This window comes from Anolis sagrei, chromosome 2 (genome assembly GCF_037176765.1).
Source record: "Anolis sagrei isolate rAnoSag1 chromosome 2, rAnoSag1.mat, whole genome shotgun sequence".
NCBI lineage: Eukaryota > Metazoa > Chordata > Lepidosauria > Squamata > Dactyloidae > Anolis > Anolis sagrei.
The window spans coordinates 298,507,237-298,579,325 of record NC_090022.1 but is presented as its reverse complement, the minus strand read 5'-3'; positions in this window follow the sequence as shown (position 1 = coordinate 298,579,325).

Here is a 72,089-nt window from a genome sequence, read left to right as displayed (position 1 = left end):
CTGGGATTTATAGTTCACCTACAATCACAGAGCATTCTGAACCCCACCAACGATAGAATTGGGCCAAACCTCCCACACAGAACCCCCATGTGGGCCACAGCAACGCGTGGCAGGGGACGGCTAGTGAATAAATAAGTAAACAAGCCCTCCAACATGACTCCATGGTCCGCTGATGCCAGGCGTTGATTAGTGATAGGGTTGTGCTGGAGGACCAAGAGAGGAAGAGGAAGAGCTGGTGTCAAAGAGGAGGCACTGCTTTTCTCATATTCACTTGGGATACAGGAGTGGGATTTTCACATGTGGGAAAGGAATATAAAGGCAAGTGCTTCCTTGTGTGATTCCTGGGTTGCATCTCTTTCCATCCTGTCTTCTCCTTCCTCCTGCCTTTGCAGGGAGAAGACATGGGGCCTCTGTTTCCAGCATGGAATCTTCTTGGTCAGATCTCTCCGAGTTCTCCTTCAGCAGCTCCGAGGATAGCAGCACAGAATCCGTCCGGGTCAGCAGAAGACGCAAGAAGACGGCACTGAGGAAGCAGAGAAGGGATCGGTCAAGGCTAAGGTCCGAGCGTGTCCTGCGTACACAGTGCGGACGCACCAAGACCCAGCAGGACCTCTTTGCAGCCAGGCCCATTCCCTTCTTGGAGGAGGAGGAGGTGGCCACACTCGAGTCCCACTGCATGGTCAAGAGAACACAGCACCTGATGGGACTGCCCTCAACCCTCCTCAGATCCCTCGGGACCTTCATGCCTCCTGCTCCAGACCCTGTTTCCTGGAGGACCCGGAAGGAAAGACAACTATCATTGAAGGTTAAGCCTCCTTCCTTTCTGGCGAAGGAAATCATGGACGAACTGGAGCAGCACTTGAAGAAGATGATCGTGCAGAAGTCTTGGCGGCTGCCCAGAAGTGTCCAAGAGGCCGTCCGGCGCTTTGAGTCCAGGGAGGAGAAGGCTCCTTTGACCGTCTCTGCTCAGGACAGAAGGGAAAGACCAACCACCAGACCTGGAACCTTGGACTCCAACACCACTCAGGCTTATAGAGGACACCTCCAAACCCAGACTGTGGAGACATCCATCTGGATGAGACAAGAGGACCTCCTTGTGCAGAGCGATGAAGGACAGAGTCACCTGTCCCTTCCCAGGCTTATTCCCCCCGGTCAGAGCTACCTTCAGGAGAGGAGCAGCCTGTCCCTGATCCTTCGGGGCAAAGGGGATGTTGTGGAGATGAACATCAAGTGCAAACGCCTTCACTTCCTGTGGGGTCTCTCCACCACCCAGATGCAGTCCCTGGCCAAGATGGTGCCCGGGCCCCCTTCTCTGCCAGCTGCATTGCCCTCCCGAGCACCTGTCCACCTTGAGTTTGACCATGTTGAGGCCTCCTTCATAACCCTCAAAGATAGGCAGGGTCTGGAGGCCCATGTCCTCAGGAAGAGGCTCCAGCACACGTGGGGACAGCCTCTCCTTGTTCAAAGGTCTCTGAAGAGGCTCCTGTTGCCTGTCCCGGCATCACCACACCGCTTGGCCCTCACGGCCACCGCCCAGTGTGAAATGCAGGTGAACATTTCCATAACTGACATGACTTTCATCCAGCGGGATGTGACGGGACGCCTTGAGATCCACCTCAGGAGGAAGATCATAGAGAGGTCTTGGGGCCGACCCAGGAGGGTTTTGGAGGCCCTGAAGATGTTCTCCATCTCTCCTCCACCCATGGAAAGATCTAGAGAGGATGGAAGGAGACTTGCGTTACTTCGGCAAGACTCCATGGAGAAGAAGATGCCTTCCACAACAATGCAGAGATTTACTAAGAAGTCTGAATCCCCCTCAAGAAAACTCTGGGAAAGGAAGAGACTCCAGGTCCACGTGGCCAAGAAAGCGGTGGAGATCCAGCTGGGCAGAGTTCCTCTGGCGGCACAGCAACCTTGTGAAGGGGCTCCTCGGGCGCTCCCCAAAGGTATTCCTCCTGGAAAGAGGCCTCTGCAGCCAAGGGCCCAGGAGCTTCTCTTTGTGGATAGAACCTCTCTAGATCGCATCCAGATGAACATTGTGCACAAAGAGGTGGCCTACCGATGGGGGCTGCCCACCATATACTACAAGTCCCTTGCCCAATTGTTCCAGGGGGCTGCCTTCCCAGCGACCTTTGGCACCCTCGTTCGCAGAAGGCAGGGCAGGTCCAGCTTCACTGCCCAAGAGACCCCCTTCATCGATGGGGAATCCCGGAATCTTCTGGAGCAGCATGTGAGGAGCAAGACCCTCCAACACATGTGGGGCCTCCCAGGGCTGGTCCAGAGATCTCTCCGGCGCCTCCTCCCAGACACTGGCCGTATCCGCCCCCCGAAGACCAAATCCAGGGAACGGGTGGATGTTCACCTGACTGAACTCTCCTTCATCAGCAAGGAAACTCAAGCCTTGCTGGAGAAAAATGTGGGCCAAAGGGTCATCCACCAGCAGTGGGGGTTGCCCACAAGAGTCCTTAATTCACTCCGGCTGCTGTTCCCAGAAACTGGAAGACGCATCTTCCTTGAAGGAAGGAGGAGGGAGACACATTGGGAGCCTGGCTTTGGTGGCATTCATCCACAGCCATGGGCTTTAGGTGCCATAGGTGCCAAACAAGACACAAGGAACCCCAAGATAGATGGGGAGGCAGCCTTGCATCAGACGTGGTACTGCCACAGACCCAGGGAGGCAGTCGTGGTGACCCTGAGGGGCCACTTGACCAAGAAGTCTCTGGAAATCCAGCTGGGATCTTTCCCGCTCATCTTCACCATCTCCTGGCAATGCTCCTTGTTGGCCCTGAGGAGGCCTCTTCCAAAGCCCATCCGTCCTGGGGTTAGGCCACTGGAACCCAGTATCCCCTCCCGCTTGTTCGGCCTACAGGAAATGGGCCGGATTGAATTGAATGTACGGGGCAGACGCCTGGCTTCCCTCTGGGGACTGGGGACAAAGTATGTCCAGGCCATTGCTGGGATGGAGGCACCCAGGATGCCCTTTGCTCCTCTCCGGACAAGAGGAGCCACCCTTGAATTCGTTGGCAGAGAATTGCCCTTCCTCCAGAGGACCTCCAAGGAGATTTTGGAACAGCATGTGAGGAAGAAGAGGGTCCAGCACGAGTGGGGGCTTCCGTCCCTTGTGCAAAGATCCCTCCGGGGCTTTATGGAGGAAACCCCCTCATTGCCTCATGGTACTAGGACCTTGACTCAGACCTCTGTGGCGTCACAGGAGCTGCTTTTCCTTCCAAAGAGGGTCTCCCACCACCTGGAGGTCCACCTCCAGAAAATGAAGCTGCAGCGCCAATGGGGTCTACCCCAGAGGATCCTCGAATCTGCCAAAGCCTTCTGCCCTCTTTCTCCCCCAGGAAGGACCCCAATTCCTCAGAGGGTCAAGAGAAAGGAGTCGGCAAAGGCAGTGTCCAGTCTCAAAGAAGAGAAGATGGACCATGGAAGGTGGTCGCTGGAAAACAAGAAATCCCTACAAAGCCAAAGTAGTGTGCATGACCACTTGAGGAGGAGTCCTCTTGAGACCCATCTGAAGAAGGCGGCTCTGGATGTTGAATTCCAGTCTTGGAAATCTCCTGAGTCTCCAAGTCAAAGCCCTCTCCCAAAGCTTGCCTTGGTTTCTTCTGAACGAAGACCCAGAAGGTCTTCCATATATTCTGTGAAACAGGAAGCTCTGATGAAGATCCAGCTGAACATCAAGCAAAAGCACCTCTCCTCCCTTTGGGGCCTTCCCACTGTATACATAGAGTCCCTGCATGAGATGTTTGGAGGAGATCCAGAGCGCCCTCGAAGAACCATAGATATAAGAGCATCATCCAGGGCATCCGTATATCAAAAGGAAGGGAGAGCATACTCCCCAATCTCAGAAGGAACAGGGCTTGAGCCCTCTAAGGGAGGGCCAGCTTTCATCCCAAGAAAGGCCCTGGATCGTTTGGAAATGCCTCCTGCCTCATTCTCCCGAGATGAAGGGGGCACTGCTCGATCCCAGCTCCCCCAGTCCCTTGACCAGTCCAAGATAGGAGCCACTGCAAAGCCAAAGGAGTCCGTCCGGCAAAGGGAGCCACGAGCAACTGTTGAACCCAGCCTTGGAGGGATAACCTTCCCTTGTCCCCCTTCCAGACCCAAGTCCAAATCTTTCCAAGTGGCTACAGATGATTCCCAAACAGAAGGTGAGCAGGAACGCACACCAAGAAAGGCCAAGTCCAAGAGGAGGTCAGAGAGCAAGCAAGATGCCTCCCCTGAAAGGACAAGACCCATGAGTGATAAAGGATCTCCTTCCTTACGGCCTGAGGCAAACCTGCCTTTCTTGACAGACAAGGCTACGGATTTTCTGGAGTTCCACATTCAGCGCAAGAGAATCCAACACACCTGGGGTCTTCCCTCCAAGGTGATGGAGTCCATGCGTATCTTCTCCCCATGTCTTCTCAAGGAGAAGAAATACACAGGACAGAGTGTGGCCAAGACACACTCTCTTTCAGAGAGAGGAGAAGTGGAGATTGTGCCTCAGAGTCTCCCTTTCCTCAGTTCTAAAGCACAGGAGAACTTGAGTGCCCACTTGAGGCATACAATTGCGGAGCACCGGTGGGGCCTCCCAGAACGGGCTCAGAAGTCCCTCAAGGCGTTTCAGTCTCTAAGAGTTCCTCCTCGATCTGGGATTGATCCGCCACAGCCTCCCTTTTATTGCCAGTGTAAGTCCGTCCAGAGGGCTGAGGATGGCTTCCAGTCTAAAGGTGCAGAAGCACTGCAAGAGAAAGTCCACCATGAAAGGCAGCCGGCAATGGCTGTTTCTGGACACGTTGAAAGTAGAGTGTCCTCAAATATTGGGGTGAAGACTCCATTTTTCAGCACAGAGACCTGGAACCTTATGGAGTTCCACATTCAACGCAAGAGAATCCAACACACCTGGGGTCTTCCCTCCAAGGTGATGGAGTCCATGCGTATCTTCTCCCCATGTCTTCTCAAGGAGAAGAAATACACAGGACAGAGTGTGGCCAAGACACACTCACAGCAGAGAGGAGAAGTGGAGATTGTGCCTCAGAGTCTCCCTTTCCTCAGCTCTAACGCACAAGAGCGTTTGAGTGCCCACCTGACCCATACGATTGCGGAGCACAGGTGGGGCCTCCCAGAACGGGCTCAGAAGTCCCTGAAGGCGTTTCAGTCTCCGAGAGCCCCTTCTCGATCTAGGATTGATCCAACACAGCCTCCCTTTTATTGCCAGTGTAAGTCCTTCCAGAGGGCTGAGGATGGCTTCCAGCGTAGAGATCACCAAGAAGAAGCACCGCAAGAGAAACTCCACCATGAAAGGCAGCCGGCAAGAGCTTCTTCTGGACAGGCTGAAGGAAGAGCTTCCTCAAATGCCAGGGTGAAGTTTCCATTTTTGACAGACAAGGCTTGGAACCTTCTGGAGTTCCACATTGTACACAAGAGAATCCAACACACCTGGGGTGTTCCCTCCAAGGTGATGGAGTCCATGCGTATCTTCTCCCCATGTCTTCTCAAGGAGAAGAAATACACGGGACAGAGCGTGGCCAAGACGCACACACAGGAGAGAGGAGAAGTGGAGGTTGTGCCTCAGAGTCTCCCTTTCCTCAGCTCTAAAGCACAGGAGCACTTGAGTGCCCACTTGAGGCATACGATTGCAGAGCACCGGTGGGGCCTCCCAGAACGGGCACACAAGTCCCTGAAGGCGTTTCAGTCTCTAAGAGTTCCGCTTCGATCTGGGATTGTTCCGCCACAGCCTCCCTTTCATTGCCAGTCTAAGTCCACCCAGAGGGCTGAGGATGGCTTCCAGTCTAAAGGTGCAGAAGCACTGCAAGAGAAAGTCCACCATGAAAGGCAGCCAGCAATGACTGTTTCTGGACACGTTGAAAGTAGAGTGTCCTCAAATATTGGGGTGAAGACTCCATTTTTCAGCACAGAGACCTGGAACCTTCTGGAGTTCCACATTCTTCACAAGCGAATCCAACACACCTGGGGTCTTCCCTCCAAGGCGATGCAGTCCCTGCAGATGTTCTCCCCATTTCTCCTCAAGGAGAAGGAATCCGCAGAACAAGGTGTGGCTAAGACGCACACACAAGAGAAAGAAGATGTACGGGTGATGATCCCGAGTCTCCCTTTCCTCTGCTCTGATACACAAACGCACCTGAATGCCCACCTGAGCCGTAAGGTTGCGGAGCACAAGTGGGGGCTCCCAAAACGGGCTCAGCAGTCCCTGCGTGCTTTTGCCCCACTTCCTCCCCAACCGCAAGGAAGCGACAAAGCTAGAAGAGCACCACAAGCTCCTTCCGGGAGCGTAGTGGCATCGGGAAAGAGGAGTGTCCAGGTGCCAGAAACAGTGGAGGACTTTCTGATCCCATCTTGCCTCCTATGTTATTTGAATGCAGAAGTGCAGGAGAGCCTGAAAGAGCATGTGAAGAAGTGGGTCATGGAATACAAGTGGGCGCTTCCCAAGCACATTCAGGCCTTGTTGGAGGCCATGCATTCACCTCCTCATCCGAAATCCCACACTGAAGGAAGGCAGCTCCAAGAGGAATCCCGCCAACGGCACGGCATTTCCTCCCCTTCCAAGAGAAAGGGAGATTCCCGGCCCCTTGTCCAGTCCAGAGAAGGAGCCACTGCGAAGCAAAAGGAGACCACCCGGCAAAGGAAACCGGGAACAACTGCACAACGTGGTCCCGGAGGGGTGGCCTTCCCTTGTCCTAGGAAGAAGCCCTCTTTCCTCACGGAAGAAGCCTGGAACCATCTGGAATTCCACGTTGTGCGCAAGAGAATGCAACATGCATGGGGTCTTCCCTCCAAGGTGATACAATCCTTGCGTGTGTTCTCCCCATTTCTTCTCAAGAAGAAAGAATGCATAGGACAGAATGTGGGCGAGGCGCACTCCCAGGAGAGAGGAGATGTGAAGATCTTGACCTCAAGCCTCCCTTTCGTTTGCGCTGACGCACAAACACGCCTGAATTCTCACCTGAGCCGTAAGATTGCGGAGCACAAGTGGGGTCTCCCAGAACGGGCTCAGAAGTCCCTGAAGGCATTCCAGCCTCCAAAAACACCAAGCACTCAAGAAGATGATGCAGAACTAGCTTGTGCTAGTGTTGATACTGATTATGGACACGGTTCTGCAGTGTCAGAGACTTCATTTCCAATAGATGCCGAAAAGGAATGGAGCTCCAGGCCAGGACAACAGACCATCCACCAGATGGATGAAATAGGCCAGGAGAGAATAGAGCCTGCTTGGCTGGATGCTGAAGAGCCCTGCTTCTCTTCCGGCTCTGAAAAACGAAGCCGAGGATCAAGAGTAAGCTGGGAGGATGAGAAAGAAGTCACCAAACCAAGACAACCCCAGGAGAACTGTGTCTCGAATGTCCATCCCAAGAGAACCTGCCAAGGGCATTCTCGTATTTCATCCCGATCCCAGGACTATGACGGCAGTTCATCTGGGATGCAACCCATCTCCCTGGGTGTAAAAAATAAACGGCAGTATTCCCTTTCTTCTCTTGAAGCCCTTTGGGTGTCAGTCCAGGGCAGCACATCAAAGATTGAGGACAAGTTTGAGTGGACAACAGATTCGTCTTCTCTGCCTTCCCAACGGCCATATTCGCTTTCATCCCTTGAAGCCCTTTGGATGTCCGTGCAGGGAAGCACATCGGAGAGCACCACGAAGAAATTTGCGGAGAAGAAAGAATCCATCTCTTGGTTTTCCAAGAGGTCAGGAAGGAGCAACAGGAAGCCCTTTCAAGCCCAACAGGACACTGATTTCGATCCCAGAGACCTTGCCCTCCTGCCCCCTCCTCATTTGGAGACTCAGTCTTCCTATGAGGATCTCGTAGGGAGGAACTACCGGAGGGCGAGGAGTGAGAAGCGAGACCAAGCAAGTGCCCGGCAAAGGCAAAGGCGAGGGAGCAGACGCCGGTGGAGCCGAGCTAGGCCCTGCCAAATCCGGGGAGACATCACCACCACTTTGGAGGCAGGGCCACCAGCATCTCCAGCCGGAAGAAGACCAGAAGGGTCCTCCGAATCCGTTGGAGAGAGGCCCCCTTCCATGTCTCACCAAGGTCTGGAGGGAGATGAAGTCTCCACCCAAGAAGGCACCCAAGCTTCAGAGAGAGGTAAGGAGGCCTCCTTTGAAGGATCTGGAAACCTCTCTGCTCTTCCCCTGCCTCTCTGCTTCTGAAATCAAGCTCACTGGATCTCTGTCTCTCTGCCAAGAGCCCTTAACGGATCTCTGTTGATTATTGTCCCACTTTCCTTTTTTACAGAGACTCACACGCAGGTGGTCCTGATGAAAGAAGAAGAGAAAGAGGAAGCACCTGGTCAGGCCTTTCATTTCTTTGCTGTGTGTGATTATGTATATGTTGAGATCCCGGGTATTACGTCCATCTCACTTGACTGGAGGTGTCATTTGAGTCTGGCCTTTCTAGGCACGGAGTGGTTTTAGCTCCTCAGTTGCCCATGCTACCAGCCACATGTCTTGGAAATGATTTTTCCTGGCATGTAGCACCAACTTACTTACTTACTTATTTACTTAGGCGATCCCTCGTCGGCCGAGTAGGATACTCTTCCAGGATCAGAATTCTTGTGAGTCTGTAGGTGGCTAGCTCCAGCTCCACACCTAGCTCCAGCAGACAAGAGTCCTTTGTCCCACCCTGGTCATTCCACAGATATATAAACCCATTTTTCCTACTTCCAACAGACCTCAATACCTCTGAGGATGCTTGCCATAGATGCAAGCGAAATGTCAGGAGAGAATGCCTCTAGACCATGGCCATATAGCCCAAAAAACCTACAACAACCCTCTTTTGTTTTCTTGCTTTTAATTTTTGTTTTCTTTTTTTCTGCTTTGGTTTTTCCCCCTATTTTGTTCCTTTTTGTGTTTAAATCCATGTATTTTAATTATTGTTAAAATCTTCTTTTTTTTTTCAAAACGAAACCTCAAATAGATGAATTGGTGAGAAACGAAGACGGTGAAGACGGGACACGCAGTGGAAGAGGAGGAGGAAAGATGGGGGGGAAAGAGGAGGACGAGGTGCCCCTCCGTCCAAGGGAAGAGCAACAGGATGGACCCCCTTTGTCTTGTGGGGAGGGAAGCACGCAAGATATCCATGAATCCATCTTCATCCCAGCTCCCATCCACGAACAAGTGGCCATCATTGCCTCCGCCCTGGTGAAAAAACTCAATTTTGAGGAACGACGGAAGATATTTGAAAAATACCGGGAATTTGTACGTGCGGAGGGCATCGAACCTCGAAAAGCGGAGTGCCACCCACATCTCACACTCAGTGTGAATCCCAAGGAAGACAAAGCCTCCGTCAGTGATGAAAAAGACGGGAAGAAGAAAGCCAACTGTGCGCAGAAGAGGAAGAGCAACTGGTGGAGGAGCCTCAAGAGCAAAAGAACCACTGACGTTTAACCTCTCAAGATTTATTTCCAAATTTTAGTTTAGATTTAGTTTATTATTACACATTTATTCATATAACAATAAATATAACATGAAAACTCTTGAGGAGTGTGGGTGTCCTTTTGTGATGATATTTACCTGAAATGTATTGACTTGTCTTCATTTATTTCAAAGTTTTATTTCAGAATTTCATATACCGACCTTCTCTCCTCATTAGAGGGACTCAGCCCGGTTTCCAACCATAAAAACACATACAATTGGTAAAACATCAAAGTACAGAATTACAATAAAACACTGGAAAAGCACATAAATTCAAAAACTACGGTGGTCAGTCGTCATACTAAAATCGAATATACACCGTCTTCCATCCAGAACGTTGTCTCATTCTTCAAAAGCCTGTCTCCACAACCACGACTTCACCTGTTTCCTGAATGTCAGGATTCTTGGGGCGGTTCTGACCTCAGGCGGGAGAGAGTTCCAGAGTCGCGGGGCCACCACTGAGAAGGCCCTGTCCCTCGTCCCCACCAGACGCGCTTGTGAGGCCGGTGGGAATGAGAGCAGGGCCCCTCCAGACGATCTTAATAATCTTGATGGTTCGTAGGGGAGAATGCATTCGGAGATACGTTCATAAGGCAGGGGCAGAAATATTTATTTTATTTATTTCACAGTTTTCTATACCGAGCTTCTCAACGTCATTGAGGGACTCAGCCCGGTTTCCAGCCATAAAAAACATATACACTCATTAAAATATCATATATCACAATTACAAAAACAACTTTAAAAACACGATATATAAAACTACAGTGGTCAGTCGTCCTATTAAGATGGATCTACATCAACTTCCATCCAGGGTCCTATGGTGTTGTCTCATTCATTGAAGGCCTGACTCCACAGCCACGTCTTCACCCGTTTCCTAAATGTTAGGATGGATGGGGCGGTTCTGGCCTCCAGAGGGAGAGAGTTCCAGAGTCGCGGGGCCACCACCGAGAAGGCCCTGTCCCTCATCCCCACCAGGCGCGCTTGCGAGGCCGGTGGGACCGAGAGCAGGGCCTCTCCAGATGATCTTAATAATTTTGATGGTTCATAGGGGAGAATACGTTCGGAGAGGTAAACAGGGCCGGAGTCGTTTAGGGCTTTATAGGTTAACACCAGCACTTTGAATTGTGCTCGGAAGCTAATTGGCAGCCAGTGGAGTTCGAGTAACAGTGGAGTGGTGTGCTCCCTGTACCCAGCACCTGTTAGTAATCTGGCTGCCGCGCGTTGTACTTGCTGCAGCTTCCGGGCAGTCTTCAGAGGCAGCCCCACATAGAGAGCGTTGCAGTAATCTAAGCGGGATGTAACCAAAGTGTGTACTACCGTGGCCAAGTCAGCCATTCCCAAGGTACGGACGCAGCTGGCGCACATGTTTTAATTGTGCGAATGCTCCCCTGACCACCGCTGAGACCTGGGTTTCCAGGCTCAACGATGAATCCAGGAGAACTCCCAGACTGTGTACCTGAGCTTTCAGGGGGAGTGTGACCCCGTCCAGCACAGGCTGTAACCCCGTACCCTGTTCGGCCTTTCGACTGACCAGGAGTACCTCTGTCTTGTCTGGATTTAGTTTCAATCTGTTGTCCCTCATCCAGTCCGAGACAGCGGCCAAGCACCGGTTCATGACCTGAACAGCCTCCTTAGTGGTAGGTGGAAATGAGTGATAGAGTTGGACATCATCTGCGTACAGATGGCATCGCACATTGAAACTCCGGATGATCTCTCCCAACGGCTTCATGTATATGTTAAACAACATAGGGGACAGTACTGAGCCCTGCGGGACTCCACAATGGCCGAGGAGTCGAGCAGGAGTCCCCTAGTGACACCTTCTGGGAGCGGCCCTCGAGAAAGGACCGGAGCCACTGCAAGGCAGTACCCCCGAGACCCATTCCCGCGAGGCGTCCCAGAAGGATACCGTGGTCGACGGTATCGAAGGCCGAAGAGAGGTCCAGCAGAACCAACAGGGACACACTCCCCCTGTCCAGTTCCCGGCGCAGAGAAGGCCCACCTGCGCCTGGTGCTTTCCAAGTGCCCTTCTCTAGGACCCAGTATAGAGAGTAAGTCACGTTGGGCTGTTCGTTGTGACCTCCGATGATGGGAGAAGGAGAGGCGGTCCCTAAGGTACCGCTTTATTCATTCATTGTTTTCATTTATTTATTTACTTATTTATTATTCAAACTTCTATGCTGCCACTCTCCTGGGGCTCGGAGTGGCTTACAAGAACAGGCTGAAATCGAACACAATTTAAAAACAATTTACAACAATTTAAAAACAGCAATATCAAAGTATTGCCGAAGGCTTTCATGGCTGGAATCACTAGGTTCTTGTGGGTTTTTTCGGGCTATAGGGCCATGTTCTAGAGGCTTTCTCTCCTGACGTTTCGCCTGCATCTATGGCAAGCATCCTCAGAGGTAGTGAGGCCTGTTGGAACTAGGAAAAAGGGTTTATATATCTGTGGAATGACCAGGGTGGGACAAATGGCACTGTCAGGACATTATATGCTAATCAAGGTGGTCAGCTGAAACATTCACACCTAGCTCCAACAGACAAGAGTCCTTTGTCCCACCCTGGTCATTCCACAGATATATAATACCCTTTTTCCTAGTTCCAACAGACCTCACTACCTCTGAGGATGCTTGCCATAGATGCAGGCGAAATGTCAGGAGAGAATGCCTCTAGACCATGGCCATATAGCCCGAAAAAACCTGCAACAACCCAGTGATTCCGGTCATGAAAGCCTTTGACAATACAAGAAAACAATGCCTAGAGGCATTTTCTCCTGACGTTTCTCCTGCATCTATGGCAAGCATCCTCAAAGGTAGTGAGGTGTGTTGGAACTAGGAAAAAGGGTTTATATATCTGTGGAACGACCAGGGTGGGACAAATGGCACTGTCAGGCCATTATATGCTAATCAAGGTAGTCAGTTGAAACATTCACACCTAGATCCAGCAGACAAGAGTCCTTTGTCCCACCCTGGTCATTCCACAAATATATAAACCCTTTTTCCAAGTTCCAACAGACCTCACTACCTCTGAGGATGCTTGCCATAGATGCAGGCGAAACGTCAGGAGAGAATGCCTCTAGAACAGGGGTCAGGAACCTTCGGCCCTCCAGGTGTGGTGGACTTCAACTCCCACAATTCCTTGAGGCTTTGTAGGCTAAAGACAGCACAAGGAATTGTGGGAGTTGAAGTCCACCACACCTGGAGGGCCGAAGGTTTCCCATGCCTGCTCTAGAACATGGCCATATAGCCCGAAAAAACCTACAACAACCCTCTGTTGTTGTCTTGCTTTTAATTTTTGTTTTCTTTTTCTGCTTTTTTGTTCCTTTTTGTGTTTAAATCCATGTATTTTAATTATTGTTAAAATCTTTTTTTTTTCAAAACAAAACCTCAAATAGATGAATTGGTGAGAAACGAAGACGGTGAAGATGGGACACGCAGTGAAAGCGAAGGAGGAATGATTGGGGGGAAAGAGGAGGAGGAGGTGCCCCTCCGTCCAAGGGAAGAGCAACACGATGGACCCCCTTTGTCTTGTGGGGAGGGAAGCACGCAAGATCTCCGTGAATCCATCTTCATCCCAGCTCCCATCCACAAACAAGTGGCCGTCGTTGCCTCCGCCCTGGTGAAAAAACTCAATTTTGAGGAACGACGGAAGATATTTGAAAAATACCGGGATTTTGTACGTGCGGAGGGCATCGAACCTCGAAAAGCGGAGTGCCACCCACAGCTCACACTCAGTGTGAATCCCAAGGAAGACAAAGCCTCCCCCAGTGATGAAAAAGACGGGAAGAAGAAAGCCAACTGTGCGCAGAAGAGGAAGAGCAACTGGTGGAGGAGCCTCAAGAGCAAAAGAACCACTGACGTGTAACCTCTCAAGATTTATTTCCACATTTTAGTTTAGATTTAGTTTATTATTACACATTTATTCATACAACAATAAAGATAACAATAAAACTCTTGAGGAGCGTGGGTGTCCTTTTGTGATGATATTTACCTGAAATGTATTGACTTGTCTTCATTTATTTCAAAGTTTTATTTCAAAGTTTTCTATACCGACCTTCTCACCTCATTAGAGGGACTCAGCCCGGTTTGCAACCATAAAAACACATACAATTGGTAAAACATCAAAGTACAGAATTACAATAAAACACTGGAGAAGCACATAAATTCAAAAACTACAGTGGTCAGTCGTCATACTAAAATCCAGTGGTTCTCAACCTTCCTAATGCCACGACCCCTTAATACGCTTCCTCATGTTATGGTGACCCCCAACCATAAAATTAGTTTCATTGCTACTTCATAACTGTCATTTTGTCCGTTGATTTTGTCCTGTACTTACTGGGATTTATAGTTCACCTACAATCAAAGAGCATTCTGAACTCCACCAACGATGGAATTGAATCATACTTGGCACACAGAACTCCCATGACCAAGAGAAAATACTGGAAGGGCTTGGTGTGCATTGACCTTGAGTTTTGGGAGTTGTAGTTCACCTACATCCAGAGAGCACTGTGGGCTCAAACAATGATGGATCTGGACCAAACTTGGCACAGATACTCAATATTTCCAAATGTGAACACTGGTGGAGTTTGGGAGAAATAGAGCTTGATATTTGGGAGTTGTAGTTGCTGGGATTTATAGTTCACCTACAATCAAAGAGGATTCAGAACCCCACCAATGATAGAATTGGGCTAGATTTCCCACACAGAATCCCCATGATCAACAGAAAATACTGTGGTCTTTTCTGATGGTCTTTGGCGACCCCTGTGACACTCCTTCCCGATCCCTCCAGGGGTCCCGACCCCCAGGTTGAGAATCACTGCTATAATCGAATATACACCTTCTTCCATCCGGACGTTGTCTCATTCTTCGAAAGCCTGTCTCCACAACCAGGACTTCACCTGTTTACTGAATGTCAGGATAGAAGGGGCGGTTCTGATCTCCAGTGGGAGAGAGTTCCAGAGTTGCGGGGCCACCACCGAGAAGGCCCTGTCCCTCGTCCCCACCAGACGCGCTTGCGAGGCCGGTGGGACCGAGAGCAGGGCCCCTCCAGAAGATCTTAGTAATCTTGATGGTTCATAGGGTAATCTTTTATTTATTTATTTATTTATTATTTAAACTTATATGCCGCCACTCCCCTGGGGCTCGGAGCGGCTTACAGGAATAGCTAAAACCTAACAAAGTTTAAAAGCAATTTAAAACAATTTAAAAACAACAGTATCAAACATTAAAAGTCTGTCGGAACAGGTATGTCTGACATGCCCTGCGGAAAGCTGGTAAGTCCCGCAGGGCACGAACCTCAGGTGGCAGAGCATTCCAGACTGATGGCGCCACTGCTGTGAAGGCTCTGCGGCTGGTTGCCGTTAGACGCAAGGTCTTGACACTGGGGACTTCCAATAGATCTTGGTCCTCAGAACGGAGGGATCTCTGGGGTTGGTAGGGGGTGAGGCGGTCCCTCAGGTACATCGGCCCCAGACCATGCAAGGCCTTAAAGGTGAGTACCATCACTTTGAAAGTGATCCGGTGCTCAATTAGTAACCAATGCAGCTGTAGTAAGATTGGGGTGATGTGGCATCTCATCGGAATTCCCGCAAGAAGCCGAGCAGCTGCATTTTGTACCAACTTGAGCTTCCGAATCACTGACAGAGGAAGGCCAATGTAGAGGGCGTTACAGTAGTCCAGTCTTGAGATGACCGTGGCCTGGATCACCATAGCTAGGTCGTCCCTGGACAGGGAGGGGTCAGCCGTCTAGCCTGCCACAGGTGAAAGAAGGCGGTTCTGCTCATGGCGGAGACCTGGGCCTCCATTGTCCGCAGAGGGTCCAAAAGGACTCCCAGACTCTTTACCAATGATGACGGGCGTAACGCCTCGCCATCCAGGGTGGGCAGATGGATATCCCCACTGCCCGGTCGACCCAGCCATAGGATCTCTGTCTTTGCTGGATTCCCCCTCAACCTGCTGGTACGCAGCCATCCAGTCACGGCCTCGAGGCACTGATGGAAATAATCGGGTACAGAGTCCGGTCGGCCTTCCATCTTCAGCACCAGCTGAGTGTCATCGGCATACTGATAACACTCCAGCCCAAAACCTCAAACCAGCTGAGCAAGTGGTTGCATATAGATGTTAAACAACAGAGGGGAGAGAATGGCCCCCTGAGCAGGCATGTAGCCAGGGGGGGGGGGGGGCTTGAGGGGCTTCAGCCCCCCCCCCCCGAAATTCTCAAAGTAGTCCAAGAGAAGGCTTTACTGGTACGTGGCACAGTGGTGTCCTTGTCCGCGCCTTAGCCCAGGGCACACTCTATTATTATTATTATTATTATTATTATTATTATTAACTTTATTTGTACCCCGCTAGCATCTCCCGCAGGACTCGATGCGGCTTACACAGGCCGGAGCCTCAAAACACAATACAATAAAAACATAACACAGTACTAAACAAAGCAAAACAAAGCAATCAAGCAAAATAACAACAATAACTACCTCAAGACACAATTAAAACTGGTTCGGCCGGCGCAATGGGGTACAGGGGTTAAAATGCTGAGATGGCAGGAGGAACATGGATTAAAAGGTGCGGTGTGCAGTAACATCGGTTGTGCTAAGGTGCTTCTAGGATTTGGGAAGGGGAAATTCCTAATCTGGGAAGGCACATCGGAACAGCCAGGTTTTTAGGTTCCTTCTGAAAACTGCTAAAGTAGGGGCCTGTCGGAGATCTTTTGGAAGGGCATTCCAAAGTCGGGGGGCCGCCACAGAGAAGGCCCTGTCCCGTGTCCCCACCAAACGTGCTTGCGACTTGGGTGGGATCACGAGCAGGGCCTCCCCAGATGATCGGAGTGAGCGTGTGGGTTCGTAAGTGGAGATGCGGTCCCGCAGGTAGGGTGGTCCCAAACCGTTCAGGGCTTTGTAGGTGAGCACCTGCACCTTGAATTGGGCTCGGAAAATAAATGGCAGCCAGTGGAGCTCCTTAAACAGAGGGGTAGACCTCTCTTGGTAATGGGCCCCAGTTAACATCCTGGCTGCTGCCCGCTGGACCAATTGAAGTTTCCGAGCCGTCTTCAAGGGCAGCCCCACGTAGAGCGCATTGCAGTAATCCATTCTAGAGGTGACCAAGGCGTGGACCACCCCGGCCAGATCTGCCTTCACGAGGTACGGTCGCAGCTGGCGCACAAGTCTCAATTGTGCAAAGGCCCTCCCGGATATCGCCGACACCTGAGCCTCAAGTGTGAGCGAGGAATCCAGGAGGACACCCAAACTGCGGACCTGTGGCTTCAGGGGGAGTGTAACCCCGTCCAACACAGGTTGCCACCCTATACCCCGATCCGGTTTACGATCGACCAGGAGGACCTCTGTCTTGTCAGGATTGATCTTCAGCTTGTTCTTCCTCATCCAGATCGACACAGCGGCCAGGCACTCGTCCAGCACCCGAGAAGCCTCCTTGGAATTAGGTGGAAAAGAGTAGTAGAGTTGTGTGTCATCCGCGTAGAGATGGCACCCAACTCCAAAACTCCGGATGACCTCTCCCAGCGGTTTCATGTAGATGTTGAAGAGCATGGGCGACAAGATAGAGCCTTGCGGGACCCCACAGGTCAAAGGCCAGGGGTCAGGGCAGGCGTCTCCCAGCTTCACCATCTGGGTCCGTCCCTCCAGGAAGGACCGGAGCCACGACAAAACCGCGCCCCCGAGGCCCATCCCAGAGAGACGACCCAGAAGGATACCATGATCGATGGTATCGAAAGCCGCTGAGATGTCCAAGAGAACCAGCAGAGTCACACTCCCCCTGTCCAGCTCTCTGCGGAGGTCATCCACCAAGGCGACCAAGGCTGTCTCGGTGCCATGACCAGGCCTGAAACCAGACTGTGACTGATCTAGGTAGTTGGTATCGTCTAAAAAGCTCTGGAGCTGGGAGGCAACCACCCGCTCCAGCACCTTACCCAGAAAAGGGAGGTTGGAGATTGGCCTGTAATTACTCAGCACCGTGGAGTCAAGGGAAGCTTTTTTGAGGAGTGGACGAACCACAGCCTGTTTCAGATTAGATGGAAAAATCCCTTGCTCCAACGATGCATTGATAATCAACACAAACCAATCAACCAACCCGTCCCTGGCTGATTTAATGAGCCAGGATGGGCATGGGTCTAGAGGTGAGGTGGTCGCCCTCACAGCCCCAAGAACCTCCTCTACGGTTTCAGGAAGAACAAGCCTAAAAGAATCCCACAAAGATGGACAAGGAGGTGCCTCTGTCACCTCCTCTGGGACTGCGATGGAATTGGAGTCGAGCTCGAGACGTATCTGAGCGACTTTATCTGCAAAATGGTGTGCGAAATCGCGACACCGAGCTGCTGGGTCATCAGTGACCTCCTCCACCGCAGGCAGGTGGAGGAGTTCCCCCACGACCCGAAACAGCTCCGATGATCTGTTTGCTGCAGACGCTATACGGGTGGTCGTGAATGATTTCCTGGCCGCCCGTATAGCCACGGAGTATGTCTTAAGAGAGGCTTTAGCCCGTGCTCGATCAGAGACGTCCCGAAATTTCCTCTATTTGCGCTCTAGCCCCCTTCTCGTATGCTTCATCACAGTTAGTTCCCCGGTGAACCAGGGAGATGGCCTGTCACGACGCAATGAGATGGGGTGTTCGGGTGCGATCATATCTAGCGCCCTGGACATCTCCCCATTATAGAGAGTTACCAAGGCGTCGATAGAATCGCCAGGCTCCAAGGCAGGAAGAACCCCAAGATTCCTCAGGAATCCGTCCGGATCCATCAGTCTCCTGGGGCGGACCATTTTAATCTGTCCTCCACCCCTGCGGAGGACACTCCGCAGGGGTGGAGGACAGGGGTGGAGGACAGAAGAGAGGATACTCTCTTTCCTTTTTAGTGCCCCTGTTTCAGCCTTTGGTGCTGGAGAGGAAGGGGAGTGCGCCGACAGCCCAGGCACCAAAGAGGATGCCGCTGCAGCACAGACCATTCAGAGGCCACAAGCCCATGCACTCGGCAGGCCTCTGCACCTGTGCATTGAAGTCTTGCTGGGAGTGGAGTGCATGGAGCCCCTGTGTTGCCTTCTGGGACTCTCTGGGTCCAGGTAAACAACAACGGCCATTTGAAAAGGGCAATCATTCTCCAATCCCTGCCTCAATGCACAATTGGGCACTTTGGCTCTATGTGCCAAGTTTAGTCCAGATCCAGCGTTGGCTTGGTTCAATACCCCCTGCAACTCCCAGACCCAAGGTCAATCACCCCCAATCCCCGCCTGTCCTGTATGCACAGTTGGCCATGTTTGGTCCAGATATGATGTTGGCTGCCTTCAGTGCTTTCTGGATCCAGGTAAATAACTACCATTTGAAAAGGGGCAATCATTCCCCAATCCCTGCCTCAATGCACAATTGGGCACTTTGGCTCTATGTGCCAAGTTTAGTCCAGATCCAGCGTTGGCTTGGTTCAATACCCCCTGCAACTCCCAGATCCAAGGTCAATCACCCCCAATCCCCGCCTGTCCTGTATGCACAGTTGGCCATGTTTGGTCCAGGTATGATGTTGGCTGCCTTCAGTGCTTTCTGGATCCAGGTAAATAACTACCATTTGAAAAGGGCAATCATTCCCCAATCCCTGCCTCAATGCACAATTGGGCACTTTGGCTCTATGTGCCAAGTTTGGTCCAGATCCAGCGTTGGCTTGGTTCAATAACATGTTTATTATTATTATTATTATTATTATTATTATTATTATTACTATTATTATTATTACACAGTTCTTCTACATTAAAATGAAGTTAGTTATGCTACCAATATCATAGAATCATAGAATCAAAGAGTTGGAAGAGACCTCCTGGGCCATCCAGTCCAACCCCATTCTGCCAAGAAGCAGGAATATTGAATTCAAATCACCCCTGACAGATGGCCATCCAGCCTGCTGCAGAATATGTAATTTAGAGCCTGTATCGTTAAGAGTAGGCAAGGGGTAAGGAGGCCTAGCTTTAGAACTCTGGGATTTGGTTGTTTGGGGATTTCTGTTTAGTTTAAGATTAGAATTGAAAGGAAGACAACAGCTAAAATGAAACGGAGGCAAAAGACCATAATAACTTCATTCTTTAAAAAGCCCAAAGAGGAAGACATTTCATCTAAAGTTAAAGGTAAGTTAAGTTTTATTCAGAACTAGCCGTCCCCTGCCAGGCGTTGCTGTGGCCCAGTCTGTGGATCTGGAAAATCAAGTAATGAGAAAATGTTGGTTTCTAATCTATGTGATTCCTTTCTGCTTGTGAGTAAACAGTATTTCTTGTTGTTTCTTTGCCAGTCTTGGTGTGGAGAGTGTCTGGTTCTCCTACTCTGGAATATGCAACATATCATTGTCCTTCTTTAGGGGTCTCTTTCAAATCTGTGATACTACAGGGTTAGTCAAAATGCATAGGCCAATAAGCCATTCAATTGAATGGCTTATTGGCCTATGCATTTTGACTAACCCTTATCTCTCTGTGTGTGTGAATCATATCTATCTCTCTATATTTATGACTAGATGGCTCTTTGTCAGGAGGGCTCTGATTACGTTTTCTTGCCCGTTCAGCAGTGGAACTCTCTGCCCCGGAGTGTGGTGGAGGCTCCTTCTTTGGAAGCTTTTAAGCAGAGGCTGGATGGCCATTTGTCAGGGGTGATTTGAATGCAATATTCCTGCATCTTGGCAGAATGGGGTTGGACTGGATGGCCCATGAGGTCTCTTCCAACTCTTTGATTCTATGATTCTATGATTCTAAGAGAGTTGGACTGGATGGCATTAAGCATTTTCTGTTGGTCAGGGGGGTTCTGTGTGGGAAGTTTGCCCCATTTTTGTTGTTTGTGGGTTTCAGAATGCTCTTTAATTGTCGTGAACTATAAATCCCAGTAACTACAAATACCAAATGTCAAGGTCTATTTCCTCTGAACTCCATCTGTGTTCATATTTAGGCATATTGAGTATTCGTGCCAAGTTTGGTCCAGATCCATCCTTGTTTGAGTCCACAGTGCTCTCTGGATGTAGGTGAACTACAATTCCCAAACTCAAGGTCAATGTCCACCAACCCCTTCCAGTCTTTTCTGTTGGTCATGGTGGAGGGGACGTGGTTTTAAAAAGGGAATTTTCATATATTTCCCCAATGCCCATATGTCATGATTTACTGCCATATTGGCCTATTTCTGCAGTAGGCCTTTGTTCACAGAAAATGCGGATTGTGTGAGAAACCAGTGCTCCAAAGAAGAAGTTACCATTCAAGGGTAACGACATATCCGGACAAAGCCAGCTAGCTGTTTGCTAGATAGAACCCCCAAGTTTCCCAGTCGCTCTGAAGCCATGTTTGCAACAGACTAACACAGGGGTCCTCAAACTTTTTAAACCGGGGGCCAGTTCACTGTCCCTCAGACCGATGGAGGGCCGGACTATAGTTTAAAAAAACAAACAAAAATCAATTAAAAAATCCCTCTGCACATTGCACATACCTTATTTTGCTGTGTGGAAGGGCCCTTCGAGGGAGGGGGTTCTTTCTCGCCCTCTTTCGGCAGTAATTCCAGGAGCAGAGAATGGGAAACCTTCCTATTTCTAGTCTGAACAATATCTGACTACCAGTATTTAAAAAACTCTAAAATTATAACTGTAAATAAAGAACAACACTCAAACACAGGGGAACTCCAGACAAGAAACAATCAGGGCCAGCTAATCACCTCTCAAGAAAAGATTCTCCCTAAAAACTGTCAGGCTATGAAATGGTCATCAAGGTGGCCAATTGAAACAGTCATACTTACCTACAACAGACAAGAGTTCTTTCTCCCACCCTGGATCTTCCACAATTTTCCTGGTTAAAGGTTTTCCTCTGACATGAAGTCCAGTCGTGTCTGACTCTGGGGTGCTCATCTACATTTCTAAGTCGAAGAGCTGGCGTTGTCTATAGACACCTCCAAGGTCATGTAGCCAGCATGACTGCATGAAGGGCCAGGGCAGCCTCCCTTGGCTGGCTCACGCTGTCCATCAGGCCTGACGAGTAGACCACGCGGAGCAGCCTCCCTTGGCTGGCTCGCGCGGCCTACTTGTGAGTAAAGCACCTCGCGACGTGCTTTACTCGCGAGTAGGCCATGCGAGCCAGCCAAGGGAGGCTGCTCCGCGAGTAGACCACGCAAGCAGGCCGCGCAAGCCTCCCTTGGCCGCGGAGCAGCCTCCCTTGGCTGGCTCACGCTGTCCGTCAGGCACGATGGACAGCGGGAGCCTGCCAAGGGGGGGAACAGGCCTGCATGGCCTACTTGTGAGTAAAGCACTTCACGAGGTGCTTTACTCGCAAGTAGACCATGCGGAGCAGCCTCCCTTGGCTGGCTCACGCGTCCATCGGGCCCCATGGACAGCGTGAGCCAGCCAACGGAGGGGCACTGTGGGGGGGGGGGGGGGCGCTCCTCCTCCGCGGGCCGGATTGGGGCCCTTGGCGGGCCGGAAGTGGCCCGCGGGCCGTAGTTTGGGGACCCCTGGACTAACAGATAAGATACAGTCATGGTCAGAGAACAATGGACCATAGTTATGTTATAGTTGTGCCATTGTTAGGATCCCACGTGTGCTGTAATGTCATTCAAAATCATAAACAAGTAATGAACAACTGCATAGCTAGCTTAGACCAATGAAATGATTTGCCTTTGAGAACCAATGAGATGATTGATTTCTATGTACCAATCAAACTGTTTTAATGAAAGTCATAAATAATCAATGCAACCAACTTTAGGTTGGACAAACCCCTTTACTGCATTTCCATAGGCATGTTTGTCACGATTGCTTCAGCTGCGCAATAAATAGCATTTTGCAGTTTTAAAGATCCAACTTTCGTGGTGTCCTTCCTCGCCCTCCTTGGGAAGGGGCAATCTGCTCTTGGATTTGGATTTGTGGATTCTCTTTTTGGTTTTTGCCCCTACAATGGGAGCCCTGTGTGCTAGGTTTGGCCCAATTGGAATTTTTGTGCCAAGTTTGGTCCAGATCCATCCTTGTTTGAGTCCACAGTGCTCTCTGGATGTAGGTGAACTACAATTCCCAAACTCAAGGTCAATGTCCACCAACCCCTTCCAGTCTTTTCTGTTGGTCATGGGAGCCCTGTGTGCTAGGTTTGGCCCAATTCCATCATTGGTGGAGTTCAGAATGCTCTTTGATTGTAGGTAAACTATACATCCCAGCAGAGACAATTCCGAAATGACAAAATCTATTTTTTTTGAGTGGAGGACACACATTGGACTGTTGGGTGTCTTGTGTCCAAATTTGGTGTCAATTCCCCCAGTGGTTTTTGAGTTCTGATGGTATCACAAACGAACATGACATTTTTATTTATATAAAAAGGTAAAGGTAGTCCCCTGACATTAAGTCCAGTCATGTCTGACTCTGGGGTGTGGTGCTCATCTCCATTTCTAAGCCGAAGAGCCAGCGTTGTCCGTAGACACCTCCAAGGTCATGTGGCCAGCATGACTGCATGGAGCGCCGTTACCTTCCCGCCAGAGCGGTACCTATTGATCTACTCACATTTGCATGTTTTCGAACTGCTAGGTTGGCAGAAGCTAGGGCTGACAGTGGAAGCTCACGCCGCTCCCCGGAATCGAACCTGCGACCTTTCAATCAACAAGCTCAGCATAGATAACTCTAAATTAACTATATATCATACATGGCTTGCTCAATCCTTTTTCTTTTGAAATTTGCAGGTATCCTGATTCTGATCCATCTTTTTAAGTATTATAATAGCATTTAGATCTATTAGGCTAGTACTAGCCTAGTAGGCCTCAAATTTTTGCTTGCCTATTGAAGTTCATTGTTTTGCCACAAGAGCAGCACTGACTGGTGTGGTGTGTTCAAGGAACAACTTGCATGATAGGACTAGACACAGTACGTTTCACTGGCTTCTTTTGTACTGTTAAGTTGTACTGTTAAGTTGTACAGTTTTGTACTGTTAAGTTGTAAACAGCCTGTGCTGGTCGGGGTTGCACTCCCCTTGAAGGTGCAGGTTCGCAGCTTGGGTGTGATCCTGGATTCATCGTTGAGCCTGGATCCCCAGGTGTCAGCAGTGACCAGGGGAGCATTTGCACAGCTTAGGCTTGTGCGCCAGCTGCGCCCGTACCTCGGGAAGTCTGACTTGGCCACGGTGGTACACGCTCTGGTCACATCCCGCCTTGACTACTGCAACACTCTCTACGTGGGGCTGCCCTTGAAGACGGCCCGGAAGCTCCAGCTAGTCCAGCGCGCGGCAGCCATGTTACTAACAGGAGCGGGACGCAGGGAGCACACAACGCCCTTGTTGTTCCAGCTCCACTGGCTGCCGATCTGCTACCGGGCCCAATTTAAGGTGCTGGTGTTGGCCTACAAAGCCCTAAACGGTTCCGGCCCAAAATACCTTTCTGACCGCATCTCGGCCTATGAGCCCACGAGGGCCTTGAGATCATCTGGGGAGGCCCTTCTCTCGATCCCGCCTGCCTCACAGGCACGTCTGGCGGGGACGAGAGAGAGGGCCTTCTCGGTGGTGGCCCCCCGGCTGTGGAACACCCTCCCTGTAGACATCAGACAGGCACCCTCCCTTATGTCATTCCGCAGGAGCCTAAAGACATGGCTATTTGAGAAGGCGTTTAACTAAGTGCTACAATAATTGGCAATGACGACTGGAACGGAATATGGATTATGAGATTGGTTTACGATTCTATGATGAGACGGCGCGGATGATTTAGTGTAATTATATTATTGTTATACATATATTGATAGTTATGTTGATATTTTGTTGTGTTACTGTTTTATTGTAAACTGTTTTTTACATGTTGTACACCGCCGTGAGTCGCCCTAGGGCTGAGAACGGCGGTTAACAAATGAAGTAAATAAATAAATAAATATTGTAGAACGATCTTGGATATATAAAACATATAATTTGTTGTTGAAGGCTTTCATGGCCAGAATCACTGGGTTGCTGTGAGACTACACAGAGAAACTATTGAAATCCCCAAGAAGCATGTGGACAATTTCAACAGAAAGGAGGAAACCACGAGAATGAACAAGATCTGGCTACCAGTATTAAAAAACTCTAAATTCAGGACAGTAAATGAAGAACAACAATCGGGAATTTCAGACACGAAGCAACCAAGGCCTGCTAACACCTCCTAACAAAAAAATTCCCTCAGGAATTAAGCTGTCAGGCCTTGATCTGCAAGGACATTCATAGAATCATAGAGTTGGAAGAGACCTCGTGGGCCATCCAGTCCAACCCCATTCTGCCAAGAACCACTCCTGACAGATGGCCATCCAGCCTCTGTTTAGAAGCATCCAAAGAATGAGACTCCACCACACTCCTGCCTTGGTCCTTTCTTTATTGGCTGCTACTTCCCGGCGGATGTTAGGTGGTGCAATACCGGCTAGACCAGTGTTTCTCAACCTGGGGGTCGGGACCCCTGGGGACGTCACGAAGGTGTGTCAGAGGGGTTGCCAAAGACCATCAGAAAACACAGGATTTTCTCTTTGTCATGGAGGTTCTGTGTGGGAACTTTGGCCCAATTCTATCATTGGTGGGGTTCAGAACGCTCCTTTGATTGTAGATGAACTATAAATCCCAGCAAGTACAACTCCCAAATGTCAAAGTCTATTTTCCCCAAACCCCATCAGTTTTCACATTTGGGCATATTGGTATCCGTGCCAACTTTGGTCCAGATCCATCATTGTTTTGAGCCCACAGTGCTCTTTGGATGTAAGCAAACTACAACTCCCAAACTCAAGGTCAATGACCACCAAACCCTTCCAGTATTTTCTGTTGGTCATGGGAGTTCTGTGTGCCAAATTTGGTTCAATTCCATTGTTGGTGGGGTTCAGAATGCTGTTTGTTTGCAGGTTAACTATGAATCCCAGCAACTACAACTCCCAAATGACAAAATCAATTTTTTTGAGTGAAGGACATACATTGGGTTGTTAGGTGTCTTGTGTCCAAATTTGGTGTCAATTTGTCCAGTGGTTTTTGAGTTCTGTTAATCCCACAAAAGAACATGACATTTTTATTTATATAGATAGTGATGCCTTCAGACCCATCACTGCTCAGAGGGTCATTGAGGTTTCTCCTGACCCATGGCTGCTGCCCAAAGGGGACCTGGAGATCTTTATGAAGTCTGGTGATGTCATCTGACCCATCACTGCTCAGAGGGTCATTGAGGTTTCTCCTGACCCATGGCTGCTGCCCAAAGGGGACCTGGAGATCTTTATGAAGTCTGGTGATGTCATCTGACCCATCACTGCTCAGAGGGTCATTGAGGTTTCTCCTGACCCATGGCTGCTGCCCAAAGGGGACCTGGAGATCTTTATGAAGTCTGGTGATGTCATCTGACCCATCACTGCTCAGAGGGTCATTGAGGTTTCTCCTGACCCATGGCTGCTGCCCAAAGGGGACCTGGAGATCTTTATGAAGTCTGGTGATGTCATCTGACCCATCACTGCTCAGAGGGTCATTGAGGTTTCTCCTGACCCGTGGGTGCTACCCAAAGGGGACCTGGAGATCTTTATGAAGTCTGGTGATGTCATCTGACCCATCATTGCTTAGAGGATAGGACCTTTATGAAGTCCTGATGTTTCTTCTGACCTATGGCTGCTGCCCCAAGTGGGCCTGGAGACCTTTATGATGCGAGCAGGACTCCTCCCAAGGCTTGGCACCGGCCTCTCCAGCCAGCATTGGCAAAGGACCCAAGGTGGCAATGTCACCTTGGGTTTGCTGCTGATGACGATGGAAGAGGCAATGCTAGACATTGATTATTCCATCATCTGCGGATTGATTTTGATTCTGGGAATCCATGAATTACTTTTCCACCTGATTTGGGAGCTCCTGAGATACGCTCCATTACGGCAGGATCTGTGGCAAAGATCCCACAGATGCCTTTCTGCCTGCCTTCGAATTGTGTCCCGGCTTTGGCCCTTTGGAGAATGGGTGAGTAGTACTTTGGCCTCTCTAAGTGGCCCCAAAAAGGCAATGGCTGAGCACCAAGGAACTCTGTGTTCTGTCCATCTGGATAGACCTGTGCCATCCATGGGGACAACAATCAATACTCATTACTATTGATTACTATTGATTGGGGGAGTGATTCATTTCTAAAGTGTTTCCAAAATATCATAAGAGGTCCGTATCACAACTATAACAATATAACAACATTTTGTTCCTTTTTTGTATAAGAGCTGTAAGTCCAGAGATATAAGTTCCTGGGCGCATTTGGTCAAGTAAACAGTGTAAACACAACCCTGGTGATAAAGGGATTATTACTATTATTTTACATATACAAAAGAGATGATATGATCAAGTCTGGAGCGATATTAGATCTCCCTTCTCAGAAGCTTCTCTTAATAGAAGGCACTGGGGAAAACGGATGCTTTCACAGTACACTCTATTTTAGATTTTGTACATTTAAGAATGAATACAAGACACAATGAATACAAGTTACATCAAAATATCATTGAGTATATTTTATTAAAGGGTTTAGTTCTGAGTTTGGGAGACAGGTGCTGCCGGGTCCTCCCAGAACCTCCAGCGGCTTTGGAACAGCGGCATTTCGACAGAGTAGAAAAGGCTTAAACAGGAAAAGAAAATCATATATTAGATATGCAGATGATACCGCTTTGATGGCCGAAAGCAGGGAGGAGTGGAGGACTTTGAGATCTTCCGGGGAGGCCCTGCTCTCGATTCCGCCGGCTTCTCAAGCACGGTTGGCGGGGACGAGAGATAGGGCCTTCTCGGTGGTGGCCCCTCGGCTGTGGAACGCCCTTCCTACGGACATTAGGCTGGCACCATCTCTCATGGCATTCCGAAAAAAGTTGAAGACCTGGATGTTTGTGCAGGCGTTCGAGTAACCTAGTGCAATATTGGTAATTGAACATAGGAATGGAACAATGGACGACGAACCTGGACTACGCTTGGATGATGAGACAATTGGGCTGGTTATTGTAATAATTGTTTAGTGTAATTGCTTGTTGTTTATTAAGTGGATAATGTGTTAAGTGGTCAATTGTTATATGTGCATTGAATTATTGCTGTTTTTATTGTGTGTAAACTGCTGTGAGTCGCCTTCGGGCTGAGAACAGCGGTATATAAGCAAAGTAAATAATAATAAATCATAGAATCATAGAATCAAAGAGTTGGAAGAGACCTCCTGGGCCATCCAGTCCAACCCCATCCTGCCAAGAAGCAGGAATATTGCATTCAAATCACCCCTGACAGATGGCCATCCAGCCTCTGCTTAAAAGCTTCCAAAGAAGGAGCCTCCACCACACTCCCTCTGGGGCAGAGAGTTCCACTGCTGAACGGCTCTCACAGTCAGGAAGCTCTTCCTCATGTTCAGATGGAATCTCCTCTCTTGTAGTTTGAAGCCATTGTTCCATTGTGTCCTAGTCTCCAGGGAAGCAGAAAACAAGCTTGCTCCCTCCTCCTCCCTGTGGCTTCCTCTCACATATTTATACATGGCTATCGTATCCCCTCTCAGCCTTCTCTTCTTCAGGCTAAACATGCCCAGCTCCTTAAGCCGCTCCTCATAGGGTTTGTTCTCCAGACCTTTTATCATTTTAGTCGCTCTCCTCTGGACACATTCCAGCTTGTCAATATCTCTCTTGAATAGGAATTATATCACTCCTATGGTTGGGGGCCTGACTTCTTGATAGCCGGACCTTGCCCTTCGCAGGGCACTCACGAAAAGAAGCCCTTCTGTGATTGGCTGCAGTGTAACTCGGGGTGTCTCTTCCTTTCGTCTTTCCTCTTGGCAGGTCGGTGGAAGGTGCCGAGAGAGGCCGCAGGAGACGGCATCACGGCCAGGAAGAGGTAAAGCTCCTTCTGCCCCAAATGTCTGGAGGACTCGTGGTTCTCAACCTTCCTAATGTCACGACCCCTTAATACACTTCCTTGTGTCATAAACCATAAAATTATTTTTGTTGCTACTTCACAACTGTCATTTTGCTGCTGTTGTGAATCGTAATGTAAATATCTGAGATGCAGGATGTACGTTCATTAATTGGACCAAATTTGGCACAAATACCCAATACGTCCAGATTTGAATACTGCTTGGGTTGGTGGGGTGGATTGATTTTATCCTGTAGGAGTTGTAGTTGCTGGGATTTATAGTCCACCTACCATCAAAGAGCATTATGAACCCTACCAATGATTGAATTGGGCCAAACTTCCCACACAGAACCCCCATGACCAACAGAAAATACTGGAAGGGTTTGGTGGGCATTGACCTTGAGTTTTGGAGTTGTAGTTCACCTACATCCAGAGAACACTGTGGACTCAAACAATGATAGATCTGGACCAAACTTGGCAGGAATTCTCAATATTCCCAACTGAGAACACTGGTGGAGGTTGGGGGAAACAGACCTTGACATTTGGGAGTTGTAGTTGCTGGGATTTATAGTCCACCTACCATCAAAGAGCATTCTGAACCCTACCAATGATTGAATTGGGCCAAACTTCCCACACAGAACCCCCATGACCAACAGAAAATACTGGAAGGGTTTGGTGGGCATTGACCTTGAGTTTTGGAGTTGTAGTTCACCTACATCCAGAGAACACTGTGGACTCAAACAATGATAGATCTAGACCAAACTTGGCAGGAATTCTCAATATTCCCAACTGAGAACACTGGTGGAGGTTGGGGGAAACAAACCTTGACATTTGGGAGTTGTAGTTGCTGGGATTTATAGTTCACCTACCTTCAAAGAGCATTCTGAAACCTACCAATGATTGAATTGGGTCAAACTTCCCACACAGAACCCTCATGACCAACAGAAAATACTGGAAGGGTTTGGTGGAAATTGACCTTGAGTTTTGGAGTTGTAGTTCACCTACATCCAGAGAACACAGTGGACTCAAACAATGATAGATCTGGACCAAACTTGGCAGGAATTCTCAATATTCCCAACTGAGAACACTGGTGGAGGTTGGGGGAAACAGACCTTGACATTTGGGAGTTGTAGTTGCTGGGATTTATAGTTCACCTACCATCAAAGAGGAGGCACTGCTTTTGTCATATTCACTTGGGATACAGGAGTGGGATTTTCACTTGTGGGAAAGGAATAGAAAGGCCAATAGTGCTCCCTGGTGTGATTTCTGGGTTGCATCTCTTTCCATCCTGTCTTCTCCTTCCTCGTGCCTTTGCAGGGAGAAGACACGGGGCCTCCCATGAAAGGTCTTCTGTTTCCAGCATGGAATCTTCTTGGTCAGATCTCTCCGAGTTCTCCTTCAGCAGCTCCGAGTATAGCAGCACAGAATCCGTCCGGGTCAGCAGAAGACGCAAGAAAACGGCACTGAGGAAGCAGAGAAGGGATCGGTCAAGGCTAAGGTCCGAGCGTGTCCTATGCTCACAATGCGGACGCACCAAGACCCAGCAGGACCTCTTTGCAGCCAGGCCCATTCCCTTCTTGGAGGGGGAGGAGGTGGCCACACTCGAGTCCCACTGCATGGTCAAGAGAACACAGCACCTGATGGGACTGCCCTCAACCCTCCTCAGATCCCTCGGGACCTTCATGCCTCCTGCTCCAGACCCTGTTTCCCGGAGGACCCAGAAGGAAAGACAACTATCATTGAAGGTTAAGCCTCCTTCCTTTCTGGCGAAGGAAATCATGGACGAACTGGAGCAGCACTTGAAGAAGATGATCGTGCAGAAGTCTTGGCGGCTGCCCAGAAGTGTCCAAGAGGCCGTCCGGCTCTTTGAGTCCAGGGAGGAGAAGGCTCCTTTGACCGTCTCTGTCCAGAACAGAAGGGGAAGACCAACCACCAGACCTGGAACCTTGGACTCCAACACCACTCCGGCTTATAGAGGACACCTCCAAACCCAGACTGTGGAGACATCCATCTGGATGAGACAAGAGGACCTCCTTGTGCAGAGCGATGCAGGACAGAGTCACCTGTCCCTTCCCAGGCTGATTCCCCCCGGTCAGAGCTACCTTCAGGAGAGGAGCAGCCTGTCCCTGATCCTTCGGGGCAAAGGGGATGTTGTGGAGATGAACATCAAGTGCAAACGCCTTCACTTCCTGTGGGGTCTCTCCACCATCCAGATGCAGTCCCTGGCCAAGATGGTGCCCGGGCCCCCTTCTCTGCCAGCTGCATGGACCTTCCAAGCACCTGTCCACCTTGAGTTTGGCCGTGTCGAGGCCTCCTTCATAGCCCTCAAAGATAGGGAGGGTCTGGAGGCCCATGTCCTCAGGAAGAGGCTCCAGCACACGTGGGGACAGCCTCCCCTTGTTCAAAGGTCTCTGAAGAGGCTCCTGTTGCCTGTCCCGGCATCACCACACCGCTTGGCCCTCACGGCCACTGCCCAGTGTGAAATGCAGGTGAACATTTCCATAACTGACATCACTTTCATCCAGCGGGATGTGACGGGACACCTTGAGATCCACCTCAGGAGGAAGATCATAGAGAGGTCTTGGGGCCGACCCAGGAGGGTCTTGGAGGCCCTGAAGATGTTCTCCATCTCTCCTCCACCCATGGAAAGATCTAGAGAGGATGGAAGGAGATTTGCGTTACTTCAGCAAGACTCCATGGAGAAGGAGATGCCTTCTACAACAATGCAGAGATTTACTGCACCCCCTTCAAGAAATCTCTGGGAAAGGAAGAGACTCCAGGTTCACGTGGCCAAGAAAGCGGTGGAGATCCAGCTGGGCAGAGTTCCTCTGGCGGCACAGCAACCTTGTGAAGGGGCTCCTCGGGCGCTCCCCAAAGGCATTCCTCCTGGAAGGAGGCCTCTGCAGCCAAGGGCCCAGGAGCTTCTCTTTGTGGATAGAACCTCTCTAGATCGCATCCAGCTGAACATTGTGCACAAAGAGGTGGCCTACCGATGGGGGCTGCCCACCATATACCACAAGTCCCTTGCCCAGTTGCTCCAGGGGGCTGCCTTCCCAGCGACCTTTGGCACCCTCGTTCGCAGAAGGCAGGGCAGGTCCAGCTTCACTGTCCAAGAGACCCCCTTCATCGATGGGGAATCCAGGAATCTTCTGGAGCAGCATGTGAGGAGCAAGACCCTCCAACACATGTGGGGCCTCCCAGGGCTGGTCCAGAGATCTCTCTGGCGCCTCCTCCCAGACACTGGCCGTATCCGCCCCCAGAAGACCAAATCCAGGGAACGGGTGGATGTTCACCTGACTGAACTCTCCTTCATCAGCAAGGAAACTCAAGCCTTGCTGGAGAAAAATGTGGGCCAAAGGGTCATCCACCAGCAGTGGGGGTTGCCCACAAGGGTCCTCAATTCGCTCCGCCTGCTGTTCCCAGAAACTGGAAGACGCATCTTCCTTGAAGGGAGGAGGAGGGAGACACATTGGGAGCCTGGCTTTGGTGGCATTCGTCCACAGCCTTGGGCTTTAGGTGCCATAGGTGCCAAACAAGACAAAAGGAACCCCAAGATAGATGGGGAGGCAGCCTTGCATCAGACGTGGTACTGCCACAGACCCAGGGATGCAGTCGTGGTGACCCTGAGGGGCCACTTGACCAAGAAGTCTCTGGAAATCCAGCTGGGATCTTTCCCGCTCATCTTCACCATCTCCTGGCAATGCTCCTTGTTGGCCCTGAGGAGGCCTCTTCCAAAGCCCATCCGTCCTGGGGTGAGGCCACTGGAACCCAGTATCCCCTCCCGCTTGTTCGGCCTACAGGAAATGGGCCGGATTGAATTGAATGTACGGGGTATACGCCTGGCTTCCCTCTGGGGACTGGGGACAAAGTATGTCCAGGCCATTGCTGGGATGGAGGCACCCAGGATGCCCTCTGCTCCACTCCGGACAAGAGGAGCCACCCTTGAATTCGTTGGCAGAGAATTGCCCTTCCTCCAGAGGACCTCCAAGGAGATTCTAGAACAGCATGTGAGGAAGAAGAGGGTCCAGCACGAGTGGGGGCTTCCGTCCCTTGTGCAGAGATCCCTCCGGGGCTTTATGGAGGAAACCCCCTCATTGCCTCATGGGACTAGGACCTTGACTGAGACCTCTGTGACGTCACAGGAGCTGCTTTTCCTTCCAAAGAGGGTCTCCCATCACCTGGAGGTCCACCTCCAGAAAATGAAGCTGCAGCGCCAGTGGGGTCTACCCCAGAGGATCCTCGAATCTGCCAAAGCCTTCTGCCCTCTTTCTCCCCCAGGAAGGACTCCAATTCCTCAGAGGGTCAAGAGAAAGGAGTCGGCAAAGTCAGAGTCCCGCCTCAGAGAAGAGAAGGTGGGCCATGGAAAGCCTGACCGCTTGAGGAGGAGTCCTCTTGAGACCCATCTGAAGAAGAAGGCTCTGGATGTTGAATTCCAGTCTTGGAAATCTCCTGAGTCTCTAAGGCAAAGCCCTCTCCCAAAGCCTGCCTTGGTTTCTTCAGAACGAAGACCCAGAAGGTCTTCCATATATTCTGTGAAACAGGAAGCTCTGATGAAGATCCAGCTGAACATCAAGCAAAAGCACCTCTCCTCCCTTTGGGGGCTTCCCACTGTATACATAGAGTCCCTGAAAGAGATGTTTGGAGGAGATCCAGAGCGGCCTCGAAGGACCATAGATATAAGAGCGTCATCCAGGGCATCCGTATATCAAAAGGAAGGGAGAGCATACTCCACAATCTCAGAAGGAACAGGCCTTGAGCCCTCTAAGAGAGGGCCAGATTTCATCCCAAGAAAGGCCGTGGGTCTTTTGGAAATGCATGTCCAGCGTAAGAAGCTGCAACATCAGTGGGGTTTACCAGCCACTGTTCAAAAATCCCTTCGTGCATTAGCTCCAGCTCCAGCTTCTTCAGAAGGAGGAAGATCTTTTCTGAGACTGGGCCAAGCCACCCCATCCCTTTGGGGTGAAGTAACATGGAGGACAAGTGCATCTGAGAACATGCCCTTCGATCTTCAGATGACGAGGACCCTGGAGTCTCATGTGAGGAGCCGGACCGCATCACACAGGTGGAGCCTTCCTTCACAGGTGCAGGACTCCCTGAAGGTCTTTCTGCCTCCTGCCTCATTCTCCCGAGACGAAAGGGGCACTGCTCGATCCCAGTTCCCCCAGTCCCTTGACCAGTCCAGGATAGGAACCACTGCAAAGCCAAAAGAGACTGTCCAGCAAAGGAGTCCACGAGCAACTGCTCAACCCAGCCTTGGAGGGGTAACCTTCCCTTGTTCTGAGGAGAAGCCCTCTTTCCTCACGGTTGCAAAACACAGATGGGAGACTCAAAGGCAGATGCAGAGGTCAACAAAGGGGATTACGCCTCTCAGACCCCCTTCCAGACCCAAGTCCAAATCTTTCCAAGTGGCAACAGATGATTCCCAAACAGAAGGTGAGCAGGAACGCACACCAAGAAAGGCCAAGTCCAAGAGGAGGTCAGAGAGCAAGCAAGATGCCTCCCCTCAAAGGACAAGACCCATGAGTGATAAAGGATCTCCTTCCTTACGGCCTGAGGCAAACCTGCCTTTCTTGACAGACAAGGCTCAGGATTTTCTGGAGTTCCACATTCAGCGCAAGAGAATCCAACACACCTGGGGTCTCCCCTCCAAGGTGATGGAGTCCATGCGTATCTTCTCCCCATGTCTTCTCAAGGAGAAGAAATACACAGGACAGAGTGTGGCCAAGACACACTCACAGCAGAGAGGAGAAGTGGAGATTGTGCCTCAGAGTCTCCCTTTCCTCAGCTCTAAAGCACAGGAGCACTTGAGTGCCCACTTGAGGCATACGATTGCGGAGCACCGGTGGGGCCTCCCAGAACGGGCACAGAAGTCCCTCAAGGCGTTTCAGTCTCTAAGAGTTCCTCCTCGATCTGGGATTGATCCGCCACAGCCTCCCTTTTATTGCCAGTGTAAGTCCGTCCAGAGGGCTGAGGATGGCTTCCAGCGTAGAGATCACCAAGAAGAAGCACCGCAAGAGAAACTTCACCATAAAAGGGAGCCGGCAAGAGCTTCTTCTGGACAGGCTGAAGGAAGAGCTTCCTCAAATGCCAAGATGAAGTTTCCATTTTTGACAGACAAGGCTTGGAACCTTCTGGAGTTCCACATTGTACACAAGAGAATCCAACACACCTGGGGTCTTCCCTCCAAGGTGATGGAGTCCATGCGTATCTTCTCCCCATGTCTTCTCAAGGAGAAGAAATACACAGGACAGAGTGTGGCCAAGACACACTCACAGCAGAGAGGAGAGGTGGAGATTGTGCCTCAGAGTCTCCCTTTCCTCAGCTCTAAAGCACAAGAGCGTTTGAGTGCCCACCTGACACATACGATTGCGGAGCACAGATGGGGCCTCCCAGAACGGGCTCAGAAGTCCCTGAAGGCGTTTCAGTCTCCAAGAGCCCCTTCTCGATCTGGAATTGATCCAACACAGCCTCCCTTTTATTGCCAGTGTAAGTCCACCCAGAGGGCTGAGGATGGCTTCCAGTGTAGAGATCACCAAGAAGAAGCACCGCAAGAGAAACTCCACCATGAAAGGCAGCCGGAAAGAGCTTCTTCTGGACAGGCTGAAGGAAGAGCTTCCTCAAATGCCAGGGTGAAGTTTCCATTTTTGACAGACAAGGCTTGGAACCTTCTGGAGTTCCACATTGTACACAAGAGAATCCAACACACCTGGGGCCTTCCCTCCAAGGTGATGGAGTCCATGCGTATCTTCTCCCCATGTCTTCTCAAGGAGAAGAAATACACAGGACAGAGTGTGGCCAAGACACACTCACAAGAGAGAGAAGTGGAGATTGTGCCTCAGAGTCTCCCTTTCCTCAGCTCTAACGCACAAGAGCATTTGAGTGCCCACCTGACCCATACGATTGCAGAGCACAGGTGGGGCCTCCCAGAACGGGCTCAGAAGTCCCTCAAGGCGTTTCAGTCTCCAAGAGCCACTTTTCGATCTAGGATTGATCCAACACAGCCTCCCTTTTATTGCCAGTGTAAATCCGTCCAGAGGGCTGAGGATGGCTTCCAGCGTAGAGATCACCAAGAAGAAGCACCGCAAGAGAAACTCCACCATCAAAGGCAGCCGGCAAGAGCTTCTTCTGGACATGCTGAAGGAAGAGCTTCCTCAAATGCCAGGGTGAAGTTTCCATTTTTGACAGACAAGGCTTGGAACCTTCTGGAGTTCCACATTGTACACAAGAGAATCCAACACGCCTGGGGCCTTCCCTCCAAGGTGATGGAGTCCATGCGTATCTTCTCCCCAAGTCTTCTCAAGGAGAAGAAATACACAGGACAGAGTGTGGCCAAGACACACTCACAAGAGAGCGGAGAAGTGGAGATTGTGCCTCAGAGTCTCCCTTTCCTAAGCTCTAAAGCAAAGGAGCACTTGAGTGCCCACTTGAGGCATACGATTGCAGAGCACAGGTGGGGCCTCCCAGAACGGGCACAGAAGTCCCTGAAGGCGTTTCAGTCTCTAAGAGTTCCTCTTCGATCTAGGATTGTTCCGCCACAGCCTCCCTTTCATTGCCAGTCTAAGTCCATCCAGAGGGCTGAGGATGGCTTCCAGTCTAAAGGTGCAGAAGCACTGCAAGAGAAAGTCCACCATGAAAAGCAGCCGACAATGGCTGTTTCTGGACATGTTGAAAGTAGAGTGTCCTCAAATATTGGGGTGAAGACTCCATTTTTCAGCACAGAGACCTGGAACCTTCTGGAGTTCCACATTCTTCACAAGCGAATCCAACACACCTGGGGTCTTCCTTCCAAGGTGACACAGTCCTTGCGTATGTTCTCCCCATTTCTCCTCAAGGAGAAGGAATCCACAGAACAAGGTGTGGCTAAGACACACACACAAGAGAAAGAAGATGTACGGGTGATGATCCCGAGTCTCCCTTTCCTCTGCTCTGATACACAAGCGCACCTGAATGCCCACCTGAGCCGTAAGGTTGCGGAGCACAAGTGGGGCCTCCCAAAACGGGCTCAGCAGTCCCTGCGTGCTTTTGCCCCACTTCCTCCCCAACCGCAAGGAAGCGACAAAGCTAGAAGAGCACCACAAGCTCCTTCCGGGAGCGTAGTGGCATCGGGAAAGAGGAGTGTCCAGGTGCCAGAAACAGTGGAGGACTTTCTGATCCCATCTTGCCCCCTACTTTATTTGAATGCAGAAGTGCAGGAGAGCCTGAAAGAGCATGTGAAGAAGTGGGTCATGGAATACAAGTGGGTGCTTCCCAAGCAGATTCAGGCCTTGTTGGAGGCCATGCATTCACCTCCTCATCCGAAATCCCACACTGAAGGAAGACCGCTCCAAGAGGAATCCCGCCAACGGCACGGCATTTCCTCCCCTCCCAAGAGAAAGGGAGATTCCCGGCCCCTTGTCCAATCCAGAGAAAGAGCCACTGCGAAGCAAAAGGAGACCACCCGGCAAAGGACACCGGGAACAACTGCACAACGTGGTCCCGGAGGGGTGGCCTTCCCTTGTCCTCGGAAGAAGCCCTCTTTCCTCACGGAAGAAGCCTGGAACCGTCTGGAATTCCACGTTGTGCGCAAGAGAATGCAACATGCATGGGGTCTTCCCTCCAAGGTGATACAATCCTTGCGTGTGTTCTCCCCATTTCTTCTCAAGAAGAAAGAACGCATAGGACAGAATGTGGGCGAGGCGCACTCCCAGGAGAGAGGAGATGTGAAGATCTTGACCTCAAGCCTCCCTTTCGTTTGCGCTGACGCACAAACACGCCTGAATTCCCACCTGAGCCGTAAGATTGCGGAGCACAAGTGGGGTCTCCCAGAACGGGCTCAGAAGTCCCTGAAGGCATTCCAGCCTCCAAAAACACCAAGCACTCAAGAAGATGATGCAGAACTAGCTTGTGCTAGTGTTGATACTGATTATGGACACGGTTCTGCAGTGTCAGAGACATCATTTCCAATAGATGCCGAAAAGGAATGGAGCTCCAGGCCAGGACAACAGACCATCCACCAGATGGATGAAATAGGCCAGGAGAGAAGAGAACCTGTTTGGCTGGATGCTGAAGAGCCCTGCTTCTCTTCCGGCTCTGAAAAACGAAGCCGAGGATCAAGAGTAAGCTGGGAGGATGAGAAAGAAGTCACCAAACCAAGACAACCCCAGGAGAACTGTGTCTCGAATGTCCATCCCAAGAGAACCTGCCAAGGGCATTCTCGTATTTCATCCCGATCCCAGGACTATGACGGCAGTTCATCTGGGATGCAACCCATCTCCCTGGGTGTAAAAAATAAACGGCAGTATTCCCTTTCTTCTCTTGAAGCCCTTTGGGTGTCAGTCCAGGGCAGCACATCAAAGATTGAGGACAAGTTTGAGTGGACAACAGATTCGTCTTCTCTGCCTTCCCAACGGCCATATTCGCTTTCATCCCTTGAAGCCCTTTGGATGTCCGTGCAGGGAAGCACATCGGAGAGCAACACGAAGAAATTTGCGGAGAAGAAAGAATCCATCTCTTGGTTTTCCAAGAGGTCAGGAAGGAGCAACAGGAAGCCCTTTCAAGCCCAACAGGACACTGATTTCGATCCCCGAGACCTTGCCCTCCTGCCCCCTCCTCATTTGGAGACTCAGTCTTCCTATGAGGATCTCGTAGGGAGGAACTACCGGAGGGCGAGGAGTGAGAAGCGAGACCAAGCAAGTGCCCGGCAAAGGCAAAGGCGAGGGAGCAGACGCCGGTGGAGCCGAGCTAGGGGGAAGGCCTTCTCCTGCCAAATCCGGGGAGACATCACCACCACTTTGGAGGCAGGGCACCCAGCATCTCCTCCAGCCGGAAAAAGGGCAGAAGGGGCCTGCGAATCTGTATTTGGAGAGAGGCCCCCTTCCATGTCTCACCAAGGTCCGGAGGGAGATGAAGTCTCCACCCAAGAAGGCACCCAAGCTTCAGAGAGAGGTAAGGAGGCCTCCTTTGAAGGATCTGGAAACCTCTCTGCTCTTCCCCTGCCTCTCTGCTTCTGAAATCAAGCTCACTGGAACTCTGTCTCTCTGCCAAGAGCCCTTGACGGATCCCTCTTGATTATTGTCCCACTTTCCTTTTTTACAGAGACTCACACGCAGGTGGTCCTGATCCAAGAAGAGAAAGAGGAAGCACCTGGTCAGGCCTTTGATTTCTTTGCTGTGTGTGATTATCTGTATGCTGACCTCTTGGGTATTACATCCGTCTCGCTTGACTGGAGGTGTCATTCGAGTCTGGCCTTTCGGAGTGGTTTTAGCTCCTCCGTTGCCCTCAGAGGTAGTGAGGTCTGTTGGAAGTAGGGAAAAGGGTTTATATATCTGTGGAATGACCAGGGTGGGACAAAGAACTCTTGTCTGCTGGAGCTAGGTGTGAATGCTTCAACTGACCACCTTGATTAGCATTTGAGAGCCTGGCAGTGCCTGGAGCAATCTTTTGTTGAGAGGTTATTAGATGTCCTTTTTGGTTTCCTCTCTGTTGTTGTGCTGTTGTAATTTTAGAGGTTTTTTTTTTAATACTGGTACCCAGATTTTGTTCATTTTCGTGCTTTCCTCCTTTCTGTTGAAATTGTCCATATTTTAATAAAATATTTTAATAATTATTTTAAAAAACAAAGTATGGATCGTCGATGTCGCAGGTGACAAATGGCATTGTCAGGACATTATATGCTCATCAAGGTGGTCAATTGAAACATTCACACCTAGCTCCAGCAGACAAGAGTCCTTTGTCCCACCCTGGTCCTTCCACAGATATATAATAATTATTTTAAAAAACAAAGTATGGATCGTCGATGTCGCAGGTGACAAATGGCACTGTCAGGACATTATATGCTCATCAAGGTGGTCAATTGAAACATTCACACCTAGCTCCAGCAGACAAGAGTCCTTTGTCCCACCCTGGTCCTTCCACAGATATATAATAATTATTTTAAAAAACAAAGTATGGATTGTAGATGTCGCAGGTGACAAATGGCACTGTCAGGACATTATATGCTCATCAAGGTGGTCAATTGAAACATTCACACCTAGCTCCAGCAGACAAGAGTCCTTTGTCCCACCCTGGTCCTTCCACAGATATATAAACCCTTTTTCCTAGTTCCAACAGACCTCACTACCTCTGAGGATGCTTGCCATAGATGCAGGCGAAACGTCAGGAGAGAATGCCTCTAGACCATGGCCATACAGCCCGAAGAAAACCTACAACAACCCTCTGTTGTTTTCTTGCTTTTAATTTTTGTTTTCTTTTTTCTGCTTTGGTTTTTTTTCTATTTTGTTCCTTTTTGTGTTTAAATCCATGTATTTTAATTATTGTTAAAATCTTTTTTTTTCAAAACAAAACCTCAAATAGATGAATTGGTGAGAAACGAAGACGGTGAAGACGGGACACGCAGCGGAAGAGGAGGAGGAAAGATGGGGGGGAAAGAGGAGGAGGAGGTGCCCCTCCGTCCAAGGGAAGAGCAACACGATGGACCCCCTTTGTCTTGTGGGGAGGGAAGCACGCGAGATCTCCGTGAATCCATCTTCATCCCAGCTCCCATCCACGAACAAGTGGCCGTCGTTGCCTCCGCCCTGGTGAAAAAACTCAATTTTGAGGAACGACGGAAGATATTTGAAAAATACCGGGAATTTGTACGTGCGGAGGGCATCGAACCTCGAAAAGCGGAGTGCCACCCACAGCTCACACTCAGTGTGAATCCCAAGGAAGACAAAGCCTCCCCCAGTGATGAAAAAGACGGGAAGAAGAAAGCCAACTGTGCGCAGAAGAGGAAGAGCAACTGGTGGAGGAGCCTCAAGAGCAAAAGAACCACTGACGTTTAACCTCTCAAGATTTATTTCCACATTTTAGTTTAGATTTAGTTTATTATTACACATTTATTCATACAACAATAAAGATAACATGAAAACTCTTGAGGAGCGTGGGTGTCCTTTTGTGATGATATTTACCTGAAATGTATTGACTTGTCTTCATTTATTTCAAAGTTTTATTTCAAAGTTTCATATACCGAGCTTCTCGCCTCATGAGAGGGACTCAGCCCGGTTTCCAACCATAAAAACACATACAATTGGTAAAACATCAAAGTACAGAATTACAATAAAACACTGGAAAAGCACATAAATTAAAAAACTACAGTGGTCAGTCGTCATACTAAAATCGAATATACACCGTCTTCCATCCAGAACGTTGCCTCATTCTTCGAAAGCCTGTCTCCACAACCACGACTTCACTTGTTTCCTGAATGTCAGGATTGTTGGGGTGGTTCTGACCTCAGGCGGGAGAGAGTTCCAGAGTCGAGGGGCCACCACCGAGAAGACCCTGTCCCTCGTCCCCACCAGCCGCGCTTGCGAGGCCGGTGGGACCGAGAGTAGGGCCCCTCCAGAAGATCTTAGTAATCTTAGAATCATAGAATCAAAGAGTTGGAAGAGACCTCATGGGCCATCATCCAGTCCAACCCCATTCTGCCAAGAAGCAGGAATATTGCTTTCAAATCACCCCTGACAGATGGCCATCCAGCCTCTGTTTAAAAGCTTCCAAAGAAGGAGCCTCCACCACACTCCGGGGAAGGCAGAGAGTTCCACTGCTGAACGGCTCTCACAGTCAGGAAGTTCTTCCTCATGTTCAGATGGAATCTCCTCTCTTGTAGTTTGAAGCCATTCCTCCATTGCGTCCTAGTCTCCAAGGAAGCAGAAAACAAGCTTGCTCCCTCCTCCTCCCTGTGGCTTCCTCTCACGTATTTATACATGGCTATCATGTCTCCTCTCATCCTTCTCTTCTTCAGGCTACACATGCCCAGCTCCTTAAGCCACTCCTCATAGGGCTTGTTCTCCAGACCCTTGATCATTTTAGTCGCCCTCCTCTGGACACATTCCAGCTTGTCAACATCTCCCTTCAACTGTGGTGCCCAGAATTGGACACAATATTCCAGGTGTGGTCTAACCAAGGCAGAATAGAGCATGGGGAGCATGCCTTCCTTAGATCTAGACACTAGGCTCCTATTGATGCAGGCCAAAATCCCATTGGCTTTTTTTGCCGCCACATCACATTGTTGGTTCATGTTTAACTTGTTGTCCACGAGGACTCCAAGATCTTTTTCACACGTACTGCTCTCGAGCCAGGCTTTGTCCCCCATTCTGTCTCTTTGCATTTCGTTACCCTATGAATCTTGATGGTTCATAGGGTAATCTTGATGGTTAATTGCACTCAGAATGGATTCATTGGCTTTCATCATCATCATCATCATCATCATCATCATCATAATGATATTGAATTACTTATCAATCGCCCTCCATCCGAGAATGCTTTAGGCAATTTACAGCTAAGTTGTAAAAGATAAAATACATACATACAGAAATTAAAAATTAACAGGGATCGAATGCTCTAGTCAAAAGAAGCCAGTTGTCTTAAGTGCGAGAGTAAAAGGTCCTCAGTCACGCGTGGCTCTCACGTAGGGTGGCAAGGAGTGCCATATTTATTTGTTTATTTATTTATTTCAGAGTTTTCTCTACCGACCTTCTCACCTCTTTTGAGGGACTCAGACCGGTTTCTAACCATAAAAACACATACAATTGGTAAAAACATCATAGTTCATATTACAACACATTCAAACAACAAATACATCCAAAACTACAGTGGTCAGTCGTCATACTAAAAAACAATTCTACATCATCTTCCACCCATGTCTTAGGGTGTTGTCTCACTCATCAAAAGCCTGTCTCCATAACCACGTCTTCACCTGTTTTCTAAGAGTCAGGATAGAAGGGGCGGTTCTGATCTCCGGTGGGAAAGAGTTCCAGAGTCGCGGGGCCACCACCGAGAAGGCCCTGTCCCTCGTCCCCACCAGACATGCTTGTGAGGCCGGTGGGACCGAGAGCAGGGCCTCTCCAGACGATCTTAATAATCTTGATGGTTCAGAGGGGAGAATACGTTCGGAGATACGTTCATAAGGCAGGGGCAGAAATATTTATTTTATGTATTTCACAGTTTTCTATACCGAGCTTCTCAACCTCATTGAGGGACTCAGCCCGGTTTCCAGCCATAAAAAACATATACACTCATTAAAATATCATATATCACAATTACAAAAACAACTTTAATAACACTATATATAAAACTACAGTGGTCAGTCGTCCTATTAAGATGGATCTACATCAACTTCCATCCAGGGTCCTATGGTGTTGTCTCATTCATCGAAGGCCTGACTCCACAGCCACGTCTTCACCCGTTTCCTAAATGTTAGGATGGATGGGGCGGTTCTGGCCTCCAGAGGGAGAGAGTTCCAGAGTTGTGGGGCCACCACCGAGAAGGCCCTGTCCCTCGTCCCCACCAGGCGCGCTTGCGAGGCCGGTGGGACCGAGAGCAGGGCCCCTCCAGATGATCTTAATAATCTTGATTGTTCGTAGGGGAGAATACGTTCGGAGAGGTAAACAGGGCCGGAGTCGTTTAGGGCTTTATAGGTCAACACCAGCACTTTGAATTGTGCTCAGAAGCTAATTGGCAGCCAGTGGAGCTGGCGTAACAGCGGAGTGGTGTGCTCCCTGCATCCAGCACCCGTTAGTAATCTGGCTGCCGCGCGTTGGACTTGCGGCAGCTTCCGGGCAGTCTTCAGAGGCAGCCCCACATAGAGAGCGTTGCAGTAATCTAAGCGGGATGTAACCAAAGTGTGTACTACCGTGGCCAAGTCAGCCATTCCCAAGGTACGGACGCAGCTGGCGCACATGTTTTAATTGTGCGAATGCTCCCCTGACCACCGCTGAGACCTGGGGTTCCAGGCTCAGCGATGAGTCCAGGAGAACTCCCAGACTGCGTACCTGAGCTTTCAGGGGGAGCGTGACCCCGTCCAGCACAGGCTGTAACCCCGTACCCTGTTCGGTCTTTCGACTGACCAGGAGTACCTCTGTCTTGTCTGGATTTAGTTTCAATCTGTTGTCCCTCATCCAGTCCGAGACAGCGGCCAAGCACCGGTTCATGACCTGAACAGCCTCCTTAGTGGTAGGTGGAAATGAGTGATAGAGTTGGACATCATCTGCGTACAGATGGCATCGCACATTGAAACTCCGGATGATCTCTCCCAACGGCTTCATGTAGATGTTAAACAACATAGGGGACAGTACTGAGCCCTGCGGGACTCCACAGTGCAATGGCCGAGGAGTCGAGCAGAAGTCCCCTAGTGACACCTTCTGGGAGCGACCCTCGAGAAAGGACCGGAGCCACTGCAAGGCAGTACCCCCGAGACCCATTCCCGCGAGGCGTCCCAGAAGGATACCGTGGTCGACGGTATCGAAGGCTGAAGAGAGGTCCAGCAGAACCAACAGGGACACACTCCCCCTGTCCAGTTCCCGGCGCAGAGAAGGCCCACCTACGTCTGGTTCTTTCCAAGTGCCCTTCTCTAGGACCCGGTATAGAGAGTAAGTCAAGTTGGGCTGTTCGTTGTGACCTCCGATGAAGGGAGAAGGAGAGGCGGTCCCTAAGGTACCGCTTTATTCATTCATTGTTTGTATTTATTTATTTCTTATTCAAACTTCTATGCGGCCACTCCCCTGGGGCTCGGAGCGGCTTACAAGAACACATTTTAAAAACAATTGAAAACAATTTAAAAACAGCAATATCAAAGTATTGTCGAAGGCTTTCATGGCTGGAATCACTAGGTTCTTGTGGGTTTTTTCGGGCTATAGGGCCATGTTCTAGAGGCATTTCTCCTGACGTTTCGCCTGCATCTATGGCAAGCATCCTCAGAGGTAGTGAGGTCTGTTGGAACTAGGAAAATGGGTTTATATATCTGTGGAATGACCAGGGTGGGACAAAGGACTCTTGTCTGTTGGAGCTAGGTGTGAATGTTTCAACTGATCATCTTGATTAGGATATAATGTCCTGACGGTGTCATTTGTCCCACCCTGGTCATTCCACAGATATATAAACCCTTTTTCCTAGTTCCAACAGACCTCACTACCTCTGAGGATGCTTGCCATAGATGCAGACGAAACATCAGGAGAGAATGCCTCTAGAACATGGCCCTATAGCCCGAAAAAACCCACAAGGACCTAGCAATATCAAAGATCAAAGGCCTGTCGAAACAGATATGTCTTACATGACCAGCGGAAAGCTGGTAAGTCCCGCAAGGCACGGACTTCAGGTGGCAGAGTATTCCAGAGTGATGGTGCCACTGCTGTGAAGGCTCTGCGTCTGGTTGCTGTTAGACGCAAGGTCTTGACACTGGGAATTTCCAACAAATCTTGGTCCTCAGAGCGGAGGGATCTCTGGGGTTGGTAGGGGGTGAGGCGACCCCTCAGGTACATCGGCCCCAGACCATGCAAGGCCTTAAAGCTGAGTACCATCATTTTGAAAGTGCTTTTATGGAAAGTACCTTCTTGTACCTGTAGACTCTGTGCTTAACCACAACCTTTGACTTAACCACAACACAAATAGGCCAAGGGGTTGCGGTTGAGACTCAGTTCCCGACCAAAGGAGCAGAGGCTGAGAGTCCAGTGCCTGGGGAGCTCCACTAGCTGGAAGCCCAGATCAACACGCAAGCCAGGTTTGAAGGCCAGAGGGACAGAGGTTTATTGCTTTCAGGCCTGAAAGGATGTCTGATACAAAGTCTGCACTCCAAAGGATGGGACATAAAGTACAGGACTTGACATTTCATTCTCTCCAGTAGCCATTCAAAGTCCCCGTTCCCTCCCTAGATTGGTCACAAAGTCGGTCCAGCCAGGATCTGGGTCTTCATTGGCTGGAGAATCTCCACTACACCAATTGCGCTTACATCAGTCTTTGGAGAACATCCCATCTGTGTCTTATTTGGTCCTTTGAGAAACTGACACTCCGGGCCCCAAACCTGTGGTTTTTGTGGTAGATGAAACCACTTAAAAAAATTAGAATGGGTTCTGTAGGAATGAGTGTTTTGATAACAATGCTGGCTTAGGAGAAGCCATAGTGGGCTAGTCAAAAGCAACGCTCCCAAACTAAGTTTAGATATATTCAAAAACCTTTGTGGAAACTCAGAAGAGGGAATTTCAACTTGTTCTTTTTCACCAGGCAACCTCATTCAGGAGGAAACACACATTAACAGAATTAATGAACTCAAAGCATTGGAAGAGGCCATAAAGGCCATCTAGTCCAAACTCCAGGCCATGAGTTCTCCACAGAGATTGGAAGATAGCTTTCTGAAAGCAATTTCTTCCATGGAAAGCTGAGCTGGTCCTCGGTCTGGGGGGTTGTGGGCACGAACTCTAAGATCTTCCGTCACAATCATGGCTGGTGGGGACAAGAGAGAGGTCCTTCTTGGTAGAATCATAGAATCAAAGAGTTGGAAGAGACCTCCTGGGCCATCATCCAGTCCAACCCCATTCTGCCAAGAAGCAGGAATGTTGCATTCAAAGCACCCCTGGCAGATGGCCATCCAGCCTCTGTTAAAAAGCTTTCAAAGAAGAAGCCTCCACCACACTCCGGGGCAGAGAGTTCCACTGCTGAACGGCTCTCACAGTCAGGAAGTTCTTCCTCATGTTCAGATGGAATCTCCTCTCTTGTAGTTTTGAAGCCATTGTTCCATTGCGTCCTAGTCTCCAAGGAAGCAGAAAACAAGCTTGCTCCCTCCTCCCTGTGGCTTCCTCTCACATATTTATATATGGCTATCATATCTCCTCTCAGCCTTCTCTTCTTCAGGCTAAACATGCCCAGCTCCTTAAGCCGCTCCTCATAGGGTTTGTTCTCCAGACCCTTGATCATTTTAGTCGCCCTCCTCTGGACACATTCCAGCTTGTCAATATCTCTTTTGAATTGTGGTGCCCAGAATTGGACACAATATTCCAGATGTGGTCTAACCAAAGCAGAATAGAGGGGTAGCATTACTTCCCTGCAGCTAGACACTATGCTCCTCTTGATGCAGGCCAAAATCCCATTGGCTTTTTTTGCCGCCACATCACATTGTTGGCTCGTATTTAACTTATTGTCCACGAGGACTCCAAGATCTTTTTCACACATACTGCTCTCGAGCCAGGCATCCCCCATTCTGTATCATTGCATTTCGTTTTTCCTGCCAAAGTGGAGTATCTTCCATTTGTCCCTGCTGAACTTCATTTTGTTAGTTTTGGCCAATCATCTCTCTAATCTGTCAAGATCGTTTTGAATCCTGCTCCTGTCCTCTGGAGCATTGGCTCTCCCTCCCCATTTGGTGTTGTCTGCAAACTTGATGATCCTGCCTTCTAGCCCTTCATCTAAGTCATTGATAAAAATCCTGTACAGGACCGGGCCCAGGACGGAACCCTGCGGATGGCACTCCACTCGTCACTTCTTTCCAGGATGAAGAGGAAGCCTTGGTGAGAATCACCCTCTGGGTTCGTCCATTTAACCAATTACAGATCCACCTCACCGTAGTTTTGCCTCGCCCACATTGGACTAGTTTCCTTGCCAGAAGGTCATGGGGGACCTTGTCAAAGAAGGCCTTCCTGAGATCCAGGTACGCTCCATCCACGGCATTCCCCGCATCTACCCAGCTTGTAACTCTATCGAAAAAAGAGATCAGATGAGTCTGGCATGACTTGTTTTTGATAAATCCATGTTGACTATTAGCGATGACCACATTTGTTTCTAAGTGTTTGCAGACCACTTTGCAGTTTCTAAGTGTTTGCAGACCCGGCGGATGTCAGGTGGTGCAATATGGCTGGGGGTCACCACAACATGAGGAACTGGATTAAGGGGTCACGGCATTAGAAAGGTTGAGAACCACTGAAAACCAGCACTTTGAATTGTGTTCGGAAGCTGATGGGCAACCAGTGGAGCTGGTGTAACAGAGGGGTTGTGTGCTCCCTGTACACTGTTGTGGTGAGCTACCTGGCTGCTGACTGTTGGACTAGTTGAAGCTTCCGGGCAGTCTTCAAAGGCAGCCCCACATAGAGTGCGTTGCAGTAGTCTATTCGGGATGACCAGGAATACCTCTGTCTTGTCTGGATTCAGTTTCAATTTGTTCGCCCTCATCCAGATCATCACAGTGGCCAAGCACCGGTTCAGGACCTGAACAGTCTACTTAGTAGAAGGTGGGAAGGAGTGACAGAGTTGGACGTCATCTGCATACAGATGACACCGCACTCGAAACTCTGGATGATCTCCCCCAGCGGCTTCATGTAAATGTTAAACAACATGGGGGACAGTATTGAGCCCTGAGGAACCCCACAAGACAATGGTTGTGGGGTTGAACAGGTGTCCCCCAGTAACACCATCTGAGTGCGACCCTCCAGAAAGGACCGGAGCCACTGTAGAACAATGCCTCTCAGGACCATTCCGGCGAGGTGTCCCAGAAGGATACCGTGGTCAACGGTATCGAAGGCCGAAGAGAGGTCCAGCAGCACCAATAGGGACACTGTCAGAGTGGTTATAGGTATTTCATATGTATGTATGTTTTCAATGTGTTTGTATTAGTATTATAATGTATTACAATGTATTAGTTTGCATTTCAAAGATGGATTCAGCTGAATGTTAGAATTATTATTAAGAGGCAGAGAGAGAAAGAACCTTGAGACAGAGATAACAGAAATTCCTTTGCCCAGGGAAGAAAAAGGGAGTTACCCAGCTTGAAGGACAGAATGTTTACTTTTGCCTGTATGTCTTGTGCTGTGTCCGTCGCCATCTTTTAGTGTTCCAAAAATGTAGTTCCTATGTAGTAGATGCTTTAGTAAAGCTCTCTTAGAAGAATGCTGCCTGAGATTGTTTATTTCTGAAACTACACGCCTGTTGCGCCAGACTGGAGAGTCTGAACTCTGACATTTGGTTATGGGCCCGGATTATGCCCAGGATTATGACCAGATTTATGGATGATAAGAGTACCAAGGAGCAGACCTGTAAGCATGCTGCCGGAGCCCTGAATTGCAACCCAGTTGACAGAAGAGGCTGACGGAGCATGGGAACTGAAACAGCCTGACGGAGCAAAAGAGAGAATTTTGCCGTGGCTATTCAGTGTGAGTTGATGACAAAGATTGCAGCCTGCGGTGAGTGACGCGGTTGAGTTTTGAGAGAAGATACGCAGCGGGGCGCGCTGGGCCAATTGAGTGATTAAGAAGGTGATTGATGTTGGAATCTGCCAAGCCATAAAACTGCCAGAAGCTGTTTTTCTTACAGCTGGGCTTAAACTCGGGGACCGAGGGTTAAAACATGGCTACGTCTATCAATCATCCTACAGTAAGTTTTGACAAACTGAATGATGACAATTACAATGAATGGTCCATATACATGCAGCATTTGTTGGCAAGAGAAGGATTACAAAATTGTTTAACTGGGACTGAAGCAGATCCTGAGAAGAATCGTAAAGCTATTTCTACTATTGTATTGTGCCTGAGTGGTGGTCAACTTTTACACATAAGAAATTTACAAACTGCAAAGGAGATCTGGGATACTTTAAAGGAAATACATGTTACTGACAGTGTTGTGGCAAAATTAATTTGGACAAAGCGGCTTTACAGAGCTAAGCTTGAATCAGGAGGAGACATTCGCACACATCTCAAGCTGATGAAAGAATTGTTTATGGGATGCAGTTCCCGGGGAGTGGAGCTGAGCAATGAATCAAGAGCTTACATTCTTTTGGCATCATTAAGCTCTGAGTGGGACTTTTTATTTCATTCATTACAATCAGTAAGAGCACAAGATTTAACAGTAGAATTGGTGTGCAGTCGAATTTTGCAAGAAGATGAGCGGCGACGTTATGAGAGAGAACAAAGTCTTTGCGTGGGGGAGTCAATAAACACAGCCGATGAAGCACAGCCATCAGTCAGGTCTGTTACAACTGACCGGAGATGTTTCAACTGCAATAGAATTGGACATTTGGCACGTAATTGTGTTGAGAGAAGAGATCAACCCAGAAGCAGTCGTGCTCATGGTTCCAGAGGTCGCGGAAGCAGAGGGGGCTATTATGGGAGAAATAGCTCAAGTCAAGCCGAAGAAGCAAGGATCATGGTTGCCGCTGTAGGAGAACTGGATGGCATCAAAAGAGACAGATGGGTACTAGATTCGGGTGCGACACATCATATTTCGAATTCTCTACGTAATTTTAATTGCACCCAATATACCCAGGGGAGTATGGTAACTATGGCTGACGGGTCTTATCTCATGTTTGAAAAGTTTGGGACGTGTTATATCCCTTGTCTTAATGTTTGTTGGGAGAAAGTATTGTATGTACCAGAAATGAGAACTAATCTGTTAAGTGTAGCAACTTTGACTGAACATAATTATCAAGTAAAGTTCAAGGGAATTTATTGTTATATTTTTGACCCCAAGGGTGTCTTGATTGCCAAGGGTGTGAAGAAAGATAAAATGTACTTAATGTTTGAGAAATTGAATCAGACAGAGAGCAATGAGAATGTACAAGTGCAATGTGTTAAAAATGAGATTCAACATGACAGGTGCATACATTTACTCCATAGGATTATGGGGCATGCTGATATGGAAGTCTTGAAGAAAACTTTAAATTTGTGTCCAGAATATGAGCTTGAAAAATGTTATTTTGATTTAAAATGTGCAATCTGCAGTGAGGTAAAAAGACAACCAATTAAGTGTTACAAGAAGTCCAAAATTAGAGCTGAGAGACTTTTCCAAATAGGACACATTAGTATTGCAGGACCTTACCAACAAAGTGGTGCAAATTCTAGATTTACTATGTTGATAGTGGAGAGATTATCTAAATTTTCTTTTGTATATTTCTTGAAAGATTTGTCAGAGGCCACTGAGAAGCTCGGAAATTGGTTAAAAATGGTTGAGAATGTTTTTGATGTGCAACTGGAGACGCTGTATATTGATAAAGGAGCTGAAGTGTGTAAAGATGAGTTAAAACAGTTTGTGAAGTCAGAAGGAATTGAAGTCATTGAAATGAGTCAGTTTAAGAATGAGGAAGGAATTGCAGATAAAAGAATGGAGTATATAAATGAAATGAAAACATGTATTTTCAAAGACTCGAAGATTGAGAATGTTTATTGGCCGGAAGCAATTCACACAGCTAATTATATAATGAATCGTTTATGGGATCAGGTGTTGGATGATATTCCTTTTCGTAAGTTGTATGGCTATGCACCAAGTTTCAGACACATGAGAATCTTTGGACACTGTGCAAATGTGTTATTACCTGTGAATGAGAGAAACAAACGCAACCGTTATCGTGAGATGTTTTTCATAGGCTATTATAAGAATTATCTAAAATTTTTGAGTTCACCACAAACAGTCAAGTTAGCTAGAGTGGCATATTTTCAAAGATTGAGAGACTGGGAAGACATACACACTAACAAAGAGAATTTACATGGTTTACCCACAAAGAGAGAGGAGAGAAAAGTTGCACCAGATGTACAGGTTGAGCAGAAGCAGAAACAAGAGGTAAAGATTGAGCCAGATACACGTAGAAAGGAAAGGAGTGTTGCCACAGGCACAGAAGTGAAAAAGAGACATGAGTCAGGAACACACACACAGACAAAGAGTGAGAAAATAGCTAAGCAATATGCAGAAGTGATGCAGAGGGTGCAAGAGTTGGCAGAAAGAGGTACACATTCAAAGGAAAGAGAAGCCACATACAAGTCAGAAGCAGAATCACCAAAAAGTAGAGGAGAAATGACAAAAACACCTGAAAGAAAAAGTTTGCAAGTTAAACAGGAACTTGAAGAGCCAATAGTTACAAAGCAAGTTAGTGTCATGAATGAGAGAGATGCAGTGAAATACATGCAGTACCATAATTCAGCCACTGGGGGCGTAGATACAGTTGCAGTAGGTAAAGACTACACCAGCTGGGATGATAGTGAGTTCTAGAACCAGCAAGTACCAGAATGTTTTGAAATGAAATGAGTTTGTTATGAATTGGTTTAGATTGTCAAAAATGTAATAGTGCAAGATGTTTGAAATTGTGTTCAACTAAAAAAGCGTAGGTGCCTTTGCAAAAATGCAATGTGTTTTATGTTCTTTGTAGTTTTGCTATGTGTATTGCTAAGATTTTTATGATGCATTTATTTCCCCTGTATTATTGTATTGAGACTAAGAAGTCATATCATGTGGTGTAAAGTTATAGAGTGTAAAAGGTTACAATTATCATGAAATAATTATTAAGGGGTAATGGTTATTAAAGTATTGAGGTAACGAAGAATAGTAGTTATATTGAAGATATGATGTATTAAGTAGCTATGATGTATTGAGAGAACAAATGAATATTGTACTTAAAGAAGAAATTTAAGAATGATATGTATTAAGATATGATATGTAATAAGAAGTAATGAGGAAAAGTAATTGTGTGTATTAAAAAGATTATAGAATCACAAAGAGACATTATGAAATGAAGAACAGTTATGATATAGAGTTAATATGTAAAAGAGATGCAGAAATGTATGGAGACATGATTGTATGTACTAAGACATTATAAGTTTGCAGAAATGTGTTATGTAATGAAAAAAGTTACTGTGTGTAGAAAAGTTATAATGAAGCAAAGCAGAGTAATATGGAAGAAGTATAATATGTGTTTAAGATGTAATAGAAACAAACAAAGATATGATTGTATGTAATAGAAATGTCATTAGATTGTGAAGAGAAGTTAAGAGAAGCAAATGTATGATGAAGTTATTATAAAAGTTAAAATAGGAGACAAATATGTAAGAGTAAAGAATAAGTGAATATTGAAGTTGAGAGTTAAGAGTCAAGAAGTTACTATTATGCAAACCACATGTATGTATGAAGAGAGGTATTGTAACACATTGAAAAAGAGGGGGAATTGTCAGAGTGGTTATAGGTATTTCATATGTATGTATGTTTTCAATGTGTTTGTATTAGTATTATAATGTATTACAATGTATTAGTTTGCATTTCAAAGATGGATTCAGCTGAATGTTAGAATTATTATTAAGAGGCAGAGAGAGAAAGAACCTTGAGACAGAGATAACAGAAATTCCTTTGCCCAGGGAAGAAAAAGGGAGTTACCCAGCTTGAAGGACAGAATGTTTACTTTTGCCTGTATGTCTTGTGCTGTGTCCGTCGCCATCTTTTAGTGTTCCAAAAATGTAGTTCCTATGTAGTAGATGCTTTAGTAAAGCTCTCTTAGAAGAATGCTGCCTGAGATTGTTTATTTCTGAAACTACACGCCTGTTGCGCCAGACTGGAGAGTCTGAACTCTGACAGACACACTCCCCCTGTCGAGCTCCCGGCGTAGATCATCCACTAAGGCGACCAAGGCTGTCACGGTTCCATGTCTTGGTCTGAAACCAGACCGTGCTGGATCCAGATAATCCGTGTCTTCCAAGAATGCCTGTCAGTGAGGCTGTTGATATGTATATATCAACAGCGGCACGCATCACCCTAGCAAGACATTGGAAGGAAGATAGTGTGCCGGATATTACGGAATGGCTTGCCAAATTGGCAGAAATACGAGACATGGATAATCTGACTTACCTGTTAAAACGCAGCTCTGGAAGGGCTATTAGACAGACGGACTGGGCTTGTTTTGATGAATATGAAAAAACGAAATTTGAATCACATAAAGACTAAGATTGAAACAGAAGAGACTGAGACAACTGGACGTTTTAATACAGTAAGGCGCAGTGGTCTAAATTAAATTAATTGAGGATTCTTCGACTGGAATCCAAATGGAAGTCACCAACGCCCATCTCCAACCGTGCAAGGCTGGACCTGGGAATAAGGTTTTGTCTGTCAGATTTCCACACTATTACTGTACCATTGTGTTGTTATGCATTTGACTTACACTACCTACCCGTTCCCCTTCCCCATCAGACCTTCCCCCTCTTGTCCTCCTGCCCTGCCCCCCCCTTTTTCTCCCTCCCCTTCCCCCTTCCATCTCCTTATGTGTCGCAGTTTTGTCTACACCCATGCTGTCGTTCACGGTACTTTTGCATCCTGTTTTATGTATTTTGTACCTTGTATTATATATGTGAATTTGTACTTGTACTCAAAATCAATAAAAACCTATTTGAAAAAAAAAAGAATGCCTGTCAGTGAGGCAATTCACATCATCCAGAGGAAAGCTACTACAGGTTGATACTTTGGCTGCCGAATGCATCATGGAGGAGGGAGAGGGTTCCGTTAGCCGGGGAGCCCCCATAGAAGTCGTGATGGGGAGGGGGAGATACGGGAAAGGGAGACCTTTAATTCGGCCTAGGGAACGTGGAACAACATTAGTAATTCCAAATCGGTCTCCTGATATGGTAAGTCGGTGTAACCAGGATGGCGGTCCCTCCGAATTGAAAGTGGTGCTGTTGAACGCCAGGTCTGTCAACGGTAAAACTACTTTCATCCAGGATTTAATCCTGGATGAACGGGCAGATCTGGCGTGCATCACAGAGACCTGGTTGGACGAAGCGGGAGGTGTAAATTTAACCCAGCTTTGCCCACCAGGTTTCTCTGTGCAGCACCAACCGAGATCCGGAGGGCGGGGAGGCGGAGTTGCAGTGGTCTTTAGAGATTCCATTCTTCTGACCAGGGCCCCCATCCCGCAGTCAACAAATTTTGAATGCGTCCACCTGAGGGTGGGTGACCGGGACAGATTAGGGATTCTGTTAGTGTACCGTCCACCTTGCTGCACTACAGTCTCCCTGCCTGAGCTAGCAGGGGTGGTCTCGGACCTGGCATTGGAGTCCCAATGGCTGCTTGTGCTGGGGGACTTCAATGTCCATGCCGAGGCTGCCTTATCGGGAGCGGCTCAGGACTTCATGTCTACCATGGCAACCATGGGGCTGTCCCAACAGGTATCTGGCCCCACCCACAGTGCTGGACATACATTGGACTTGGTTTTCTGCCAGGGATGGGAGGAAGGTGGCAGTGTTGAGGAGTTATCCATCTCTCCGTTGCCATGGACCGACCACCACCTGGTCAGCTTTAGACTCACTGCACCCCCCAACCTCCGCAGAGGTGGAGGACCCATTAAATTGGTCCGCCCCAGGAGGCTTATGGATCCGGATGGATTCCTGACGGCTCTTGGAGAATTTCCCGCCACCTGGGTTGGTGATCCTGTTGATGCTCTGGTCGCTCTCTGGAATGGAGAGATGACTAGGGCAATAGACACGATCGCTCCAGAACGTCCCCTCTCAAGTAGCCGAGCTAAACCAGCTCCTTAGTTCACCAAGGAGCTGGCAGCGTTGAAGCGAACGAAGAGGGAACTAGAGAGCGTGTGGCGTTCGGATCCGAGCGAGCCAAATTGAACACGGTTTGTGTCCTTTTTAAGGGCATATGCCGCGGCAATAAAAGCCGCAAAGAAGACCTTCTTCGCGGCCACTATTGCGTCTGCAAAGAACCGTCCGGCTGAACTGTTCCGAGTTGTCAGAGGCCTATTAAAACCCACCACTCAGGATGGGTGCCCTGATGACTCAGCAGCTCGCTGCGAAGCCTTTGCTCAGTTCTTTGCAGACAAAGTCGCTTTGATCCGCTCTGGACTGGATACCATATTAACGGCAGTATCTGAGGATGTAACACAAGCATCTGCTTGTCCGGTTTTGATGGATTCATTTCAATTGGTTCAATCCGAGGATGTGGACAAGGTGCTTGGAGGAATGAGAGCTACCACATGCATCCTAGACCCCTGCCCATCCTGGCTTCTGAAGGAGGCCAGAGGGGGATTGGCCGAGTGGGTGAAGGTGGTGGTTAATGCTTCCCTTCGGGAGGGGCAAAATTCCAGCCAGATTAAAGCAAGCTGTGATAAAACCGCTGTTGAAGAAACCATCGCTGGATCCCACTCAATTCGTCAACTATCGGCCGGTTTCCAATCTCCCCTTTTTGGGCAAAGTCATGGAACGTGTGGTAGCCTCACAACTCCAGGCATTCTTGGTAGACACGGATTATCTGGATCCGGCACAGTCTGGCTTTAGGCCGGGGCATGGTACCGAGACAGCTTTGGTCGCCTTAGTGGATGATCTGCGTCGGGAGCTCGACAGGGGGAGTGTGTCCCTGTTGGTGCTGCTCGACCTCTCAGCGGCCTTCGATACCGTCGACCACGGTATCCTTCTGGGACGCCTCGTGGGGATGGGTCTTGGAGGTACTGTTCTGCAGTGGCTCCGGTCATTCCTCGAGGGTCGGTCTCAGATGGTGTTACTGGGAGACTCCTGTTCAACCCCACAACCTTTGTCTTGTGGGGTTCCTCAGGGTTCAATACTATCTCCCATGTTGTTTAACATCTACATGAAGCCGCTGGGCGAGATCATCCGGAGTTTCGGAGTGCGATGTCATCTGTACGCAGATGATGTCCAACTCTGTCACTCCTTCCCACCTGCTACTAAGGAGGCTGTCGAGGTCCTGAACCGGTGCTTGGCCGCTGTGACGGTCTGGATGGGGGCGAACAAATTGAAATTGAATCCAGACAAGACAGAGGTACTCCTGGTTAGTCGCAAGGCTGAACAGGGTATAGGGTTACAGCCTGTGTTGGACGGGGTCGCACTCCCCCTGAAGACGCAGGTTCGCAGTTTGGGTGTGATCCTGGACTCATCGCTGAGCCTGGAACCCCAGGTTTCGGCGGTGACCAGGGGAGCATTCGCACAGTTAAAACTTGTGCGCCAACTGCGACAGTACCTTGGGAAGTCTGACTTGGCCACGGTAGTCCACGCTCTGGTTACATCCCGTCTTGCCTACTGCAACGCTCTCTACGTGGGATTGCCTTTGAAGACGGCCCGGAAGCTCCAATTAGTCCAACGAGCGGCAGCCATGATACTAACAGGAGCGGGGCACAGGGAGCATACAACTCCTCTGCTGCACCAACTCCACTGACTGCCGATCTGCTACCGGGCTCAATTCAAAGTGCTGGCATTGGCCTTTAAAGCCCCTAACGGTTCTGGCCCAACTTATCTATCCGAACGTATCTCAGCCTATCAGCCCACCAGGACCCTAAGATCTTCTGGGGAGGCCCTGCTCTCTATCCCGCCGGCCTCACAGGTGCGGCTGGCGGGAACGAGAGACAGGGCCTTTTCTGTGGTGGCCCCTCGGCTTTGGAACACCCTCCCCATAGAGGTAAGATCAGCCCCCTCGCTGATGGTGTTTCGAAAAAGACTGAAGACATGGATGTTTGAACAAGCATTCGGTTAATCCGGTGCAACGAATTTTGATGATTAAAGGATTGGTGATCATAGACGATGAATTTGGATTGCGATTCCAGTTACGAGATGCATTTGGATTGTTATTGGTGGCCCAATAATTTGTATTGTATATGTGTTTCTATGCTTTTAAACTGAATATTGTTGTTTTTTAAGTGTTGTAAACCACAATGAGTCGCAGATTTAGGCTGAGATATTAGCGGTATACAAGCGCATAAATAAATAAATAAATAAATAAATAAATAAATAAATAAATTTCTCCTTGAGGCACTACAGGAATGGGGGGGGGGGGGCTCCAATTCAGACTCCAAGTCAGACTCCAATTCAGGAGCACAAGGCCCACTACCAAAGGGTCCCCCTCCTCCTCAGACCAGCCCTCAACTCACCCTGAGTTATAAGGGTCGTCCAGCACTCAGACCACCACTCCACACTGGATCTGACGCTCATCGTGAGAAGGACCTCCTCATCCTTCTCCCTTGCAACTGTCTCCATCGAAGGAGTGAGTCCTGCTCCTTCCTGGGGCTTCACCATTCCATGGGAATTTACACGGAGTTGCAGATGTTCAGTATCTCAAGATTGTAGCTGATAGTGTTGCCTGGTTTTCATGGAATCCTAGAGTTGGAAGAGACCTCCTGGGCCATCATCCAGTCCAACCCCATTCTGCCAAGAAGAAGGAATATTGCATTTAAAGCACCCCTGGCAGATGGCCATCCAGCCTCTGTTTAAAAGCCTCCAAAGAAGGAGCCTCCACCACACTCCCTTCGGGGCAGAGAGTTCCACTACTGAACAGCTCTCACAGTCAGGAAGTTCTTAGAATCATAGAATCCTAGCGTTGGAAGAGACCTCCTGGGCCATCCAGTCCAACCCCATTCTGCCGAGAAGCAGGAATATTGCATTCAAAGCACCCCTGACAGATGGCCATCCACCCTCTGTTTAAAAGCCTCCAAAGAAGGAGCCTCCACCACACTCTGGGGCAGAGAGTTCCACTGCTGAACAGCTCTCACAGTCAGGAAGTTCTTCTTATGCAAATAAGTTTTTCAATGCAAATAAGTTTTTATTTTTTATTTTTAAAATGAGAAAACATTAACTCAAAGTATTCAAAAGGGGAAAAAGGAAGGGGAGGATGGGAAACATCACAGGACAGCAGCCGAGGGGGAAAAGGAAGGGGCCTGAGGCCAGGAATTGTGGGAGCCGAAGTCCAAAACACCTGGAGGTGTTTGCCTATGCCTATTTATTTATCGAGTCATCAGCATCCAGTCCATTATTACATTTCTAACACAACAAAGCAAACAAACAGACAAAATACAAAAAAATACAAAATACAGAATACAAAAGTTGTGAGTTTGGTAGTTGATTAGATGTCCTTTGACCAGTCTCTGGAGACTTTGAGTGCCTCTGGTGTTGCCGCAAGAAGGTCCTCCATTGTGCATGTGGCAGGGCTCAGTTTGCATTGCAGCAGGTGGTCAGTGGTTTGCTCCTCTCCGCACTCGCATGTTGAGGATTCCACTTTGTGGCCCCATTTCTGAAGGTTGGCTCTGCATGTCGTGGTGCCAGAGCGCAGTCTGTTCAGCACCTTCCAAGTTGCCCAGTCTTCTGTGTGCCCAGGGGGGAGTCTCTCATTTGGTATCACCCATGGATTGAGGTGCTGGGTTTGAGCCTGCCACTTTTGGACTCTCGCTTGCTGAGGTGTTCCAGCAAGTGTCTCTGTAGATCTTATAAAACTATTTCTTGATTTAAGTCGTTGACGTTCTGGCTGATACCCAAACAAGGGATGAGCTGGAGATGTCTCTGCCTTGGTCCTTTCACTATTGGCTGCTACTTCCCGGCGGATGTTAGGTGGTGCAATACCGGCTAGACCAGTGTTTCTCAACCTGGGGGTCGGGACCCCTGGGGAGGTCACGAAGGTGTGTCAGAGGGGTTGCCAAAGACCATCAGAAAACACAGGATTTTCTCTTTGTCATGGAGGTTCTGTGTGGGAACTTTGGCCCAATTCTATCATTGGTGGGGTTCAGAACACTCCTTGATTGTAGGTGAACTATAAATCCCAGCAAGTACAACTCCCAAATGTCAAAGTCTATTTTCCCCAAACCACATCAGTTTTCACATTTGGGCATATTGGTATCCGTGCCAACTTTGGTCCAGATCCATCATTGTTTTGAGCCCACAGTGCTCTTTGGATGTAAGCAAACTACAACTCCCAAACTCAAGGTCAATGACCACCAAACCCTTCCAGTATTTTCTGTTGGTCATGGGAGTTCTGTGTGCCAAATTTGGTTCAATTCCATTGTTGGTGGGGTTCAGAATGCTCTTTGTTTGCAGGTTAACTTTAAATCCCAGCAACTACAACTCCCAAGTGACAAAATCAATTTTTTTGAGTGAAGAACATACATTGGGTTGTTAGGTGTCTTGTGTCCAAATTTGGTGTCAATTCGCCCAGTGGTTTTTGAGTTCTGTTCATCCCACAAACGAACATGACATTTTTATTTATATAGATAGTGATGCCTTCAGATCCATCACTGCTCAGAGGCTCATTGAGGTTTCTCCTGACCCATGGCTGCTACCCAAGGGAGACCTGGAGGTCTTTATGAAGTCTGGTGATGTCATCTGACCCATCACTGCTCAGAGGCTCATTGAGGTTTCTCCTGACCCACGGCTGCTACCCAAGGGAGACCTGGAGATCTTCATAAAGAAGATGTCATCTGGTGATGTCATCTGACCCATCACTGCTCAGAGGGTCATTGAGGTTTCTCCTGACCCATGGCTGCTACCCAAGGGAGACCTGGAGACCTTTATGAAGTCTGGTGATGTCATCTGACCCATCCCTGCTCAGAGGGTCATTGAGGTTTCTCCTGACCCATGGCTGCTGCCCAAAGGGGACCTGGAGATCTTTATGAAGTCTGGTGATGTCATCTGACCCATCACTGCTCAGAGGGTCATTGAGGTTTCTCCTGACCCATGGCTGCTGGCCAAAGGGGACCTGGAGACCTTTATGAAGTCTGGTGATGTCATCTGACCCATCACTGCTCAGAGGGTTATTGAGGTTTCTCCTGACCCATGGCTGCTGGCCAAAGGAGACCTGGAGATCTTTATGAAGTCTGGTGATGTCATCTGACCCATCACTGCTCAGAGGGTCATTGAGGTTTCTCCTGACCCACGGCTGCTACCCAAGGGAGACCTGGAGATCTTCATAAAGAAGATGTCATCTGGTGATGTCATCTGACCCATCACTGCTCAGAGGGTCATTGAGGTTTCTCCTGACCCATGGCTGCTACCCAAGGGAGACCTGGAGTCCTTTATGAAGTCTGGTGATGTCATCTGACCCATCATTGCTTAGAGGTAGGACCTTTATGAAGTCCTGATGTGTCTTCTGACCTGTGGCTGCTGCCCAAGTGGGCGTGGAGACCTTTATGATGCGAGCAGGACTCCTCCCAAGGCTTGGCACCGGCCTCTCCAGCCAGCATTGGCAAAGGACCCAAGGTGGCAATGTCACCTTGGGTTTGCTGCTGATGACGATGGAAGAGGCAATGCTAGACATTGATTATTCCATCATCTGTGGATTGATTTTGATTCTGGGAATCCATGAATTACTTTTCCACCTGATTTGGGAGCTCCTGAGATACGCTCCATTACGGCAGGATCTGTGGCAAAGATCCCACAGATGCCTTTCTGCCTGCCTTCGAATTGTGTCCCGGCTTTGGCTTTTTGGAGAATGGGTGAGTAGTCCTTTGGCCTCTCTAAGTGGCCCCAAAAAGGCAATGGCTGAGCCCCAAGGAACTCCGTGTTCTGTCCATCTGGATAGACCTGTGCCATCCATGGGGACAACAATCAATACTCATTACTAAATTTTGTGTGTGTGTGGGGTGGGGGGGGGGGAGTGAATCATTTCTAAAGTGTTTCCAAAATATCATAAGAGGTCCGTATCACAACTATAACAATATAACAACATTTTGTTCCTTTTTTGTATAAGAGCTGTAAGTCCAGAGCTATAAGTTCCTGGGCGCATTTGGTCAAGTAAACAGTGTAAACACGACCCTGGTGATAAAGGGATTATTATTATTATTATTTTACATATACAAAAGAGATGATATGATCAAGTCTGGAGCGATATTAGATCTCCCTTCTCAGAAGCTTCTCTTAATAGAGGGCACTGGGGGAAATGGATGCCTTCACCATACACTCTATTTTAGATTTTCTACATTTAGGAATGAATACAAGACACAATGAATACGAGTTACATAAAAATATCATTTAGTACATTTTATTAAAGTTCTGAGTTTTGGAGACAGGTGCTGCCGGGTCCTCCCTGAACCTCCAGCGGCTTTGGAACAGCGGCATTTCGACAGAGTAGAAAAGGCTTAAACAGAAAAAGAAAATCATATATTAGATATGCAGATGATACCGCTTTGATGGCCGAAAGCAGGGAGGAGTGGAGGACTTTGAGATCTTCCGGGGAGGCCCTGCTCTCGATTCCGCTGGCTTCTCAAGCACGGTTGGCGGGGACGAGAGATAGGGCCTTCTCGGTGGTGGCCCCTCGGCTGTGGAACGCCCTTCCTACGGACATTAGGCTGGCACCATCTCTCATGGCATTCCGAAAAAAGTTGAAGACCTGGATGTTTGTGCAGGCGTTCGAGTAACCTAGTGCAATATTGGGAATTAAACATAGGAATGGAACAATGGACGACGAACCTGGACTACGCTTGGATGATGAGACCATTGGGCTGGTTATTGTAATAATTGTTTAGTGTAATTGCTTGTTGTTTATTAAGTGGATAATGTGTTAAGTGGTCAATTGTTATATGTGCATTGAATTATTGCTGTTTTTATTGTGTGTAAACTGCTGTGAGTCGCCTTCGGGCTGAGAACAGCGGTATATAAGCAAAGTAAATAATAATAAATCATAGAATCATAGAATCAAAGAGTTGGAAGAGACCTCATGGGCCATCCAGTCCAACCCCATTCTGCCAAGAAGCAGGAATATTGCATTCAAATCACCCCTGACAGATGGCCATCCAGCCTCTGCTTAAAAGCTTCCAAAGAAGGAGCCTCCACCACACTCCCTCTGGGGCAGAGAGTTCCACTGCTGAACGGCTCTCACAGTCAGGAAGTTCTTCCTCATGTTCAGATGGAATCTCATCTCTTGTAGTTTGAAGCCATTGTTCCATTGCGTCCTAGTCTCCAGGGAAGCAGAAAACAAGCTTGCTCCCTCCTCCTCCCTGTGGCTTCCTCTCACATATTTATACATGGCTATCGTATCCCCTCTCAGCCTTCTCTTCTTCAGGCTAAACATGCCCAGCTCCTTTAGCCGCTCCTCATAGGGTTTGTTCTCCAGACCTTTTATCATTTTAGTCGCTCTCCTCTGGACACATTCCAGCTTGTCAATATCTCTCTTGAATAGGAATTATATCACTCCTATGGTTGGGGGCCTGACTTCTTGATAGCCGGACCTTGCCCTTCGCAGGGCACTCACGCAAAGAAGCCCTTCTGTGATTGGCTGCAGTGTAACTCGGGGTGTCTCTTCCTTTCGTCTTTCCTCTTGGCAGGTCCGTGGAAGGTGCCGAGAGAGGCCGCAGGAGACGGCATCACGGCCAGGAAGAGGTAAAGCTCCTTCTGCCCCAAATGTCTGGAGGACTCGTGGTTCTCAACCTTCCTAATGTCACGACCCCTTAATACACTTCCTTGTGTTATAAACCATACAATTATTTTTGTTGCTACTTCACAACTGTCATTTTGCTGCTGTTGTGAATCGTAATGTAAATATCTGGTATGCAGGATGTACGTTCATTAATTGTACCAAATTTGGCACAAATACCCAATATGTCCAGATTTGAATACTGCTTGGGTTGGTGGGGTGGATTGATTTTATCCTGTAGGAGTTGTAGTTGCTGGGATTTATAGTCCACCTACCATCAAAGAGCATTCTGAACCCTACCAATGATTGAATTGGGCCAAACTTCCCACACAGAACCCCCATGACCAACAGAAAATACTGGAAGGGTTTGGTGGACATTGACCTTGAGTTTTGGAGTTGTAGTTCACCTACATCCAGAGAACACAGTGGACTCAAACAATGATAGATCTGGACCAAACTTGGCAGGAATTCTCAATATTCCCAACTGAGAACACTGGTGGAGGTTGGGGGAAACAGACCTTGACATTTGGGGAGTTGTAGTTGCTGGGATTTATAGTTCACCTACCATCAAAGAGCATTCTGAACCCTACCAATGATTGAATTGGGCCAAACTTCCCACACAGAACCCCCATGACCAACAGAAAATACTGGAAGGGTTTGGTGGACATTGACCTTGAGTTTTGGAGTTGTAGTTCACCTACATCTAGAGAACACTGTAGACTCAAACAATGATAGATCTGGACCAAACTTGGCAGGAATTCTCAATATTCCCAACTGAGAACACTGGTGGAGGTTGGGGGAAACAGACCTTGACATTTGGGAGTTGTAGTTGCTGGGATTTATAGTTCACCTATCATCAAAGAGGAGGCACTGCTTTTGTCATATTCACTTGGGATACAGGAGTGGGATTTTCACTTGTGGGAAAGGAATAGAAAGGCCAATAGTGCTTCCTTGTGTGATTTCTGGGTTGCATCTCTTCCCATCCTGTCTTCTCCTTCCTCGTGCCTTTGCAGGGAGAAGACATGGGGCCTCCCATGAAAGGTCTTCTGTTTCCAGCACGGAATCTTCTTGGTCAGATCTCTCCGAGTTCTCCTTCAGCAGCTCCGAGTATAGCAGCACAGAATCCGTCCGGATCAGCAGAAGACGCAAGAAGACGGCACTGAGGAAGCAGAGAAGGGATCGGTCAAGGCTAAGGTCCGAGCGTGTCCTGCGCACACAGTGCGGACGCACCAAGACCCAGCAGGACCTCTTTGCAGCCAGGCCCATTCCCTTCTTGGAGGAGGAGGAGGTGGCCACACTCGAGTCCCACTGCATGGTCAAGAGAACACAGCACCTGATGGGACTGCCCTCAACCCTCCTCAGATCCCTCGGGACCTTCATGCCTCCTGCTCCAGACCCTGTTTCCCGGAGGACCCGGAAGGAAAGACAACTCTCATTGAAGGTTAAGCCTTCTTCTTTTCTGGCAAAGGAGACCATGGACGAACTGGAGCAGCACTTGAAGAAAATGATCGTGCAGAAGTCTTGGCGGCTGCCCAGAAGTGTCCAAGAGGCCGTCCGGCTCTTTGAGTCCAGGGAGAAGAAGGCTCCTTTGACCATCTCTGCTCAGGACAGAAGGGGAAGACCAACCACCAGACCTGGAACCTTGGACTCCAACACCACTCGGGCTTATAGAGGACACCTCCAAACCCAGACTGTGGAGACAACCATCTGGATGAGACAAGAGGACCTCCTGGTGCAGAGCGATGCAGGACAGAGTCACCTGTCCCTTCCCAGGCTGATTCCCCCCGGTCAGAGCTACATTCAGGAGAGGAGCAGCCTGTCCCTGATCCTTCGGGGCAAAGGGGATGTTGTGGAGATGAACATCAAGTGCAAACGCCTTCACTTCCTGTGGGGTCTCTCCACCATCCAGATGCAGTCCCTGGCCAAGATGGTGCCCGGGCCCCCTTCTCTGCCAGCTGCATGGACCTTCCAAGCACCTGTCCACCTTGAGTTTGGCCGTGTCGAGGCCTCCTTCATAGCCCTCAAAGATAGGGAGGGTCTGGAGGCCCATGTCCTCAGGAAGAGGCTCCAGCACATGTGGGGACAGCCTCCCCTCGTTCAAAGGTCTCTGAAGAGGCTCCTGTTGCCTGTCCCGGCATCACCACACCGCTTGGCCCTCACGGCCACCGCCCAGTGTGAAATGCAGGTGAACATTTCCATAACTGACATCACTTTCATCCAGCGGGATGTGACGGGACGCCTTGAGATCCACCTCAGGAGGAAGATCATAGAGAGGTCTTGGGGCCGACCCAGGAGGGTTTTGGAGGCCCTGAAGATGTTCTCCATCTCTCCTCCACCCATGGAAAGATCTAGAGAGGATGGAAGGAGACTTGCGTTACTTCGGCAAGACTCCATGGAGAAGAAGATGCCTTCCACAACAATGCAGAGATTTACTAAGAAGCCTGAATCCCCTTCAAGGAAACTCTGGGAAAGGAAGAGACTCCAGGTCCACGTGGCCAAGAAAGCGGTGGAGATCCAGCTGGGCAGAGTTCCTCTGGCGGCACAGCAACCTTGTGAAGGGGCTCCTCGGGCGCTCCCCAAAGGCATTCCTCCTGGAAGGAGGCCTCTGCAGCCAAGGGCCCAGGAGCTCCTCTTTGTGGACCGGGGCGCTCTAGATCGCATCCAGCTGAACATTGTGCACAAAGAGGTGGCCTACCGATGGGGGCTGCCCACCATATACCACAGGTCCCTTGCCCAATTGCTCCAGGGGGCTGCCTTCCCAGCGACCTTTGCCACCCTCGTTCGCAGAAGGCAGGGCAGGTCCAGCTTCACTGCCCAAGAGACCCCCTTCATCGATGGGGAATCCCAGAATCTTCTGGAGCAGCATGTGAGGAGCAAGACCCTCCAACACATGTGGGGCCTCCCAGGGCTGGTCCAGAGATCTCTCCGGCGCCTCCTCCCAGACACTGGCTGTATCCGCCCCCAAAAGACCAAATCCAGGGAACGGGTGGATGTTCACCTGACTGAACTCTCCTTCATCAGGAAGGAAACTCAAGCCTTGCTGGAGAAAAATGTGGCCCAAAGGGTCATCCACCAGCAGTGGGGGTTGCCCACAAGGGTCCTCAATTCACTCCGGCTGCTGTTCCCAGAAACTGGAAGACGCATCTTCCTTGAAGGAAGGAGGAGGGAGACACATTGGGAGCCTGGCTTTGGTGGCATTCGTCCACAGCCTTGGGCTTTAGGTGCCATAGGTGCCAAACAAGACAAAAGGAACCCCAAGATAGATGGGGAGGCAGCCTTGCATCAGACCCGGTGCTGCCACAGACCCAGGGATGCAGTCGTGGTGACCCTGAGGGGCCACTTGACCAAGAAGTCTCTGGAAATCCAGCTGGGATCTTTCCCGCTCATCTTCACCATCTCCTGGCAATGCTCCTTGTGGGCCCTGAGGAGGCCTCTTCCAAAGCCCATCCGTCCTGGGGTTAGGCCACTGGAACCCAGTATCCCCTCCCGCTTGTTCGGCCTACAGGAAATGGGCCGGATTGAATTGAATGTACGGGGCAGACGCCTGGCTTCCCTCTGGGGACTGGGGACAAAGTATGTCCAGGCCATTGCTGGGATGGAGGCACCCAGGATGCCCTCTGCTCCGCTCCGGACAAGAGGAGCCACCCTTGAATTCATTGGCAGAGAATTGCCCTTCCTCCAGAGGACCTCCAAGGAGATTCTAGAACAGCATGTGAGGAAGAAGAGGGTCCAGCACGAGTGGGGGCTTCCGTCCCTTGTGCAGAGATCCCTCCGGGGCTTTATGGAGGAAACCCCCTCATTGCCTCATGGGACTAGGACCTTGACTCAGACCTCTGTGATGTCACAGGAGCTGCTTTTCCTTCCAAAGCGGGTCTCCCACCACCTGGAGGTCCACCTCCAGAAAATGAAGCTGCAGCGCCAATGGGGTCTACCCCAGAGGATCCTCGAATCTGCCAAAGCCTTCTGCCCCCTTTCTCCCCCAGGAAGGACTCCAATTCCTCAGAGGGTCAAGAGAAAGGAGTCGGCGAAGACAGAGTCCTGCCTCAGAGAAGAGAAGATGGACCATGGAAGGTGGTCGCTGGAAAACAAGAAGTCCCTGCAAAGCCAAAGTAGTGTGCATGAGCACTTGAGGAGGAGTCCTCTTGAGACCCATCTGAAGAAGAAGGCTCTGGATGTTGAATTCCAGTCTCGGAAATCTCCTGAGTCTCCAAGGCAAAGCCCTCTCCCAAAGCCTGCCTTGGTTTCTTCAGAACGAAGACCCAGAAGGTCTTCCATATATTCTGTGAAACAGGAAGCTCTGATGAAGATCCAGCTGAACATCAAGCAAAAGCACCTCTCCTCCCTTTGGGGACTTCCCACTGTATACATAGAGTCCCTGAAAGAGATGTTTGGAGGAGATCCAGAGCAGCCTCGAAGGACCATAGATATAAGAGCATCATCCAGGGCATCCGTATATCAAAAGGAAGGGGGAGCATACTCCCCAATCTCTGAAGGAACAGGCCTTGAGCCCTCTAAGAGAGGGCCAGCTTTCATTCCAAGGAAGGCCCTGGATCGTTTGGAAATGCATGTCCAGCGTAAGAAGCTGCAACATCAGTGGGGTTCACCAGCCACTGTTCAAAAATCCCTTCGTGCATTAGCTCAAGCTCCAGCTTCTTCAGAAGCAGGAAGGTCTTTTCTGAGACTGGGCCAAGCCACCCCATCCCCTTGGGGTGAAGTAACATGGAGGACAAGTGCATCTGAGAACATGCCCTTCGATCTTGAGATGACAAGGACCCTGGAGTCTCATGTGAGGAGCCGGACCGCATCACACAGGTGGACCCTTCCTTCACGAGTGCAGGACTCCCTGAAGGCCTTTCTGCCTCCTGCCTCATTCTCCCGAGATGAAGGGGCCACTCCTCGATCCCAGCTCCCCCGACCCCTTGACCAGTCCAAGATAGGAACCACTGCAAAGCCAAAAGAGACTGTCCGGCAAAGGAGTCCACGAGCAACTGCTCAATCCAGCCATGAAGAGGTAACCTTCCCTTATCCTGTGGAGAAGCCCTCTTTCCTCATGGTTGCAAAACACAGATGGGAGACTCCAAGGCAGATGCAGAGGTCAACAAAGGGGATTACGCCTCTCAGACCCCCTTCCAGACCCAAGTCCAAATCTTTCCAAGTGGCAACAGATGATTCCCAAACAGAAGGTGAGCAGGAACGCACACCAAGAAAGGCCAAGTCCAAGAGGAGGTCACAGAGGAAGCAAGATGCCTCCCCTGAAAGGACAAGACCCGAGAGTGATAAAGGACCTGCTTCCTTAAGGCCTGAGGCAAACCTGCCTTTCTTGACAGACAAGGCTCGGGATTTTCTGGAGTTCCACATTCAACGCAAGAGAATCCAACACACCTGGGGTCTTCCCTCCAAGGTGATGGAGTCCATGCATATCTTCTCCCCATGTCTTCTCAAGGAGAAGAAATACACAGGACAGAGTGTGGCCAAGACACACTCCCAAGAGAGAGGAGAAGTGGAGATTGTGCCTCAGAGTCTCCCTTTCCTCAGCTCTAAAGCACAGGAGCACTTGAGTGCCCACTTGAGGCATACGATTGCGGAGCACAGGTGGGGCCTCCCAGAACGGGCTCAGAAGTCCCTCAAGGCGTTTCAGTCTCTAAGAGTTCCTCCTCGATCTGGGATTGTTCCGCCACAGCCACTCTTTCATTGCCAGTCTAAGTCCACCCAGAGGGACACAGATGGCTTCCAATCTAAAGGTGCAGAAGCACCGCAAGAGAAAGTCCACCATGAAAGGCAGCCGGCAAGAGCTGCTTCCGGACATGTTGAAAGTAGAGTGTCCTCAAATATTGGGGTGAAGACTCCATTTTTCAGCACCGAGACCTGGAACCTTCTGGAGTTCCACATTCAACGCAAGAGAATCCAACACACCTGGGGTCTTCCCTTCAAGGTGATGGAGTCCATGCGTATCTTCTCCCCATGTCTTCTCAAGGAGAAGGAATACACAGGACAGAGTGTGGCCAAGACACACTCACAGCAGAGAGGAGAAGTGGAGATTGTGCCTCAGAGTCTCCCTTTCCTCAGCTCCAAAGCACAGGAGCACTTGAGTGCCCACTTGAGGCATACGATTGCAGAGCACCGGTGGGGCCTCCCAGAACGGACACAGAAGTCCCTGAAGGCGTTTCAGTCTCTAAGAGTTCATCCTCGATCTGGGATTGATCCGCCACAGCCTCCCTTTCATTGCCAGTCTAAGTCCACCCAGAAGGCTGAGGATGGCTTCCAGTCTAAAGGTGCAGAAGCACTGCAAGAGAAAGTCCACCATGAAAGGCAGCCGGCAAGAGCTTCTTCTGGACATGTTGAAGGAAGAGCTTCCTCAAATGCCAGGGTGAAGTTTCCATTTTTGAGCACGAAGGCCTGGAACCTTCTGGAGTTCCACATTGTACACAAGAGAATCCAACACACCTGGGGTCTTCCCTCCAAGGTGATGGAGTCCATGCGTATCTTCTCCCCAAGTCTTCTCAAGGAGAAGAAATACACAGGACAGAGTGTGGCCAAGACACACTCACAAGAGAGAGGAGAAGTGGAGATTGTGCCTCAGAGTCTCCCTTTCCTCAGCTCTAAAGCACAGGAGCACTTGAGTGCCCACTTGAGGCATACGATTGCAGAGCACCGGTGGGGCCTCCCAGAACGGGCACAGAAGTCCCTCAAGGCGTTTCAGTCTCTAAGAGTTCCTCCTCAATCTAGGATTGATCCGCCACAGCCTCCCTTTCATTGCCAGTCTAAGTCCGTCCAGAAGGCTGAGGATGGCTTCCAGTCTAAAGGTGCAGAAGCACTGCAAGAGAAAGTCCACCATGAAAGGCAGCCGGTAATGGCTTTTTCTGGACATGCTGAAAGTAGAGTGTCCTCAAATATTGGGGTGAAGACTCCATTTTTCAGCACAGAGACCTGGAACCTTCTAGAGTTCCACATTCAACGCAAGAGAATCCAACACACCTGGGGTCTTCCCTCCAAGGTGATGGAATCCATGCGTATGTTCTCTCCATGTCTTCTCAAGGAGAAGAAATACACAGGACAGAGTGTGGCCAAGACACACTCACAGCAGAGAGAAGTGGAGATTGTGCCTCAGAGTCTCCCTTTCCTCAGCTCTAACGCACAAGAGCGTTTGAGTGCCCACCTGACCCATACGATTGCGGAGCACAGGTGGGGCCTCCCAGAACGGGCTCAGAAGTCCCTGAAGGCGTTTCAGTCTCCGAGAGCCCCTTCTCGATCTAGGATTGATCCAACACAGCCTCCCTTTTATTGCCAGTGTAAGTCCTTCCAGAGGGCTGAGGATGGCTTCCAGCGTAGAGATCACCAAGAAGAAGCACCGCAAGAGAAACTTCACCATAAAAGGGAGCCGGCAAGAGCTTCTTCTGGACAGGCTGAAGGAAGAGCTTCCTCAAATGCCAGGGTGAAGTTTCCATTCTTGACAGAAAAGGCTTGGAACCTTCTGGAGTTCCACATTGTACACAAGAGAATCCAACACACCTGGGGTCTTCCCTCCAAGGTGATGGAGTCCATGCGTATCTTCTCCCCATGTCTTCTCAAGGAGAAGAAATACACAGGACAGAGTGTGGCCAAGACACACTCTCTTGAAGAGAGAGGAGAAGTGGAGATTGTGCCTCAGAGTCTCCCTTTCCTCAGCTCTAAAGCAAAGGAGCACTTGAGTGCCCACTTGAGGCATACGATTGCAGAGCACCGGTGGGGCCTCCCAGAACGGGCACAGAAGTCCCTGAAGGCGTTTCAGTCTCTAAGAGTTCCGCTTCGATCTGGGATTGAGCCACCACAGCCTCCCTTTTATTGCCAGTCTAAGTCCACCCAGAGGGCTGAGGATGGCATCCAGTCTAAAGGTCCAGAAGCACTGCAAGAGAAAGTCCACCATGAAAGGCAGCCGGTAATGACTGTTTCTGGACACGTTGAAAGTAGAGTGTCCTCAAATATTGGGGTGAAGACTCCATTTTTCAGCACAGAAACCTGGAACCTTCTGGAGTTCCACATTCTTCACAAGCGAATCCAACACACCTGGGGTCTTCCCTCCAAGGCGATGCAGTCCCTGCAGATGTTCTCCCCATTTCTCCTCAAGGAGAAGGAATCCGCAGAACAAGGTGTGGCTAAGACGCACACACAAGAGACAGAAGATGTACGGGTAATGATCCCGAGTCTCCCTTTCCTCTGCTCTGATACACAAAGGCACCTGAATGCCCACCTGAGCCGTAAGGTTGCGGAGCACAAGTGGGGCCTCCCAAAACGGGCTCAGCAGTCCCTGCGTGCTTTTGCCCCACTTCCTCCCCAACCGCAAGGAAGCGACAAAGCTAGAAGAGCACCACAAGCTCCTTCCGGGAGCGTAGTGGCATCGGGAAAGAGGAGTGTCCAGGTGCCAGAAACAGTGGAGGACTTTCTGATCCCATCTTGCCTCCTATATTATTTGAATGCAGAAGTGCAGGAGAGCCTGAAAGAGCATGTGAAGAAGTGGGTCATGGAATACAAGTGGGTGTTTCCCAAGCAGGTTCAGGCCTTGTTGGAGGCCATGCATTCACCTCCTCATCCGAAATCCCACACTGAAGGAAGACAGCTCCAAGAGGAATCCCGCCAACGGCACGGCATTTCCTCCCCTCCCAAGAGAAAGGGAGATTCCCGGCCCCTTGTCCAATCCAGAGAAGGAGCCACTGCGAAGCAAAAGGAGACCACCCGGCAAAGGACACCAGGAACAACTGCACAACGTGGTCCCGGAGGGGTGGCCTTCCCTTGTCCTAGGAAGAAGCCCTCTTTCCTCACGGAAGAAGCCTGGAACCGTCTGGAATTCCACGTTGTGCGCAAGAGAATGCAACATGCATGGGGTCTTCCCGCCAAGGTGATACAATCCTTGCGTGTGTTCTCCCCATTTCTTCTCAATAAGAAAGAACACATAGGACAGAATGTGTGCAAGGCGCACTCCCAGGAGAGAGGAGATGTGAAGATCTCGACCTCAAGCCTCCCTTTCGTTTGCGCTGAAACACAAACACGCCTGAATTCCCACCTGAGCCGTAAGATTGCGGAGCACAAGTGGGGTCTCCCAGAACGGGCTCAGAAGTCCCTGAAGGCATTCCAGCCTCCAAAAACAGCAAGCACTCAAGAAGATGATGCAGAACTAGCTTGTGCTAGTGCTGATACTGATTATGAACATGGTTCTGCAGTGTCAGAGGCTTCATTTCCAATAGATGCAGAAAAGGAATGGAGCTCCAGTCCAGAAGAACAGAGCATCCACCAGAAAGATGCATTTGATGAAATAGGCCAAAACAGAAGAGAACGTGCTTGGCCGGATGCTGAAGAGCCCTGCTTCTCTTCTGGCTCTGAAAAAGGAAGCCGGAGATCAAGAGTGAGCTGGGAGGACGAGAAAAACATCTCCAAACCTAGCGAACCCCAGGAGAACTGTGTTTCGAATGTCCATCCCGCGAGAACTTGCCAAGGGCATTCTCGTATTTCATCCCGATCCCAGGACTATGAAGGCAGTTCATCTGGGATGCAACCCATCTCCCTGGGTGTAAAAAATAAACGGCAGTATTCGCTTTCGTCTCTTGAAGCCCTTTGGGTGTCAGTCCAGGGCAGCGCATCAAAGATTGAGAACAAGGTTGAGTGGAGTACTGCTTCCACTTCTCTACCATTGAAGTATTCCGAACGCTCTTACTCCCTGTCCTCTCTTGAAGCCCTTTGGCATTCAGTCCAGGGCAGCTCATCAAAGGTTGAGTGGACAACAGCTTCGTCTTCTCTGCCTTCCCAACGGCCATATTCGCTTTCATCCCTGGAAGCCCTTTGGATGTCTGTGCAGGGAAGCACATCGGAGAGCACCATGAAGAACTTTGCGGAGAAGAAAGAATCCATCTCTTGGTTTTCCAAGAGGTCAGGAAGGAGCAACAGAAAGCCCTTTCAAGCCCAACAGGACACTGATTTCGATCACCGAGACCTTGCCCTCCTGCCCCCTCCTCATTTTGAGACTCAATCTTCCTATGAGGATCTCGTAGGGAGGAACTACCGGAGGGCGAGGAGTGAAAAGCGAGACCAAGCAAGTGCCCGGCAAAGGCAAAGGCGAGGGAGCAGACGCCGGTGGAGCCGAGCTAGGGGGAAGGCATTCTCCTGCCAAATCCGGGGAGACATCACCACCACTTTGGAGGCAGGGCCACCAGCATCTCCTCCAGCCGGAAAAAGGGCAGAAGGGTCCTGCGAATCTGT